This window comes from Sphaeramia orbicularis, chromosome 14 (assembly GCF_902148855.1).
Source record: "Sphaeramia orbicularis chromosome 14, fSphaOr1.1, whole genome shotgun sequence".
Lineage (NCBI taxonomy): Eukaryota > Metazoa > Chordata > Actinopteri > Kurtiformes > Apogonidae > Sphaeramia > Sphaeramia orbicularis.
In genome coordinates this window covers 35618881-35690969 of record NC_043970.1, presented here as the reverse complement: position 1 = coordinate 35690969, position 72089 = coordinate 35618881, and the positions used below count along the sequence as shown (strand labels likewise).

Here is a 72089-nt window from a genome sequence, read left to right as displayed (position 1 = left end):
AATCTCCGAGGCAGAGAATCTATAAAAAATAATGTAGACCGGTGTAATCTTTCAGATGAGATTAAACTAGAAATCTATCCCTCTCCCTATGATGCAGACTCTTTTTTTTTTTTTTAAACATCCGTTGTTTCAAGGTTAAGGGTCACTGTTTAGATTTATCCAGATGCAATTTTACTCATTGACTCCATGGAACCTCGGAAAAAACGCTTTTCTCCTCCACAGCAGTGTCAGGTTCATCCATATTTATATTTAGTCTTTTCATTCGGACCGACGCGAGAACCTGCAGGAGGAAGGTGTTTATTTTCAGCTCTTGCAAGTTTTAAGGAAACAACATGAACTGAAGAGCAGCAACAGGATGCGAACACGTCCTGAAGCATCAAATGAAAAGTGCTGTTTACATAGCAGTCCTTATTATACATTATAGATTCTGAGCTTGTTCTATATTAATCCTCTTATAGGATTGAATATGGCGCAATTAAAACCTTTTTGCAAGGACCTGTAATGATTAACAGGCCGGTCATTTGGGTGATTCCCAAACATTGTCTCTTTCATGGAAATTAGTGTGTTTAAAAGCTACTATAATTAATGCATGTTGGCTTGGCAGCGATCGCAACCAACATCAGTCACACAGACAACTTCTTCATAGTTGTTGCCAGCGTGAAGTTCACTGTCACATGCATTAGTCAAACTGTTGATATAAAGGAAGGTTCTTTGAGGACAACCTCATAAATGCCTTTAACACCGCTTATTCCCTCCTCCTGCCAAACAGCCAGAGGGTTTTAAATAAAACTAGATATGCCAAGTGAGCTGGCAACGGGAACAATGCTCTCAGTGAGTTCCTCAGTGATCTGGGCCATGAGGTGGGGGAGGGAGGGCAAATGAAAGAAGAAAACAGTGGACTGAAAGGGCTTAAGGTAATGATTTATGGCCTTGGGTTTCAGTGAATGTTTCTTGGTTTATTAAATGCATAAGTCCTTTTCTTTATTGACTGGTAGCCAAGTTTCTCTTTTTTTGCTGATTGAGACTTTGCCTAAATGGGAAATTGAACGCTAAATGTTAAATGAAGTGCCTTCCTTGTGAGTACTCGATGCTCTGAGTCCATTTTCTTCACTCTGCACACCACAACTTAATTCCTTATTGGTTGGTTCTGAAGGGAAAGTATTCAATAGCACTTAAAAGTTGCCTCATCACATTTCTAATCAGGAAGGATTAACCTAAAAAAAAAAAAAAAGCAGTAATGTATTTTCATGCACATATTGAAGAAATAGAAGAAAAATTCAATACTTTCTGTCATTATGTTTCATTTAAGAATAAAATTCTTGGCAACACGGACTAGTTCAATTTTTTTGCAGAATGCTTTGGCCAATATTTCCATCAACACTGCATGTCTTTCCGTTGGCATGAGCTGTATATAATGGCTGTGGTTCTCATCAATCATGTCATTTATGGAGCTATTTTTACATCAGACCTCTTGTGGTTTGTGGGCGGAACCTTCGAGGTGTTGCTATTGTCAGAGATCTGTTGCATTTAAAATGATGTTGCATTTACATATAGCCATAACAGAGCATCCTCCTTTGCTGTGACACCCTGAAGTCATCACCAACTCTCAGTGTTTCCACGTTAGAGCGCTGCCTCAATCCCACAATCCCCTGTGTCCATCTTGTGATGTCAACGCTCCATCCTGTTCTAGTCTTATCAGGACAAACACATGTGGGGCTTTTCCACATGTGGTGAGTGGGCGCAGGTCATGAACACAACATGTTTCAAAGCACGACAGGGTTATCAGTAACGAATATGATGCCTGCTAAAACCAGAAGCACTAAAAATACCACTGCAATTCATGAAAATGACAAAATGAGTAATGCAACACACTAAAACAAAACTACAGGTAAAATCAGTTTGGTTTTCACAAATAGTTAAGGGATGATAAAAGTACTGCGACCTTTTGAAAGCAGGGTTTTGTAAAAAAAAAAAAAATAAATAAATTATATCGTCTTCAGCTTCATTAAACCATGATGTTCTGAAAAAATAAGACTAAAACTGAATAAGCGGTAAATGACAACATGCAGGGTTCCCAAATATTTTCAGAGATGAAATTTCAAGAAATTTTCATGATTTTTCTAGGACCAATAATAGAATCGCCATGAATTTTTGACGTCCGTTATGGAAAAGAAGAGGATTTTATTGAGAAATCCATTTTGTGAATATGCTATTTACTGAAGATTAATGTCACATAGATCAAATGTGTGCAGTTATTATGAAGCAAAACTTCCTCAGCAAAAGTGCAAGACTCATAAAAACTGTTCATACTTTGCTCTTTTTACATAGTTTTCTGTTTTTCTTTATTAACACTGTTTTTTATTAAATGGTACTTTACATATTCTTATATTTTTGTACATTTTTTACTTTATATAAAGTTTATATGCTTACTTTATATTTTCACTTTAACTCTTTTTTTAATTGGCAAAAATCTTATCTTATCTTATCTTATCTTATCTTATCTTATCTTATCTTATCTTATCTCAGCACCCAGAAGTCCAAACATTTCTCGAAATCAATCTGTGGCTGTATTTTCTATTCATATTTTTAATGTTCCCCCAAATCTCATTGGTTTTACCTGAAAATAGTTTATGTAGCCAAAACACGAGGAGTTGGTTTCCCTAGAAATTTCCATTACTTTTCCTTTTTTTTTTTTTAATCAACTTGACTCAATTTCTTGACTTTCACAAAGATGACTGAATATGAAGTCAACAGTAAAAGTTTTGCACTTTTGATCTAAGATTTAAGTGAAACCACAAACCAAATGAACAATAAAAAACAACAAACATTTTAGTGCTAATAAGATTGAAATAGTAGGAAAAGAAAGAACCAGCCGTGAAGACAGTGTCTCTTGTGCTATTTATCAATCTTATCAATTGGATTTGATTAAAAAGAAAAAAAAAGAACACAAGATGTACTCTTACTTTAATTCGATGAAGTCAAAAATATCGTATGTGGGCTATTCCTTGTGTGGACGAGTCACATGATCAGGGTGTGGTGAAGTCACATGATTTAAGTGGATTATTTGTGAAGTTTTCCTTCTTTTTGAGCTTGTTTCTGTTCTTTCACTGCCTTTTAACATCTGGTTTCTTATGTTTCTGTGGATTAAAGAGCGCTGAGCTTGTCAAACAAAGCAATAAAAAAAAATGCAAACACACAGCAGGTGATGAACTTACAAGAAGTCATAGAGGATGAAAAAATGTCATTAATGTGCATGAAAACCGAAAACAAATGATGGATGGAATCAGTTTCTTGCTGCATGTTTTTTAAATTTGCATGTTCCTTATTGTTCCTGTTTGAGGTTGTAAAAATGAATGAATAAATAATAGTTGGAATATATATAGTATATAACATAAAAAAAGCAAGGAGCAAGCATTCAAAAATGTGGCATGAATCAAAACAACAGGAAATGAGTTTTAAACCACAAATAACTTTTTTTTATTTTACAAGGAAAAATGTGTGTTTAATTTAGTTTAGATGCAGAAAAAACTGACAAGACTTCACCACTTTTTCAGCAAATATTCAAAGAATCATCGTTTTAGAAAGAAAAGTATTGAGAGGGACGACAAATTACGACTTCAACGAATCGAAACAAAGGCCCCGACATTACAGAGCTGACGGTTTTATGAAAACCAACAAGCCACGAAAATGTGTTTAAACTAAACAATTACTGAAGTGACTGAAGGTGTTCCAGGTCTGACTCAAGAACCAACAGATCGGAGCGCGAGATGCTGATTTCCACGGCAACTGGGCCAGAAGCAACAACAAGCCCGGTCCCACGAGAAAAGCCGTAATGACTGATGTTCAGCATCACTCATTAAGGCGAGATGTTGATTAGCTGTGCCCTCGCCACGACTCAAAGCAGCACATGTCAGCAGTTCGGTGGCGGCTGCTGGGCTTTCAGTAATGAGCCAGTCAGACAGCCACCTCACCTTTTGTTTGTCCACTGATGGAAGTCTTGTTTGGCCCAGCTGCGTCTCCATGGAAGTGGCACCTTGAGAGCCCCCCCTCCCCATCCCCATCCCCATTCCCATCTCTCATCCCCCCTCCCCTCCTCCTCCTCAACCACCTCTCCATCCAAATTTCTCATCACATCCTGGTGGCTGCTGTTAAACACCAGCCCCTGGCGTTGAGCCCAGATGGCATTTTTCTCCCTGTGCAACTTTTATCTGGCCATAAAACACAGTCCAACAAGGGCAGGATCTCAGAAAGCACCATTAAGACTTGAGTTACCACGCGGCTTTTTCTGCATCGTCTATTCTCAATCTGCAGCCATAAAGAAGTGCTTGTTAATTGATATTCAGTTCAAGGGGGGATTAAAGACCGCCGTGAACAAAGATGGTAAAAATGTGTTGAGAACAGCTCCACAGAGGAGGTTGTCTGATGCTTTTTTACAAATTGCCGCCAGTGGGAACCGTCCCGGACTCCGACGGCCTATAGTTTCGATCAGCTGCAGAGGGCTGAGCTCCGGAGCGGCATGTTTATTATTCATTTAAAAGACAGACTGTGTAACATTAATGCTCAGTTCTCACCTCTTTATGTCATTTGCACAGTTCACCCCAGCAGCATCACGTGTTTTTCCTTTCTTTATCCGTGCATGATGCAACCTGCCTGGGCTTTAAGAAATGTTTTTAGCAACAACAAAAACAAAAACAGCTTAAAGGGGCCGATTCAGGAGAGGTTTAATCACTTTGTCTCCACTGTAAAGAACAAAGCTCACCTGAACCAGCCACAGAATGATGTTTTTTTCAACTCCCTTTTAGCTGTTTTAGATTGTGTTGGTCTTTCTGTGTGGACTTTTCATGTCTGCAGTTCCATGTCACCCTTAAAATGGTGTATTCTCATGTTTCTAGTGATCAGATGACCAGTAGTTTGTATTTTATCATGTTTTTTCTTTTGTATCTGTGGTTATAACCTCTTCATTCCCACTGGATCAAGTCACCATTTTGTATTAAATATGTTAACGTTTCAACAATTACATTTTTGACAGTGTAATCAACCTTGTTAGAAAGCTTAGATTCTCAACTGTTCCGTCACCTTACAGCAGTGTTTTTCAGCCTTGGGGTCGGGACCCAACATGGGGTCGCCTGGAATTCAAATGGGGTCACCTGAAATTTCTAGTAGCTGACTGACTGACTGACTGACTGACTGACTGACTGACTGACAGACAGACAGATACAAAAGAACTCACTAATAAAAATATATGGTGAGTTGATAGAGACAATCCCAATGCATAAAAGACATGACAATCTGTGAAGCTGAAATTGAAGCACTGTGGTACTGTTTATGTTTCAAATGTTCATTGTGGTCGGTTTCAGATGCTGCACCTCTTTCAGAATTCATAGTTTGAATTATTGTTTGTTCAGTATTAATTGTCAGCCTTGTAAATCCAAGCTGGACTGACTGTACATATCCTGACCAAGGAAAATAAAATTCTTACTTTGTGCAATAATCTACACCTGGCTTTTCTGCCTCCGTCCATAATAATATACATTATATAGACTAAATGTCGACTAAAATTATTACTATTACTATTACTATTAAAATTATAACTGTTACATGAGAAAAAAAAAAAAAAAAGCAAAAAAAAAAAAAAGTCTCTGTTTTGAATGTCTGGGGTCACCAGAATTTGTGATGTTAAAATGGGGTCATGAACCAAAAAAGGTTGGGAACCACTGGATTACAATATTCCCGATACCAAAACATATATTAAAAGAATCACCTGGATAATGGGAATAAGTATATGTAGTTCAAGTTGAAGTTCATGAAAATGCGAATGTTCTGAAACTAGAAGTTTTTATTTTTAATTTTTTATGGTTTTTAATTTTGTCCTTGTGATTCTTCAGTTATAAGCTTTGAAACTTTATAAATAGGAAAAAAATTTACATAAATTGGATGGAAGGAACAGGTTAAATATGGACCTATAGTGATCAGCAGGATATCAGGAATATTGTAGGGATTATTTTCAGAAAAGTTTACACTGTAAAAATATTGTACTGTCAAAATATTGGAGATAATTATATTTTTTGGAGTCTGTTCCACCTATGGAAAGGGGCATTTGGGGGAGGGGTGTATAAGTGCATCTAAGAGCCATTGCTGTTGTAGGTGGAGTTGGTGACACACTGTGAAACTCACTGAATGTTGCTGATCTCTGCTTTCCAGCTGTGGATTTCACACTGTTTTGTAAATACTACATTCAAATCATCTCAAATTTTTACAAATATAGCACCAAATTAGAACAAAAGTTATCTCATGACACTAACTACTTCACATATAGGTGAAAGAACGAGCACATGTGTTGTGCTCTGCAGTATGAATGTGATGAATGTGACTAATATTAGAAACTGCCCAAAGGGTTCATTACAGCGGCTGCTAATGTCAGTGCTAATGTTAGCAGTGACATTATCATAACACAAACTGAAATATAAATGTTAAAAACTAGTACTACTGTTACTAGAAGGAGTACAAATTATTTTTTACATGTTTTTGCATTCTTCTGTAAATATAATAAATAAAGCAGATATTCACTGCCTTCATGTGTTGGTAGCAGTGGTGGCTGCTCGTCTTTCAGACAGGGGAAGCTGATTGTCGGCTTACATCAAAAATAAATAAATAAATAAATTAATTAATTAATTAAAATTGTTGAGTTATTCAAACATACACTCGGCCCTCCGTTCCTTTTTAAGAAAGTGCTCAGTGACCTTATTGTACCAAGTAGGCGTCTTTTCCAGGGACTGGACCAGTGTCCTCTGAATGTCCATCAGAGCTAGGCTGCTCAGACGGCCTTGGCCCATTGTGTTGTGGGTGTAAGACTTCAGCCTTTTAAACTAGAGATGCTCCTTTCACTGCGACCTAGCCGACAGTTTGATTTAACTATCTACAAAACGATATTAAACTCGAACAAGAAATGATTAAATTATGTAACTGAAACAAGAAAACACTGAAATTATGTTAAATTGAAACAAGGAAGTACAATGAGTGTATTTTATTTACAGTGCAAGAAATGAACGAGTAATTTCATAGTAGTGTCTCTGATTTCACAGCAGAATGCACGACGGTATTAAACTGAACTGTCAGTGAAGGAGTAGATCTCAAGCTAGCTGTCAATCAAACGGGATTCAGCCTTTCGACCGATCCTCCAATCAGCACGTGGGATTCTGGCGTCCAGCCCAGCCGAGCTCCGCCCACAGTTCCATTCACCCCCAGAGACGCCCAGTGTCCGGGGGTGGGACAACATCGTGGCATTTATCCAATTACCGTCCAGTTTTGAGGCAATGAAAAAAACTGTTCCACTCAGTCCCATTGAAGCCCAGAGACACCTGCAGTCTACGGGCAAATGCACTGAGCAGAGATGGATGAGAAAACAGAGACACAGGAATGGATGAGAAGTGAAAAACATCGCGTCCGTCGGCTTGTGATAAAGCTGATTCTGAACGAACTCATCTGTGAGATGAACATGTTCTAACACATTTGTAGTCAATGAAATGTCAACACAACCGAACATATTTAACCATTTAATTTTCGTAATTTTAGGGGAAGCCGGGCTTCCCTTGCAGTCTATGAGAAATCGCCACTGGTTGGTAGCTAGGATGGGCTCCAGTACCCCTGGCCTAAGCAGTTCAAATAATAAATGACTTTAAAAAATTAAAAATAAAATAAATAAAGACACAAATGTAATAGTGAAGACACTAACAGAACTGTGACATTCTGTCTTTATAACTCAAAATTAAAAAATTTAGAGAAGAAACATAACTTATTAAAGAGAATGAACCTGAAAATTTGAGTCAAACTGTTAAAATTAACCTTAAAACCATAAAACAAACAGAATTCATTGACAAACAGACTCTAAACCGCCCCGACTACACACAGATGCAGATATTTTACTTCACACAAACAAATCAATACTGAAATGACTGTGGTTTTGGGGGAGAACGGGACAATTCATGACATACAGTATCTGGAAGCACATGGAGCCTTGGTCGATACCAGGATACAGTAGATATACAGCGTGTTGTGTTTATACAGTCGTCTATGAAGCTCATGAGGAGATTCTAGTCTGTATGTTCAGGTTCTTCACAAAGAGAAGAAGGAGAGCAGTGGTTCTGTCTCATCATGACGCAAAGTTATAAAAATACATCATCATTGTCTATGAAGGTTATTATTCCAAATCAGACTTTTAAATCAAACTATACCAGTGACTAAACATAAAATTAAGCACTTACAACTACTGTCATTGATCCAACTCCATGGGTTTTACTGGTGAATTAATGTTGTAGAAGATGACAGTGTTTCTATGGTAACTATGGAGCCTCTGAGCGTCCAAATGGGTCATATCTGATGACCATGAAAAGATGACAAACTGCATTTTACACCAATTATTTACATGTATTGATAGGATTAATGCAGGGGTGTCAAACTCATTTTAGTTCAGGGGCCACATTCAGCCCAATATGATCTCAAGTGGGCCGGACCAGTCAAATGATAACAGTGAAAAAAGTCAAATTACATTATGAAAATATTTACATCAACAAAGTTTCCTTACAAATCTGAATAACATGAACAATCTGAAATGTCTTAAGAAAAATAAGTGCAATTTTAACAATATTCTGCCTCAGTTTATCATTTACACGTGTACATAACAATTTACATTACAATTACAAATACACAAAACATTTAGTAACGAGCAGAATGTTGTTAAAATGACATTTGCCTCTCTGAAGACATTTCAGGTTGTTCATATTTGTTTGGGTTTTTCCCATTTTTTGTAGAAGGATAGTTTGTACATGTAAACATTTTCATGTAATTTTACTTTTTTTACACTAAAAAAAGACAAGATTTGACATTTTCATTATTTTTAGGTTATTATGAGACTATTTTACTGGTCTGACCCACTTTAGATTGAATTGGCCTGTATGTGGAACCTGGATTAAAACTATGCTGACTCCACTGATTTTCAATATTTACTAGTGTAATTTTTGTATTTCACATATTTATCCCACGGGCCAGATTGGACCCTTTGGCGGGCTGGATTTGGCCCCCGGGCCACATGTTTGACACCTGCGGATGAATGGATCGACAGGTATTAGACATTTTAGATCAGTAGAAGCTTTTGGTTGGCTTTGGATGTTTGGGTTTTTATGGGTTAATCTTGTGTGTTTTAGCTGTAAATGTTCAATGTAAAACCAAAGAAAACATTCGCAGCATCACAGACTGTGCAGTTAACAGCCCGATAAACAGTCTGTCACCAGTTTTTGACCTTTGAGGAAACTTATTTTGGCCAAACGCTGGAGTATTTTTGTACAGTTATGACCAAACCCAGTGAATGGGTAATTAGATGGACTCTGTATCATCTCAGCTGTTTTTTTCTCTTCTCCAAACAATTGCAGGTCATGAATGAGGTCCATAGGGTTTCATTTTGGACGCAGTTGGAGAAACCGGTTGAAACCACTAATTACAGCTGTCCATCAGTATCATGTGCAGGATAAACTGCCACTGTCTCCGCTCTGTAATCATCATGAACTTGGCTTCATGCCCCGTTTCAAGTCAATAGAAATAATGAGGAAAATTAAGGGATCCCGCTGCCAATAACGATAATTAATGTCCCATAAACAGTCACAATCCGGGAAGGTCTATTCAGACAGGTCTATCAGAAGGCCGACGGAGGTGGATCCAGATGAACCCAGCACGAAAAGACCTGGTAAAGTCTCCTGATTTAACCCTCAAAGACCTGGAGACCAAAAACATCTACTGATGTAAAATGTTTAATAACTGTTGATCCACTAACCCTATCAATACATGATCATAATTCAGTTCAAATACAGTTTGTCGTCTTTTCAGGGTCATTAGATATGACCCTTTAGGATGTTCAGAGGCTCTGCAGTGAACGTGGAAACACCGTCATTTGTCAGTATTTTTACATTTTTGTCTTGATGCTTTTAATAGTGTGTTCATGTTATTGCATTCAATCAGTTTTCCATCTTTGATGAAGTTTTCTTCTTGTGTTTTGACATCTTTTCTATGTTATTTTCTGAGGTGTTATTGTCTTGTTGCATTATTATGCTTTTATTTTTAATATTTTGTCTTGCGTCTTTTAACAAGGTTTTCGTCTCATTTAGTTTTTAGTTGTTTTTTTTTTTAACGTCTAGTCCTTTCACCTCATTCTTTTTCAGGTTGTTCATTGTTTATTCACATTTTTTGTAAAAGGACAGTTTGTAAATGTAAACTTTTTTATAATGCAATTTTACTTTTGCAATTTTTCACACTAAAATAAAAAGAAAGTTGTCACAAAAGTTTTAAGTTTTGATTATTCATTTTCAGTGTAACTTTGGCACTTTGCAAATTCATCTCACAGGCTGGATTGGACCCTTTGGTGGGCCAGTTTATTCCAGCGGGCCATAGGTTTGACACCATTGTTCATAGATGCTTGTTATGTTCAGTTAATGATATATGTTGTTGTTGAAAAGGTTACTTTTGCTTCAGTTTCCTCTGTTCTGATATAATTAGCTGAATTATTACCCTGTCCCCTGAAGGGGAGGCAAGGCGTATTGTTTTTGGTTTGGTTTGGTTTGCTTGTTTGTTTGTTTTTTAACATTCTAGCAGCAAGACTATTGGTTGAATTTATACCAAATTTGGTTTATAGATTGTCAGTGACGCAGAACAGATGTGGTTACATTTTGGGAAAAGTAGGTCAAAGTTAAAATTTTTAATGAATTTTTAATATCTTTCTTTTTCCCATTTACTTATAATGGGTGAGATGTCAAATGCCTTTATCAGCAAAACTATTGGCTGAATTCATACCAAACTGGGTTTATGGATTGACAGTGACCCAGAATAGATGTGATTACATTTTGGGAAAAGTAGGTCAAAGTTAAAATTTTTAATTAATTTTTAAAGTCTTTTTTCTTCTCTGGTTTACTTATAATGGGCAAAATTTCAAATGTCTATAAAAACAAATTTTGTTTCAATTTACTTCAAACTTGGCACATATATAGAGGCAATTGATATGCTGACATCAGCACATGCACAGACATGATGACATCAGCTGGATCGATGTCAAAATAAGTCACAATATGTGCGAGGGGTGGGGTTTGTTGTGCCTGGTACCACCTGTTATTAATAAAATGCTTTTATTCTGAGTTAAACCATAAAGACTCAGTGCTACTTTTATGTCAGTTCCCAATTTTTTTTTTTCTGTATTTAACCATTCTTAAGTGATTTATCACAATTTATCAAAACATAATCCTCTCTGCTTTGCTTTTTTTTCTGTGCAAATCAGGTATCTTCCTATATTTAATTTGCTGATCATGTACTTTAATCATCATGCTGAGGTTACATTTAAGGGTTATTAAAGCAAAAACAGGGGAAAGTTAAGAACAAGTGACTTTTTTCAGTCAAATCTATCATTAACTGAACATAAACCAGGTGTCTTCATTCCCTGTCATTGATCCAACTCCATGGGTTTTACTGGTGAGTCAATGTTGTAGAAAATGACGGTGTTTCCACGGTAACTACGGAGCCTCTGAACGTCCAAATGGGTCATATCTGATGACCATGAAAAGATGACAAACTGCATTTTACACCAATTATTTACATGTATTGATAGGATTAATGGATCAACAGGTGTTAAACATTTTAGATCAGTAGATGGATTTGGTCGATGATAGATGTTTGGGTTTTTATGGGTTAAATGAACTTCTCCATGGTCAGTAAATTAACTATTGCAAAACACTGGTTTTACGCTGAAATAAAACACAACATAAAATAAAATAAAAGTGATAAATCAGTTAGAAAAGGTTAAATGAAAAGAAAGATTCAATTAGAAGTCAGTGCAAAAACAGGTCTATATTTGTAAAACAAACCCAGAATCTGGTCATTCCATCCCTGTTGGATCCTGTGATGATGCTCCAGACAAACACAGACATTACTGATTTCATGATAGATATGAACGGCTAAAGGTGACTGATGTAAAAGTGGATCAAATGTCAGAGACAGAGATGTTGAGACGACGCAGAAGCAAGTCAACATGACCGAGCTTCACATGTTTTGTCTCTGAACGCAGCCTCATTTACAGAAATTCTACCACAGACAAAAAAAAGGAGGTTTACATGTAGTGAAGTGACTTTTAGAAAAGCAGATGTAGGCAAATTATCATCCCAACCTGCTGATGTGTCAGACTCTGGCACTAAAAAAGAAGACATGCTGTTTACATGTATCAGACACTTATGTTTAAAGCAAAAAAAAAGACACCGAAACACACATTTAAGGCTTCGTTTTGGACCATTTTTGACTTTTTCCTCATTAAAACTGCAGGTAAATATAAAGTCAACCCTAAGGGACGTGGAAATACATCAAACTGTCTGATTCTCATGGATTTATTTCATGTTTCTAACCTACAAATCTTCTAATTCTGGAGAGCTTTGAGTTTCATCCGGAAATCCTTGTGTTTTATAGCATTATTTTTCCTAAATCAGCTGTAAAAATGCAAAAAGTTGTGACCGTGAACCCTGACAAAGTTTGTTTTTTTCTTCTTTTTAAAGTCTTACCTCGATGTTTTCACTTCCTTTCCCCATGTAACCTTCACTCGGGTACAGAGCAACAGCATCCAAAGGGTTAAAAGGTCCATGAGGATCAGGTGTGCACGTTCATTCCACCTGTGCACATGCTCCTTTGGTGCCAAGTAAAGTCTGTTTTAATCAGATGTTTTATTAGAGTACGATTATCTCATTAAAATACACCTGGAGGTAAAGTCAGTTTAATGATTGTTATATTGAGTCAAATTCAAAGTGGGTCAAAGTGGAGGATTTGTGGTAAAAGTATGAGAACAGGGTTAGAGTTAGTCATCAAAGCTACTTCTTGATTATTGTTTACTCAGTATTTTCTTATTTTTTTGTATTTTATGAGTTGCTTTTCTGAAGAATCTGTTCTGGCTTTATTCAGTTGTCATTTTCTTCTGTTCACAAGAAGTGGGAGTTAATTTTTTATTTTATTTTTTTCATGATTTTTTTTTTTAATCTGCTTTTTTCTTCCAAGTTTTTTTGTCCTGCAGTTTTTGATTTGTCTTATTTTCAATATGGTTGTCATCTTGATTTTTTTTTTTTTTTGCAAGGTCTTTGTCTTGCATGTTTCTGTCCTGTCCTGTCTTTTAATAACGTTCGTCTTTTTTCTGAGTTTTTCATCTTGTTTTGTCTTGTCTTTTATTTATTTATTTTTTTTTTTTTCTGCTTTTTTCTCCCAAGTTTTTTCTTACAGTTTTTGGTTTGTCTTATTTCCAATAGGGTTGTCATCTTGATTTTTTTTTTTTTTTTTTTGCAAGGTCTTTGTCTTACGTGTTTCTGTCCTGTCCTGTCTTTTAATAACGTTTATCTTTTTTCTGAATTTTTCATTTTGTTTTGTCTTCTTTCTTTTTTTTTTCCAGTATTATTGAGTTGTTTTTTCACAAGGTTGACGTCTTCTTGCTTTTTCTTTTTTAAACGTCATTTCCATCTTGCACCTCTTACATTGTTTTCTGTTCGTAAAAGTAGAAATACTGAGCCCAGACTCCAGTAAAAGTACAGAATTAAGAATATCTGCCTCTGACATGTAGTGAAAGTCATATAAAATGGAAATAGTTTGGCAAATTATGTTGTACTTGTACTTCAGCAGTGTAACTGAGGACATGTACTATGTTACTTCTGTGATTTTTAAAAAAGACCTTTTACTGTCCTCATCAGTTCCTTAATTTGTGTTTTAAATTTATTTCTGTTGCACTTACAGATTTTTTTTTTTTTTTAATGAAGTGCCTTATAAATTAAATTCATTATTAAATGTATTACATCTACTACAGAATTAGTAACATTCATTCACATATTCATTTTGAAAAATATTTTACTCAATAAAAAAGGCTGTTTGTAAGAGGCAGTTTTAGAAGAATTATTCCTCTGAAACCCTGTAATCTGATTCCAGTATTTAAGGCCCAAAGAAAACCACCAGATGAGCCAGAAACTCAGAAATCTTCTGCTTATTTGCCGTTCTGTAGACGTAGACGTGTACATAAGACTATATATAAGATCTATTTGAACATTTAAAATCCTGTAGATGAAGTCTAACACTCACCAGTGTCTGTGTTTTACAGACGACCTGGTCCTTCTGTGGGCTCATAACCCCACTGTGGAACCGTCCAATCACAGGCTCTGGTTGGAAACATGGCTCACTGGTGCAGAAAGACGCGAAGGAATGCGCAAGCACTTGAAACTCACCAAAACAAGTTCATCTCAGGTCAGACACGGTGGAAACGTTACAGATCATCAGTTGGACTGAGTGTGAACGTGTGAGTTCATGTTCAAGCCAAAGGTTCATTAGAAAACTATGGATATGAAGGATTTATTAACATCTAACAGTAAATAAGATGAGGAAAAAAAGACAAAAAAAAAAAAAATACTGAGACCATGTCCATTTCTGTTAAAGCTCAGATCTCTAAACTTCCTGTGTTTAACTCACCTTATTAAATAACACTGGATGCCTGATTTGGGCTTTTTATGTATTTTTGCCTTGTTAGAATTCTTAAATATATTCCTTCTTCAATTTCATCTTCACATGTTGTTGCATTTTTTAAGCAGTTTTATGTCTTTAACCTTTTCATGCATGATTTCCACATTTGCGGACACGGTTGAAGCTCACTTTCCAAAATGTTATAAAGGCAATATTCTCCAAACCACATGGGGGCAGTCTCTATAGACCTGAGGCAATACAATGAAAAAAAGGGTCATCTTAGTTTTAGAATGTGGACTACTCTGTGATCTCATAAAGTTAACCTCCTAAGACCCAGCTATGGGTTTTCTGTCCACATCTGTAGACAAGAGTTTCCTAGCTTTATACAAAAAATCCCCCCAAAACTGTCCACCACAAAAGGGCATTTCATAAAAAAATGCATCTGAAAAAACTGTCGCATTAAGGTGTTTCCAATATAGGCGATTATTTATTTTTTTAAAAAAGCTTAAACTTGTTCTTTCTTGGGTCCCAGAAGGTTAATTATCATCTTAATAAAACCAGATTTAACCCTTTCATGCATAGTGGTCACTACAGTGGACAGCTGTTCAAAGGTGTTGTTCTCTTGTGTATTTATGGATTTTGTTGGTTTATTTCCATATCAGCCAACACAGTGGACACTTAAGCATCATCCCATACACTGTGATTTACACCATTACTGTAAATTTGCTGTATTAGATAAACCTGATCTGCAGAAACATGTTTGAGTGTAAAAAAAAAAAAAAAGATAATTGTTCTTAGACTGTAATTAACTGTTTTGTTTTTTTTTGTTGTTTTTTTTTTTTTAAACAAAAAGTTTGGGGTTTTTTTGGCAAACTATCTCCATGCAGGTATGTTAAAATGTGAGAAAACATCAGATTAGCAGTATTAATGTTTTTATTTAATAGTTTTCACACAGCATATCAGTAAATACATGTTTCTTTGCTTCTAAAATTAAACGCATGGTGTCCAGCTGAGTGGGTATTTTTGTAACACCATGAAAAATAGGTCCATAAAAAAATTCAATCACATTGTTTGTTTTTTCATGCCTAAAGAGGGATTAAAAACACCCAGGAAAAAAAAATCTTGATTAAGCTTCTCATAATTAATACATGAAAGGGTTAAATAAATAAATAAAAATTCAAAATGCATTTTAACTTTAGCCTAATTTTGAGTAATAAAATCAATCTAAAAAAACCTAGATACTTTTCCTCATAATTCATGCATGAAAGGGTTAATGAGATTTCCATCTTGCATTTTTACATTTTTTCCATAGGCCCTTTTCCACGGCAGGAACTTTTACAGGAACTTTGATCATTACTCAGAACTTGCGTTTTCACCTTTTACATGGGTAAAAATCTTTCATTCGTCCCCAAATTTTCCCCCAAGAACTTCCTGGTAGGGACGTAATAAAATGGCAACAAGACAAAAAGAAAACTCTTTTTGTCTTGTTGCCATTTTTATATCAAGGTTTTGGTTTAAACCTTTTTCCCCCCTTTTTATATTTTCATCTTGTTGATTTTATTTTATTTTTTTTTAAAGGTTTTCATCTATGGTCTTTCAAAATGTTTTCATCCCATTCCCATCATTTGCATCTTTCATGTTTTTGTCTTGTTTAATATCATTAGTGTTTCCTCTTCTCTACATTTCAGAGACTCCTTTCTATTTTATTTTGAAAAATGACTTCAAACATCATCTCATTATTTTACTGACAACTGAGGACCTGATAACAACGGCCCTGTGGCCTATTTTAGGGCCCCGACCCTCAGTTTGGGAGCAGCAGCTCTTGTAAACTGATAAAAAAAGATCAAATAAAGCAAATTATACAACCTGTAAGATCTGAGATTGAACCAAATAGAATCATCTTAATCAATACACAAACTGATTTCAGACCTCATGTGGATCAGTAAAAACAAACCAAATGCGTTTCAAGGATTCAGGTCTCGAGTTCACTCTACGAGGATAATATATTTATTCTAATTCTGATGTAAATTAATAAAATGAAGCTTCAGAACAATTTCTAAGGATGTAAAGTGTACCTCCACTCATACTTCCGTCTTTGTCCTTTTCTAGAGTATGGATGTTAAAATTCTCACTCAAAGCTGTTTTTACTGTTAATGCTTCAGCCGTCGGTCCTCGTGGGATTTATCTGAGGTTTTCTGATCTAACAGGAGTTAAATCCTCAGAATTATTCAGTAACTTAAAAAAAAATATCTCGTCTTTTAACTAACTTTCTTCCAACATTTTGCGGTCAGTTGGTGTGTGTGTGTGTGTTATGGTTTTATTAGCTCGACTGAATAAAACATGAGTTCACCTAAAATCAACTGGTGTCACAGCTAAAAAAAGACCAAACATACAACAGGAGAACTGATGAAAAGAAGGAGACGGGGTCGTTCTGAGGTGGTCGGTCCTTGAGATTTTCAGCCGAAAAACATTATCTCATGGTCTGCACAGAAATGCATCATGGGAAGATTTTGAGTATGGTTATGTTGCATTACCAGAAATGAGTAGTACTGCAGGAAATGGGTCACATCTTAAAAATCAGTTTGAGTTATATATTGTCATTATTTTTGTTACATTTTATAGCTTCTATAATCACATTAATTAATCTGATCCAACACTACTGCAGTTTAACCCTTAAAGACCTAAACATCCACTGATCTAAAATGTTTAAAAACTGTTGATCCACTAATCCACAGGTGTCAAACATGCGGCCCGGGGGCCAAATCTGGCCCGCCAAAGGGTCCATTCCGGCCCTTGGGATGAATTTGTGAAATGCAAAAAAAAAGATATTAACAATCCTTTTAGTTCAGGTGCCAAAATTCAGAGCAATTCAATCTCAAGTGGGCAAGATTCAGTAAAATACTATCATGATAACATAAAAATAATGACAACTCCAAATTTTTCTGTTTGTAAATGTACATATTTTCATGTTTTTCACTAAAAAAAGTATAATTTTACAAAAAAATGTGAATAACCTCAACAAATATGAACCTGAAATGTCTTAAGTACAATTTTAATAAGATGTTTTGTGTATTTGTAGATCCACTGTGATCCGTAAGTTATAATGTACGTGTGTAAATGATAAACTGAGGCAGAATATTGTTAAAATTACACTTATCTTTTCAGTTTGTTCATGTTATTCACATCTTTTGAAAGGATAGTTCGTAGATGTAAACCTTTTCATAATGTAAATTTACTTTTTTCGCTCTAAAACACAGAGAAAAGTTTGGAGTCAACATTATTTATATGTTATTATTTTACTGGTTCGGCCCACTGCAGATCAGATTTTGCCAAATATGGCCCCTGAACTCAAATGAGTTTGACACTCCTGCACTAATCCTATCAATACATGTAAATAACTGAGGTCAAATGCAGTTTGTCATGTGTTCATGGTCATCAGATTTGACCCATTTGGACGTTCAGAGAGCTCCGTAGTGACCGTGAAAACACCGTCATTTGTTTTTATTTTTACATTTTTGTCTTGTCGCATGTGGTTTTTGTGTTATTGTGTCTGTTAAGTTCTGTTTGATAAGATTTCTTCTTGCATTTCTATGTCTTTTTCATCTTGATCATTTATTCATAATCTTACGCTGTCTGTTAGGTTTTCATCCCTCTTATATCCTCTACAACAGGGGTGTCAAACTCATTTTAGTTCAGGGGCCACATTCAGCCCAATACGATCTCAAGTGGGCCGGACCAGTCAAATAATAACAGTGAAAAAAGTCAAATTACATTATGAAAATATTTACATCAACAAACTTTCCTTACAAATCTGAATAACATGAACAATCTGAAAGGTCTAAGAAAAATAAGTGCAATTTTAACAATATTCTGCCTCAGTTTATCATTTACACATGCACATAACAATTTACATTACAATTACAAATACAAATACACAAAACATTTAGTAATGAGCAGAATGTTGTTAAAATGACATCTGCCTCTCTAAAGACATTTCAGGTTGTTCATATTTGTTTGGGTTTTTCCCATTTTTTGTAGGATAGTGTGTACATGTAAACATTTTCATGTAATTTTACTTTTTTTTTTACACTAAAAAAAAAAGACAAGATTTGACATTTTCATTATTTATAGGTTATTATGAGACTATTGTACTGGTCTGACCCACTTTAGATTGAATTGGCCTGTATGTGGAACCTGAATTAAAACTGTTGACTCCACTGATTTTCAATATTTACTTATGTAATATTTACTAGTGTAATTTTTGTATTTTACAAATTTATCCCACAGGCCAGATTGGACCCTTTGGTGGGCCAGATCTGGCCCCCGGGCCACATGTTTGACCCCTGTGCTCTACAACATTGATTCACCAGTAAAACCCATGGAGTCTAATAAATAACAGTGGTTGCAGACACTTGATTTTGTTCAATTAATGATATATTTTGCTGACTCTCTCAAGTTTTGATATAACCTTTGAAATTACTCTGAGCTTTTATGAACATCAGGAAAAATGCAAAATGTGGAGGATAATAATACAATAAATGGTAATAAATCACTGGAAAGGTTCATATATAAAGTTAATTTTGAAGTGGCTACAGACACAGTTGTAGGTCTTTTAAGGGTTAACAGCTGAACCATTTCTACTAAGCTCCATTTTTCCTTCTGATCTTAGGTTTGATGCAGCATCAGTTCCTTTCTACTTACCCATCAGTCCTTCAGGTCGAGTCCGTGAAACCTCTGACCATGTGACCAGAATGTGAAAATCAGCATCAGAGCAAACATTTGTTTAGTTGGCCTAAAGGGCCATAAATAAAATTTTATTCTCTCGTTTTATTAACAAGCCACAGAAAGTCCGTGGCTGTCTACCACAGCACTTAAAACATCCCAATCTGGCACAGTCCACAGAGACATGAGACCCATTGGAGATACGCCGAGCCGCTGATAAATCTGAAGGCTCTCTTTCTTACTTCCTTTAGAAAAATAAAACAAAACGTGGTAATACTGTACCAAACTGGAGGCGGAGCAGTGGGGTGAACCTTGTCACGCAGAGAAGGGTGCTTTAGAAAGGACTATGAGCGTGGTTGGGGAAGCCGGAACCAAACAGCAACAACAACGATAATAAACTATGAGGGAAAAAAAAACTCTCAAACTTGTTTTTTTTGTGTGTTTTTGTGAAGCTGAAGCAGAATGTGTTCGGTTTTCTATCACTGCAGGTTGCCACTGTTTTGCCATAAACTTCTCTTCATCTCATTTTCCTCCTGACAGTCCGTCTTCCCTTCGTCCTTCCTCCGTCGCGTTTCGCTTAAAATAAACGTGAAATAATATTTATAATGATAAAAACTATAGCAGCAAAAGAGTAACAGAGGAATAACAGCTATAAGCAAGTGACCCCTGGATTTGTAAGGAAGGCGTGGGTTAAAGACAGGTCCATGGATTGAAGCCCGGGGTGGGTGGGTGGGGTGTTGTTGCGGAGGGGGAGGAGCTCATCTCCCCTCGCCGGGCGCTCGGCTCAGGGCGGCCATGACGCGGCTGAACCGTTCACTCAGCTCCAGGGTGGAGTATGTGGGCAGCTTGGGGGGGTCGTGGAAGCTTTTGATCTCCGTCGAGCAGTCCAGTAACTTGGGGAGGAAGTCGGTGAGCTTTTCCTGGAGGTTCGCTGTAAACACAAAGACAGACAGAGACAGTCAGTGTCCAGGCCTTCTATCGCAACCAATGGAACCCTTAAACGGAGCAATCGAAAGGTAAATGTTTACATTTGATATCAGAACGTGTCTGAAATCATGTCCCGTCACAGAAGCAGATTGTAAAACTCCAGTGAATAGAACTCGACCTGATAAAACTCAACTTTTCCTGAAAAAAGGCCAGAAACTACGAAAACACGTCCTCTGTCGACTGATAAACTCTGAATCTTCTCCAAAGGTATTTTTCTTTTAAAGGGTCTAAATGTAGTATTTATACTTTAAAATATTAAAAAATGACCTAAAATTCTCATAGTAAAATGCCAGGGTATTAGGTTGTAGAGATATGAAGGGAATTTATTTCCAGTGACAGGACGGGTTACTTATGTGACCACTAGAGGGAGTACTGAGTCACACTGCCGGTCTGCAATGGTGAGGAAAACTAACACCATGGAGCCTTTGAGCAAAGCATCAGAAAGTGACAAGATGGGGTGAGAACCATGAAGAAACTACGTCTAGAATCAATCGTCACTTTTCCATTGGACATCTGTGCAAAACTTTACCAATATTTACTAAATGTCGAAAAAAATAGAAGTGCGTGAAGTCGTTTTTTCCATTACATCCCAAATGATTTGTTTTTTTATTATCGTGAGATGACACGAGAAGTCATACCGTAATAATGGCGACGAACGTAAATATGGTGTTGATTTACAGATATATTCATTATTACTATATATTACCCATCTATCCCATACTAAATTTAAAAAATGATTCAGTTTTCTGGTGTGTCCACACATACCTCACCATGTTTCTTTTAAAAGTCTTCTTCTTCGCTTGCTGTAACGTCCGTCAACATCTGTTTTGTTTTGTTTTTTAATTCTTGTGACTCTTGTTGTGGAAAAAGATCTTTCCATTGCAGTTTTGCGTGATATGAATTGTGCTACGCCCCAAAATCCACTTCTTGCCAGCACAAAAAACTTTTAATCAAAAAATGAAAGTTTTGGTGAAATTGTCGTTTTCCATCAGGTAAATTTTCATGCACAAGTTATATTTGTGCAATTTGAGGGTCAATGGAAAAGCAACTACTGAAAGTGACTAAATCATAAAAGCTAGAAACACTGTTGTTTTCTCTACTGGACACAGCTCTAAATGAAAAGAATGGAGTTTGATGCTGAAATGTCAGTGTTTCCTCTATATAGGTGAGTTTGATTCTGAGGCTTATGAAGGTGTAAAGTTATTATGGGATGTTATTATCTTTGTTAAGTTGCTGTTTGTTGATCCATGGTTCAGACTAATCTAGTTCTGACCTTGTTTGTTCAATTCCAAACAGCTCTTTAGAGCAGCTACTGACGACACAATACAGAAAACAGAGGTGATTTGTAGTTTTACTGTGTCTGTTTTCTGTCTAAAACAAAGCTAAACTAACAAAGCTATGATGTAAACTATCAGCTGATGCAGCACGTGAAGATTATATGACAGTTATTTTGAGCGACTCAACGATTTTAGTTTGAAGGAAACTTGATGATACCACTAAACAGATGTGTGTAACCAATGAGTTTTATACTTCATTCAGTCACTGATAGTCTGTGGTTATATAGTGTTGATTTGTTGGTGGTTTTGGTCCTAAGTATGTTCTGGTACTAGACTGAGCCCGGCTGGTGAGAAGTTGGAAAATTAATACTATATAGAATACCGGGAGCATTTACAGTTTAACACGATTGTAAAGGTATTGCACATAATAATGAATCAAATTTCTTCCTTTAATTAAGTTTTTATTGATGAATAATGTGAATTACTACTTTGTCTTCATTTTGTTTTCTTTCTTCCCTTTGAAAGTGCTGCTTTTTTGTTCTTTTGCACATGTACGCTGCATGAAGAAAACCAGTTTTGTATTATGGTTTGTCTTGAGTTTATGTAGACTGAAATCACTGAGGGAAAAACACTGATCTAATTTACGCCCAGCCATGATTATACGATATTTCTGCACTAAAAGCTGAGCTAACAACTCATATATAATGTATCTTCTGTGATTTGTTTCTATGTTTCAGGCTTTTATTTGACCTGACAGTGGTTTCATTCGCTGCGGCTGGTCTGAAACACTGCTTCATGTTATTTTCCGTGACTTAAGTAAAGTCTACAATCACTGAATTACTTTTAAATCCTCACATTAAGATCTCCACATACTGAGGGCCTTCGTGAGCTCAAATCCTGGCTAATGCGTGAACTAAGCAGTGGCCTGATTATGTTGATCTTTGGCAGGAGGACGGGAAATGCACTGGTGAGCAGAGACTACGAGTCTATAAAATATCTAACGTTTCGACTCACATTCCATCTCCTGGCCCAGGTAGGAGCACCAGCGGTTCCTCATGTCCTCCACCGCCAGCAGGTCGCGCTCGGCGTCGTGGACCAGCAGCAGAGGGATGCAGGGAACCACCAGCTCGTTCATGATCCCGAGGCCCGTGGTTACCTCCGGTTCTTCTCCGGACTCAAACATGGCTGCCGCCTGCTCGTTCAGTTTCTACGGAAGGAAAAAAACGATGAGTCGTGAATGTGGAGGATTTTTCGGTACACATTTTCATAGTATAGTATTTCTCAATCCAATTTTATTTTTAATTTAGTATTAAAGGTGCAAAGTGTAATATTTAGGTGCATCTAACAACGGTATGTTTTTATTGGTTTGCAATCGCCGAACTTTTTGCAATGTTTTTCATTGTTTCCTTTAAATTTGCCGTTTCGATCTACAGTAACAGTAGATCAGGTTTATTCTTTTGCATATTTCTGTCCAAAATCATTCCCTCTTTGCTGTAGAGATGCACTGATATCAGCCAATATCTGCATAGAAGACTTAAATTTTTATTCATTTTTATGTTGTGTTATATTGAAGGTTTTTTCTTGAATTTCTATGTTTATATCTGTGTTCATTCCAAGATAATATGATGAAAATATTATCCATTTTTACATGTACAAGGAAGATTATTAACAAGGGGATAAATCACAGCAAAAACTAAATAAATACAGAAAATAACATCAGTATCAGTTGGTACTGGACAAGAATTAAACAATCGTGCATACCTAATTTTCTATATGATGGCAGTGGTTATTTTATATACATATCATGAAAAGTCTGTAACTGTCTATAGTTGACTCAATGTCCCACAATGCATCACGGAAAGTAGTGATCACTGCTCTGTCAGAAAATCCACAGTAAATACACAACATCTATACTAATATCGAACATACCTTAGTGTAGATAAATGGTATATAAATAGTAACTGCCCAATGTCACCAGTGTCCACGTTGTAAAACTGACTACTAGCTATGTCACTCTGACTGCATTGCATCATGGGATACTTATGCTGGTTAAATGTCCGAGGATCCTATTAACATGAATACTAATGGATTCATACCACTGTGTTGAACATAGTAGTCGACAAATAAGCATGTTAGCGTGGAATTGCCTCTTCCCCGTGGCATTATTTTCTGTGAACAATCCCACAATGCAATGTGTCGAGCTTTACAAATGTGATTCCATGGCTGCCAGTTATGATGCAAACTGTCTGAAATGCAGTTTATTACATAAGATGGAATTAATGAGTAAATAAGGGAGTGATTCTGGAGACAATCTTTTGTTTTTCGAAGCTAACGTAAGGTCTGATTTGGATTCAACCTCAGCACTACACCCATCTTCTACATCGTCCTCATTACATATTTATTTAGGCTATAAAGCAGGTTTAGTCTTATTCGGAAATATTTCAGTGATTTTTTTCAATCAATTCGGAGTTAGTTTTTGTTATAAAGGGAATTTCTCTGCAACAAGGATCAAAAACATCACAAAAAAGCACTGTGTAATTAAAATCTTAACAAACCTCAAACCATTTTACCATTTTAACATCTTCACTCATGGTGGATGAACTCCATCCGTCAGTCCATTACCCTGTCAAGGTAAGACAGGCTAGCCTTTTTGTGTGAGTTTTTCAAGTGGCATTTCAGTTTTTGAGATTCTTTCTACTTGAGAAATATTTGGCATATTTGATAACCTTCTACACAGCCACATTTAACTGCCTTTGGGGTTTTCTCTCAACTTTCACCACATTGAGGTACAAACCTGACAGATTTAAAACACTGGGAGATACAGGCTTATGTAGAAAATACAGTTACACATACGACAAAATAACTTTCCCTGCATGTTTTTATATAGTTTTAGTCCATTTTAGTTAGTCTTTACATACAGTTTAATTTTTCTTTTCTTTTAATTACTATAAATGTTTTCTTCACAGAGAGTTCTTTTTATTTCGTTGATGATAATAACCTTGCTACTGAAAATGCATGGATTAGAATTTTAAAATTAGCAAATGAAGTGCTCTAACACTGGCCCCAAGTTTTTCCTTCAAGGTTTCTTGATAAAAGCCTATTCGGTCTATAAGTCTCTTTGTTTCTACATTTCATATATCTCTGTAAAGTATTAAACAGCTTAAGTACTAACAGCACAATCCCACAGACATCATTAATGTCAGAAAATATCCCACAGCCAGTGGAACCAAAGTGGGTCCTGACATACTTGTAATGCTGGAGGATGGATGCTTTTTTTCCTGTTCTTGGCCAAAACCCTTTTGCTGTCACAGACAAACTCACTGACCTTCTCTCTCTGAGGAAATAACCCCTTTTTTTGCAAGTTAGTTTGGAATCAGGGGCTGGGGGGCTGGATTTGCAAAACATCCAAGTACATTAACTGTGTCAATGTTAGCAGTGTTTTCAATTAAAACAAGAGCTGAAGGTAAACAGCTGAGCGGACGGAGCCAGAGGTTCTGGCTGCAGATCTGAGATGACCGATCGGGGCTGAGGTTTGAGGTTAGCTGAGGACACGCTTGTGTCTCATGGTAATGTGTTTACACTCTCTGGCCCTCCTGCTTCCTATTCCCACTCCAATGATTACATTAGGAGCACAATGCTGGTGTAAGGTTACTGAGTGCAGCAGCAGAGAGGGCTGCTTAAGACCAGTACAAGGCTGATCAGACCAAAATACCCACAGCCCAAACCAATAATACCGAAGCACAGCCCGGAGCTCGGTACAAGTGAAATAAAAAGGGGCTCACGTCGCATCGCTGAAAGGATCATCTGTCAGTATCAGATGAAAAACCTTCAGTGGAATCTTTTGTGGGCAGCGAAGAAGCCAAAGCAATATCTCAGCAAAAGCAATTTGATTATAGCACCACAGCTCAGCGTTGGGGGGGAAACGTCTGGCTACGTTGGTTTTGCTGAGTCACTTCAGCAGAGGAAGTTTGATGCAGAGGAAAGGGAGTTACAAAGACGAGACGGAGATCACAGGGAACGAGTGGACACAAAGGCTTCCGTCCCAAAGCACGCTCCGTCCTCTTTGTAATCACTTTGTTTAATTGGCAGCACGACACATGGGAGGAAATAAATCCACTTTTAAATAAATCCCTTTGCTGCTAAATGCTCGACTCACCAGCAAACACTCGCGGCGGTAATGACCCAGGAGCTCCTCGTCGTGGCCCCTGTACAGCCCTTTGGCCAGCAGCTCTTTGTTGTACTGATACGAGTAAATCAGATACATCAGAGCCTCCACGTAACTGCAACACAACCACAGATAAAACATTTAGACAGAGAAGCAAGGCCACAACGACGGTACAGTATTGGTGCCCTGTTGTACACTGAGCTGCTGCCCTCTGCAGGTGACAAGTCCCGACTGCCATTGTCATTGAAAATAATTAACAGTTACGATAAAAATGACTGACCAAACAGCTGGACGCCGGGTTAAATGTTCTTGTAATTAGATATTTTGGAGGTTAAAAGTGGTGGAAAAGTGCCGTACTTTGTCTTCTGGAAGAGCTCCAAGCCAGTCGTCATAAAGATGGTAGTCTCACGGAAATTCCTGTAGTCCTGATGCCACGTCTGATTAAAGGAAAACAGAGGTTAGAACGCTGACCACGCAAAGCAGTCAGCTGGAAAATATCAGCATTTTTAAAGGTCTAAACTGTATCTTAATGGCAGCTGGTTATGACTCGTGAAATCACCAGATGCCTCCTGAATGACCAGCTCTGATTTACTTCATACAGTCAGAAGATAAAACCATTAGCCAGAGGAAACACCATCTTAAGTTTCAGCTCGATCTTTTAATGATAAATATTATTACCCTTTAGTTATGTACCGCCCTATAATAATTGGATCTTATTCAACGTCTAATGTTTCTAAATAAATGACTGGCATATTTTTCTTTCATTTTTAGAGACTTTTGGGCAAATTCACATAAAATTAAATGATTCCAGTAAATGTTCCCGACCGACAATCTGCGATTACCCACATACTTTCAGAAAATAACACCATTAGTCCATGTAAACACCACACAAGCTGTCAGCTGTACATTTTCATTCGTTTTTGAGATTTTTGAGCATTGAAAATGGGAATGATGCTAGTTTAAGTGTAAAAGCAAATGGTCCAGAAAAAGTTGCAAAGTTCAGTCATTACTTCTACTCACCCTGTGTCCCTTTTCGCCTCCCCTCTGGGGAGTGGCTACTGTTTCAGACATGGCTGCGTAAGGCCCAGTGACGACAGGACCTGAGGTGACCCATCTGTGCCCTGTCCTGACCTGTGACCCCAGACCTCCTCCCTTACCCTCATCTGTCTGGATGGACCTCCTCACCCTCATCTGATTAGATGTACCCCCTCAGCTGTCTGCATGTGCCCCCATCCTACTGCATCCATACAGACTGGAACTACATCAGTAAATGGATGTCCGTTAGTCCTGGTCTCACCTACAGCCTGTCTGTCCATGGGAGTGGATCTCTCCTTCACTGTGGTTCTCTTTTTCCCCACTGGTTTTTTGGAGTTTTTCTTTTCTGAAAAGGAGGGTCTAAGGACAGGGGGATGCCCGGGACATTGATGCATTTGCTTCACCGACTGATTACTTGACTGTTTGCTTATTTTCATTGTGTTTTTTTAATCAATCCAACAATTTCTGAAAACCCTATGAGGCGACTTTGTTGTGATACTCGGCTCTATAAATAAAGTTGAAAATGAATTGAATGTTTGAACTATTCATGACAGGTGTATGGCATTTTCAGGAGATGTTTTAAGGTATAAATGTCTTTAATCTCTACAGAAAAGGATAGACAGTTACATATTTGTCAAATTATAGCTGAAAACAAAAAATAAAAATCCATCCTGCTGCCGGGTGATGTAAGTGGAGCATCATTTATTATTTGTGCCCTAATAAATATAATCTGGTTTAAGAAGCAGCTCTAGATTTTGTGCCAATAGTAATGTACTTTTAAGTGTTTCATCCATATTATACATGAAGAATATGCATTTAAAATAAATTTTGATACCACGGAATTTAAATGCACATTTCTATAAGTGTTTTTATTTAATGTAATGTTTTCTGTGTAAAAATGTCCCTCTTTTATATATAAAGAAATAATAATGATAACAATGAAAATGTGAGAAATGAATATTAAAGTCTGAAGTTGTTTGAAGGTCCAAAATATGTTTCATTTATGTGACATAAGACCCAGTTGAATATCCACCAAGTTATATCTTGGTGAAAATTTTTACATTTGTGATTTTTGTGCATTTGTAAATTTTTCCTTGTTGAATCTCCACATTGAAACACATCATATCTTTCTGATTTATGAAATGTCACAAATGAAAAAAAAAAAAAAAAAAAAATTCACACCTATATTTTAAATCCATGTGTGCGACAAGATCTATCATAAAAATAAGTTACTAGAAAGAGTAGGTCTGTGTTAAATTATGCAAAAATATAGAGTTGGAATCTTTAACCAAACTATATTTATAAGGGCACAAATTCATAAATTGTGATTAATTAATCGTTTCCGTCTTGAACATATCCTAAAGGTTACTGATGCTCCACTTACGTCACCTGATGGCAGGAAGGACTTTTTGCCGTTTTCAGCTATAATTTCATCAAATATACCACAGTGGATCTACTTTTACTGAAGTTAAAGATGACTTGTGTTTAAAAACAACTCCTGAAAATTTCATGCATCTGTCAGAAACAGCAAAGAAGTAATGACTTACTGAACTAAGGATCAACTTATTTTTACTATAAAATCAAAATCACGATATAAGGCTGAAAGTTTGATCGATTTAAAGTGAATTTCCTCTCTCTTTTTAAGTGGATGTTAGAATATATCAATGCAGTTAAATATCACTTAACATTTTATGATACTACATCGATTCACAGTCACACCACCAGCTTTAAAGTAGCAATAAATCGGACCAAAATGCCCAAAAAGTGTTATCCTGGTAGAAATGTATCAGTCGATTTTAATATTTCTTCCTAGACTAAAGGCTGATTTTTGGAGTGAAAAATGATGAAACCAAGTGGTCATTTGTGGTTTTAACCTTGTTATGGTCAAAACATGACAAATGTCTGAAGGTAGAACATTCGGTTGAATTTGGATGAAACAAAATCATGGTTCAGTGTCAAAATGTGCACGAGTAGGAATTATGTGAAACACTGAAAACAACTGATAATGTAATAAAAATAAACCCAAAAAGACAAAGCAAAAAAGTATATCGGAATGAATATTATAATTGTGGTTGTTTTACCTCTCATTAGTACTTAAAATTACAGCTAACAGGACAGTAAATGCCTAGATATATCTGTTCACCTGAAGAATCCTGAGTGCAGCATGTTTTGGACTGATACATGTAATTATTCATTTCTTTGCTCAAACTGTGTAAAAACCAGAGCCGGGGGCTGCGATAAATACAAATGCAGATGCAAAACATATCTTTTTTACTCAGATTTCATTCATAAGATGGTGTGTTCTTTATCATACGACAGTTGTACTAAAATTAGACCTAATACTTGAAGCATCTTTCTTTGCTTCCAGTGTTAAAATACACCAAACTCCTTCATCATGATCACCTGGTTCTTGCCAACACATTGCCCTGATATTTTAGACAAATAAAGCCCGTAGAACAGATCTGCTGACCTCATATTCATCCATGTTGACCTCCTCGGGCTTAATCAGGTCCAGTTTGGCACGTGCCACATTCATAATGCTCTTACATCTGTGGAGGAGGAGGAGGAGGAAGAAGAAGAAGCAGAGTTAAAGATGATGAGTCACTGCGAGGGGTACACCCTGCCCCCAGGCCTTAACATGGCCTAATGAATCACTCTTTAGTGCTGAGAGGAGAAGTGAAACACTCCTCCGGAGGCTCCTATTGAGGCCACATGCACACATAAATCTAATTATCTCGCTCAAAATAGAGGAGAAGGGAGAAATCAATTTTTCACTCATGAATATGGATTGAGGCCAACAAGCGTAGTTGAAAAGTTTTAAGAGATAGTAAAGGGGCATTGTGCACTCGAATGACTCCAGCATCACAGTTTTAATTGGGAGGGAATGTATATATTTATAGATATTTGCTGGAAGTACAAAAAGTCATTAATGGACATGTGTCTCTTAAGATTTGTGTCTCTGTTAAAAGGTGAAAGCAGTAGTTATGAGACAGGATCTGCAGCACAGTACTCTGTCCAGATGAGACTGAGGCTGAATCTGACAGTAGACCAGGAGAAACTGCCTCAGATACTGGACTAGGTCTGATTCAGGGTCTCTGCTGCCCTCTACTGGTGGTTTTGGGATACTGATACTGTAAAAGGGGGGTGAACAATATAGTGGAAACACAAGGGTTAAAGAGTCCAACCTACCTCTCATCAAAAGCCAGGTTCCTGTCGGCGAACTGAGTGAGCAGCGTTCGCTCCAGGATCTTCTTGGGTGCCTGGTTTTGGATGAGGTAGACGATGATGTGTTGTAGTCGGTAGTCATTCTCGGGAGACGTGTCCTCTTGGGCAAATCTCAGAAGACGACCGTATTCCAACTTGATGGCCTATGAGAGGACGAGACATGATACAATGAGTAGGAGGTCATGTGATCATACTGGTATCTGCTTGTTTGGTCTTTTCTACTGTTAACATCCATAATCTCATGTTACAGTATTTTATACGTGCAAGTCTGGACGTCATGAAGGAAACCCACCCCCATTTCAGAACATCACAGGGTCAGATTTGTTCAAGAAAACTCAATCCAACAGGACTAAGATCACTGTAAAACATTATTATAAAATAAACGTCGGATTAAGTTCATGAAACAACCATGTTGCAATATCAAGTGCAGCTTTTTGTCTCTTTGCTGAGAAATGGTCTCAGCTGCCGATGTGAGGAATGAGCAAATCCAAGGTTCAGTTCAGACCTCTTTTTTTTTTTTTTTTAATTTGGGGAGGGGGTTAAATTATGAAACATGAGGGAAAAACTCTGGGTTTCACTGAAGGCAAATATGTAATATTTAAAAAAATAATCCTCTCAATCATCATTTCTGATCTCTGTCAGTGTGTGATTATGCATTTAGAGACTCCACATTCTGCCTTTATTTTCCATTTTTCTCTTGTTTTACAGTAAATTTGTACTTTTAGCCAATAACAGCATGGAACACTGTGCATGGGCAGAAAAATATAAAAACAAAGTGACTTCAATTCATTGCTTTCCTTCCAGTTACTGCCCTGCTTTTAAACGGTGTATAAAGCATAATCTCTGCAAAACAATCCAAAAAATACGGCTTTACTTTTCTATTTCACTGCTTTTTTCTCACTAAAGCTACTTTGTCTCTTTAGACACTATACAGCTTGGCTGGACCATCGCTGCACTAAATTAACTTTACACAAATTAAGCAACTATGTATGCGTAATATACTGTATATAATTGTGAACATGTGTGTTTCAGAGGTGTCAAACACATGGCTCGAGGGCTAAAACTGGCCCACTACAGGGTCCAATCTGGCCCCTGGGATGAATTTGTGAAATGCAAAAATTAGACTGAAGATATTAACAATCAATGGTGTCAAAGTCATTTTAGTTCAAGAGCCACATACAAACCAATATGATCTCAACTGGGTCGGATGAGTAAAATACTATTATAAGCTATAAATACTGACAACTCCAATTTTTTACCTCCGCCAGGAGGTATTGTGATCACTTTGCTTTGTGTGTTTGCGTGTTTGTTTGTTTGTTTGTTTGTTTGTTAGCAAGATAACGCAAAAAGTTATGGATGGATTTTCATGAAATTTTCAGGAAATGTTGATACTAGCACAAGGAAGAAATGATTAAATTTTGGTGGTGATCCGGGGGGTGGGGGGGACGGGGCAGATCTGTCTTAGTGGAGGTCTGTGCTCTCTGAGTGCTTTTCTTGTTCTTTTTGTTTTAGTGTAAAATCCCCCCCTACAAAATTGTTTACATTTACAAACTAACCTTTTCCAAAAAATCTGAATAACCTGAAAAAATCTGAACCTGAAATATCTTGAGAAGTATGATTTTAACAATACAGCTATTCACATTTTTTAAAAAGATAGTTTGCACATGTAAATATTTTCATCATGTAATTTTACTTTTTTCACTCAAAAACATAGAGAAAAGTTTGAATTATTTTTCATAGGTTATTATGTTATTATTTTACTTGAGACACCATTGACTGTTAATATCTTCAGAGTAATTTTTGTATTTCATCCCTGCCTTAGACGGTTATAGTAGATTAAGTCTTGATTTCAGAGCTATTAACATTCTAGTGAAATGACTGTAGTCTTATTCAAGCACACAATCAAAGTCTGACCTAAGCATGAACTCAATAAATGAAGTGCCCTCGTCACTATAATAGTTATTACCAAATACTGCTGAATACTGACATGTTACTGAGACAAACAAAGAGATGCATGTAAAAGAGGAAGAGGACGGAGGATGAAGGACAGGGAGGAATGAGGAGAGGTGAAGGTGGGGTGTACCTTAAAAAAGGCTGCTTCTGGCCCACTCTTTTCATATACGCTGTTGGATTTGCCAATGGCCATAATTATACCCTGCATGCTCGGGGTCATCATCGCCTGCCCAGGAAGCAGGAACCACGTTATTTACAACAATAGGTCCTTCGACAAAACAAGTAAGGTCATCTGCTGTGTTAACGTGCTCTAAGGCACAACAGTAGAGCGTACGGCGGCCGGGCCATGCCAGACAACACTCAGCAGTCCATGCATCGGTTAGAGTGACACAACTGTGAGGGTCACAGCCCGTCAGTTCAATAACACAATGTGTAATCCTAACAGGGATGATGTGTAGAAACCAACGCAGCCATGTGACAGCTGTGTGTGACAGATAGCGAACGGTGCAGGAAGTCGAGCTGCACAACAGCCAACGCAGAAGTAAAATACACTCCAATTCCTCTAAAAAAATATATATAACCAAACTAATTCAACACGTACCTGGGAAATTGGTGAGTTTAGATTTTTACACGACTGACATCAATTCAGATCAGATCGTGACGTTATGCTCTGGGATTTTGACTTGTGCGACAACACAATGACCTTAACTTTTTTGCTAAATGTCAGCTGTTTTCAAGCCAAGATGCAGACTGGCTCAAAACGAGACTTTCCACACCGGAGTCATGCAGGAAGGCCAACACAGAGGTCAGTCCGCTGTTTGGCATTTTCAGCCTCAAGCCAATCCAGGATTCTGTTGGCGTAAGGCGTCAGATTTTTTCAAGTGTGAAAAATCTTGCGTGAAGCCACATGAACGGGCATCGACGCTCTCATTCAATATGTCAAACAGCCACAGGAGAGAGATCATTTTTGGGGAGGGCTACCTCGTCATCGTACCCCCCCTCCTCTGACTCTATGACAAAGGTCCCGACGTGAGGAATGGCCACCTCTACCGTGCGCTGGCCGGGGCTCTCGTCCTCTACGACCAGGTCAGGAGGGGGGGAGGAGGGGGGGTTCGTCTGGACCTCGGGCTGAGGGGAGGAGGGGGGGAGAGGAGACTGTAGAGAGAATGGGACAGATGAGACAGAAGGGAGAGGACTGATGGAGAGGGGGGAGGAAGATGGAACTTGAGGGAAACAGTCAAATATTACAACAAATGTACTTTTAACTCATTTTGTACCTGAGGGGACGTGATATTATTATGTCTCAGTACTAGGGCTGTGAAATATGACAAAGCAAAGCATGGGATGATAAAAAGTCTAGCATCTGATCATTTATTTTGTTGTGTCGTAAACCACATTCTTCTGCAACATTTTCTGTTCTTAGGAAAACTCTCCACATGACATGAAAACCTCCATGTAGATTTATGTGTATGGTCGCTATTTTTGTATTTTATTCTCTATTTTCTCCTTTTTTCTTTCTGTAAGCACAGACCTTGGATTTTCTTTTCTATGCATAATTTTTTTCTTTTCTGTAATTACATGCAAATTCCGTATGATCTATGTTACTCTGTCTACAGTATAAATAATAGTGATGACAATTGAAAAAGGAAAAACCTGCTTTAAGGAAACACAAAAATGTAGACGTAGAGTGATGTAAAAACATGCATAATGGGGAAATTCTGAATAGGAGAAGATGTTACAGGGAACTCATACCTTAAAGAGGGGCATCTTCTGGACACGGTTTGAGTTTAAAATCTGATGTACAGGTAAAGGTACATTTGTTTGGACAAATATAACGATAACAACAAAAAAAGCTCATAAGAGTTTAATTTCAGAGCTGATATCCATCCATTTTCCATGTTTTTCTTGATAATAACCAAAATCACTTCAGTTCTTACATCAGTAGCTATGGCATTGTACTGACAAAAACAGTGCTTTCAGGCAGTCCATGTTTTCTTTTCTGTCTGTTTTAGCCCCATGATGCACACAGGAGTTAGTACTTGATTGCAAAACCATTGATTTTGATCACTTTTGATGGTCTGATAATTTTTTCCATGACTCTATAATTGTAATTTATAAATAAATTATGTTACTGACAGCCCCAATAACAGACTGAAACTGATATTTTAATATTTTAAATACTTATCATACTTACATTTAGACTCATACATATTTTACCTGCAACTATACTTGGGATTTTTTTTCTGTATTTTGACATTAATATCTTACATTTTCTGCCACTACTAACATAAAATTTGCATAAAACATTAAAACAAATTGAGAAAAACTATTTTTTTAACATAGAAATAAAATTGTGTTAAAAATCGGCCATTCCAAGCGGGCATTTTATTTTAAGTGTGTATTGAATGGCTTTACAGAGAACATGCCACATTGTGATATAGTTTAGTTTATTAATTTCAGTATGAAAAGAAAAAGACAGAAAAAGAAATTCTACTTTTACAATGTCAGCGGAATGTCCACATTATGAATGAAAAGGAGAAGAAAGAAGTATAACCTTATATTTTCTGCCCTGATTGAAAAAAATACCTGAAGGTTTACAATGGTAATTTCAAACAGAATTATGAGTATCATCTATACCTGGATCATGTATATCGGGATAGAGAATTTGATCATAAAACACAGCCCAAATGTTTTAAAACTTTGCTCAAATAATGCTGGAAATGTTTCTTACATATATTAAGCAAGACTTTTGTACGTATCAGTGCAGTGAGTCTTTGTTGTGTGTTTGTGTGTGTGTGTGTGTGTGTGTGTGTGTGTGTGTATATACTGTGTTTTACATACTGCGTTTAACAATGCTTCGGGGCTTCTCTCCTCCTGTTCGGCGACAGCCTTGGAAATGGCTCGTTCCGTGTCTTCCTGCAGGTGTTTGGAGTCATGTGTGGGTGACGGCTGCTCCATGTACTCCGGATCCTGTTGGGGAACTGAAAGAAAGGAAAACACAACCAGGGATGTGAGAATAGAGTCATATAGGGCAGTTACTGCCTGATCTAGTCCATCATTATGCCATAAATATACAGTATCTAACCACTTTAGTTTCACTTTATTAATCCTTAAGGGGAAATTCATGTGTCATTCAAGAAAAAATAACCATAAAAACTTACATAGTGTCAAAGTCATTTTAGCTCAGGGGTCACATACAGCATAAGACCAACAAAACCAGTAAAATAGCTCCAAACTTTTCTGTTTGAGTTAAAAAAATTTAATTACATTATGAAAAGTTTTACTTCTACAAACTATCCTTGTAGAACTATCCTAAAAATGTGAATAACCCGAACAAACATGAACTACCTGAAATTTCTGAAGAAAATTAAGAGCAAGTTTTAACGGTATTATGCTTCAGTTTATCACTTACTCCTGCATTACAACTTACAGATCACAGTGAATCTACCAATACACAAAACATTTAGTAAAAGGCAGAATATTGTTAAAATTGTACTTTCTCTTTAGAAATTTCAGGTTGTTCATATTTGTTCAGGTTATTCATATTTTTTTGTGAGAGGATAGTGTAAATGTAAACATTTTCATGTACTTTTACTTTTTTATACTAAAAAAAAAAGAGAAAAATTTAATGCAGGCCCTGCACTAAAATGATTATAACATGACTGATTGTTAATGGGCCAGACTGGACCCCTTGGCGGGCTGGTTTTGGCCAGTATGTTTGACACCCCTGGCTTAGAGTATTAGTCATAAATGTTGTAGGCCAGTGTTTTCACTCCTTTGGAAAGATTTATCATTATGTATCATTGTCCGACGCCCTCACCTGCGTTGTCTGGAGGGCTGGACTCAATGCTCATGGGCTGAGGGGAAGAGGACGAGGTGGAGGTGCTGGATGCTGCCGAGGCTGCAGCAGTGGCCGTGGCCAGAGCCAGTTTCTCCTGCTGGGCTTTACGAGCCTGGAGAGAATCCCACTCCTCGATCTCTTTATCAAACAGCTCGTTGTCCTCCTTCACATACTGCTTCAAATCTGGAGGCAGTTTGTCCAAACCGCTGAGAATCTGACCTGTTTCTTTATCAAACTCCTCTGCAACAACAGGAGAGGACAGAGAACATATTTTATTTCAACAAAAAAAGGAAATTAAGGTTTAGTTTTAGTGTGAAAGCATTTCACACTTATATCACCAGCCCCTGTAAACATCAAGCTGAACTTATCTGGGACTGGTTTGCGAATGACCTCTCACTTTTAACAGCACATCTGAATCATTGAACGTTAGTGAATTCAGTGAAATGACGGCAGGTTTTTGTAACATTTCTAATTTAAGGACTTTTTTCGACAAGGTCCATGTGGCTTCAGTGCTTTAGTTTCAACAGGCTTCAGTTGAACACCTGTCACAACAATTTTTATTATTTGAAGACTTATAAGGCCTAAAACTTCAGATCGCAGAGGCATGACTCTCACGTAGCATTTTGTTTTGTGTGGATTGAACCATTTTAATGTCATTGAGTATGTCCCCGTTTGCAAAAGTTTCACCAAAAAGTTCCACTAATCCTATTTTGCAAAGGAACTTCACTGTATCTTGAGCTTGGCGATGTCCAAAATAAAAGTGGATTAAAGAACTACAGAGTCCAAAATGACTGTGTCTGATCAGACCTTTCTCCAACAATGGCATCAGCGCCAAAACGAAGTGTTGACATCGTCAGGCTGTGTGTGACTAATATAAACTAAAATAATGATGACACTAACTTACCCTCTATGAGAAAGGGCTTCTTGTCATTTATATACATGAGACAATAGGCACTAGCATTACGGTAGCCTCCAAAAGAGTCCCTGACTAACTCCTCCCACGATGACTTGGTGACAGAGATGTCATTGTACTTCATCCAGCATCGCTGATGGGGGTCGTAGATGTAGGCCCAATAGTGACCTGCGTTGGCCTGGCCTTCGTGGACCAGCACAGCGTGAAGCCGGTACGGAACCTGGACCAAAACCAAGGACATTCACAAAGGTAATGAACATATGGGGCTGATGACATGGCTCCTTATACAGTAAATATTAACAGAAGTGTTGCTCACCTGCATCATAGATTTATCTGAGTACATTAACTCTATAGTTCTGTGGATTCTGGTTATACTCCCCTGCAGATCTGGTGGAAAAACATAGAATACAGTTTAAGAAGAGCAGCATCTCTGTTACTTTTACAATATCACAAAAAACACGAGTGCAGTTCAAGATTCCACAGAAAACCAGAAATCCAGAGTTGCATAAGAGGAGGAGGTATGCGGACTTACCGCGGGTGTCGTTCTCTACTTCACTTCTCCAGCGATGTAAACATCCCTCCAGGACCCTCAGCTCCTCCTCCGTGATGTGGCGAGGGGCGGGGTGCATGGGCAGGTCAGGCGGTAGTCGGGACTGGGTGAAGGGCTTGTGAATGGGGACTCTCTGCTGCTGGGCTGCTGTGGGGGCTGTGGTGGGGGCCAAGCCTGGGGCCGAGCTCTCTACAGGAGCCATGGAGTCCTGCTCGGCTGCACTGTAATAGGGAAGGATTATAAAACAAAAATCATAAAAATGTCAAAATGAATCATTATAAAACAGTTTAATGCAACTACTCTGCAGCTTAAAATTATCGCATACGCTGTTTAAATGTTATGCTGCATTTGAACTCATGTTAAATTTCCTTGACTTGGTTTTGGAATCAGTGCATTGCATTTCCATGACTGGCAAGAATGATGTAAAAATATTGTTTATCATTCAATGATAATGTGATGAAGCACTGAAAGACTTTAAAACAGTAAGTAGTTTTATATTTATAATGAAAATGTTTTTGATAAGGGGTTAAATAGCAACAAAAACTAAACAAATAAATGAAAAATAACATCGGTATTAGCATCTGCAATCAGCTAGCATCAGTATTGGCCAGGAAATTTGTTATTGGTGCATCCTAATAATTATATTAACAAATTAGAAAGTTACTGATATCGCTACAACTGTGGTCTCGACATAAGATCTTGAGTACTCTGCCTGAAGTGAGACCAAGACCTTTGAAAAAGTGTTGAACACCAACTACTAAAGCACAAAAAGATCAAGTTTATCATTCTTAGTAAAATAAAAAACACTATGTGCGAAAAGACAATTTTTTTCTGACTGAAATAAGAAACTTTAAATCTGAACTAAAGCTTTATTGGGTTTTCCTCTTATATTCTTCAACTTTCAATTAAAACTAACAAAAGATCCTCAAGTATTATAACCTTGAAGATGACAGGATGTGTTATTTCAGGTTAAAAGTACAAAAATCTCATTTCAGCTGCTTAAGGTACGCTTTTTCAATCAAAATTAAACAAAAGAAGGTCACTTAAAGAGGGTTGTTACAGTCTGTTTCATGATAAGTAATGAAAAAAAAAGCATCTTGCATAATAATAATTTCACAGCACTAATGCTTCTTCCTTTCATTCACCTCCCTCATGTCTCTCTGTTTTCTTTCTCCTGGTTAAGCTGATGAGGAGGAGGAGGGTTATTATGAAACTCGCCTTGGTGGGGGCAGCTGTGGCCCCGTCGTCCCACCGGGGGGCGCTGAGGAGTCGATGTCCTCCACTGGGGAAGTGCAGACTGGTTTACTGGAGGCGAACTCCATGGCGTACTGGAGGACATCTGCCAGAGGGAACCTCTTGGGGCCGGAGCCATAACTCAGATACCTGGAGAGAAACGAGAAAAACAGTGTCACCCGAAGAGAGCGATCAGAGGAGAGGGCTCGGTGACAGACGACGAGGGCACAGACATGGTGATAAATCACTGCCGCCGCCTGTTCCCAGAGCTTTATTGACCTTGGATGAATAAATGGATGTCTGTAGAGGAGTCGTACCTCTCCAGTCGCTGCTGGAGGAGCGTCAGATGCTCTTTCAGCCTTCTGATCTCCTCCCTCTTGATCCTGGTTATTTCCCTGTTCCTGTCCATGTACCTGACGACACAGACACAAGATGAATCACTCCAGTCTTAAATAAACCTCAGAGCGAATCAGCGTTTACACTGGAGACAAACAGATTCTATTCTTATTTACTGGAGCTGTTTTTATCACCTGTCCATGTAGAGCATGGAGGGGAACTCGAGCTTGTTGTGGATCTTCTCAGGTCGTCCCAACGCTTGGTTGAACTCGAATCTGGAGAGTTCGAAGGTCAATACAGGTGGGAGTTCTGTGAACCAGTGCTGGAAGAAAATTGGAGGTTAAGTTTAATATGTGCTGGTGATTTAAAGGCTATTTTTCATCCACCTTTGTAATTAGCTCATCTATTTCATTACTTAATCTGTCTTTGCAGTGTGTTTAAGACTATGCATATATTTCAAGTATGTATTTATTTATTTATTATTTGCCTGCTTCCTCCTTCTTCTTTCGCTCTTATGTCCTCATTTGACCGTTACATAGTTTTATGTAGTTTTATGTGGACATGGCAGGGATAAAAAGACCCATGGACTGCTCCTAAACTTTTGTTAGTTTGTGTTGTGTCTGTGGAAACTGAAAAAAACAAGTGAATGATTGTATGATGGCACTTGATAATAAATGATAAAAAGAGGTGTAGTTAGAAGGTAAGTATGTGAAAGAATTAGATCAAGGCCTAAAAAACAATGCTAATATCTTATAATCCTAATAAAAGGACATCCTCATATGTACATGCAATGATGTTATGGAATCAAAACACAAATAAAAGTCATTTTCTACATAGAGTCATTGTAAAGGTGTGGCATATATTGTTTTATCTTCTATGTAGAGTACAATTTTCCTGAACTGCAGTCAGAGTTTGCTGTTTGTGATCTACATACTTTGCTTTTTCTGGTGCTTTAACATGATTAAAACTCAATCTTAATTCAACTTATACAGATTTTAATAAGGGTTTGACAGTTATCAGTGATGAGTAATGTTGTGGGGTTTAAATTTATGCTTTTAGGACTCTTCAGCTTTATTTGTAATGAATAATCTAATACAACCTGTTACATTATTTACGGTTCACACTATAATTATTCATCTGTAACCTATTACATCTCAAAGATAACCATCCCAATTCTATCCCTTCATCATCACTTGACCTAATTTAGGTTTCCAACTCTTAAAATGCACCAGACAGCCAAAGTCCACTCATCCTTCAGCTATTTCTATATGATAATAATGCATTGTCGCTCATCCTCATTATGTAACACCCCTGCCCCACCCCTTGCTAACGGCTCGTGCATTTCTAAAGGCCTGAGTTCCATCACCCATCTGTGAACCAGGCTGATAAATAGCTGCTCACAGCTGCAGTGGGATCAGCAAAGGCAATGCTACAGCTAAGCATAGGTCAATGTGAGAATAGGAGGGCACCGCAGGAGGTCAGAGGTCAACCTTTTCCATAGAATTCAGAAAGAATGAACACAGACGTTTTTTCTTTAGCATTTTGTAAAAGAATTAAATATAAACTTCATAAAAACCCATTTTTACTGATTTGCTTATGCTGTTTATTTTCTGCATGTGTTTCCTCTGCAGTCTGTAAGTTTGTCTGTATGTAAGTAAATAAGTACATTTTGCTTCGTTTTACTTTGATCATTCTACCATGAGCTCAACCAATCACAATGTTGTTAAGAAAATGTCTGAGCAAAGTTTAACACCAACCCATTTAACAGACCCTGAGATCTAGCCACACCTCAGGCTAAAAACATGTGCTAACTTTACACAAAGCTGACCAAAAGAAGCACCAATAAACGCCTTATTAGACATTCACTGCCTGGAAAACATCTCGCTGGATTGGATCACAGCACCAGGATCTGACCAAATTCACTCTGTCTTGTGCTTTAAGTCCCTGCTGCAAATTTCATCTTTCTGTGCATCAATTACATGGAATTATCTACAATATCTCAAGACCTACACTCCAACTCATCCCAAACTATTCAATTTCAAACCACTTCACTTTGCATTTCTTTCTATAAATGTCTCTGTATCTTGACATCATTGTAAATACAAGAAAACCCAGTGATTTTCTGCACATATATTAAAGTATTAACAACTGAACTGCATCTGATTAACCTTTGTGTATTACTCTCATGCCCGTCAATATTTTATAAACAGTGGATTTCACCTGCTTTGACACTGACCTCTTGTCCAGATCTGGCCGAATTCTCTGCCGAATGCAACGACTCAATCTCGCCTTCGATCATCGCCGCCTCCAGACATTCGTGAAGATCTTTGAAGCCGTTGACCTGCAGAGGGTACTGCCCAAACATCTCTGTGTTCTCAAACTTTTTACCTGCAGAAATAATGGGTACACAGCAGTGGATTACATAGATGATGCAATGACAGTGTAATACCACACACACACACACACAAAAAAAAGAAAAACTCACACTAAAAACTAGATGTCACTACTTAGTTTGTTAAATGTTTAGCTGAAACTGAAAGCCACATGCAAGTTGTAACATGTACTTTGTAGATACTAGTGAAATATATAATAATAAACAAATAAATAATAAACAAATACATAAATAATGAACAGCTAACTTTATTTTCATTGAAAAATCCTAAAAAACAAGCTCAAATTGAGCTTTTATTTATCTATTCCAGTCTTCAATGCCATCATTAGAGGTACTACTTGTCTGTAATTAAACTACTGTAAAGATAACTCAATCAGTAATCGTAATTATTTGTATGACAATTCATCATCAGCTATAATCACATTATTTGGACAGTCCTAATGATAAGAATATATAAAAGAAAAGTATTTTTGGTTTATTATGAAACCGGTGAACCACAACAAAAGAAGATGAAACAAACACTGGCACAGATTTAAGGGGGGAATTCAACTGTATCAGTACAAACAATATTGTCTCAGCCTTTATCACATTTGAAAAAATATCAATATACCTTTAAAAGTTAACACACCGCCACCAAAGCATTAACTGCAAGTAATAAAAAGCCTCATGTGTTTCGAGAAGAGTTCTATGTGAAATCTGCTGCTTAAAGACGTGTCACTGCCATTAGGGGTGTGTATTTGCCAGAATCTGGCGATACAATACAAATCACAATACTAGGATCACAGTACGATATATCACAATACTGTTAACAAGGCGATATTTCTTGTTTTGTTTCTTTTTTTTTTAAATTACTTCCTGGAAAAACTTATGGTGCAGCATTTGGATAAATACAGTTTTAAAATGCGGCTTTACCAGTACAAAAAACCCACAAATAAATAATGTTTTGCAGACATTACAGTTTAATATCCTGCTTAAATGTTCGTACTCTGTTGCCAAAAGAATACATCGTGTTCAGTCCCTGAATCATCCAACATCAGAACATTATTTTTGTGCATTCCCAATTTAAAAAAAACAAACATTTGTCTCTTTCAGACAGTAAAAGGTGCTTTTAGGATGCTTGAATTATCCATTATTTAACAAAACAGCATTATCAATTTCAAAAAATTACATGTACGACCTGCAATATCACAAGAGTATTATTGTACTATAAAAATAACAGAAAAAAATACCCATGTGAATATAGAAACGAAAGAGGTTGAAAAACAAAAAAACAAAAATGAACCTCAGCCATGTCTGCATTTGAATAAATACCTAAAAATATCGATACAGTACTTTTTAATATCGATACAGTATCGTGAAGTGAAATATCGCAATATATTGCAATACCAATATTTCCTTACACCCCTGGCTGCCGTATGATAAAGGGAGATGACAGAGAAATAATAATGAATGAATCTACTACAGGGCTGTCAAACTCTGACTCAAGTTTTAGTTGTAGTTCAGGTTCCACGTATGATCTCAAGTGGTTCAGACCAGCAAACTAACAACATAACCAATAAATAAACTCCAAACTTTTTCCACTGTTTTAGAGCAATGGTTCTCAACCTGGGGGGTGTGCCCCCCTGGGAGGATGTGAGTACATGGGGGGGGGGGGTTGCAAGTGACATCGTCATGCGTGCGTGTTAGCAACTACTGTTGTACATCACAACATTATAAATCACTCGGCACACACCCCCCACTCATGGACCTCAATCCGATCCACGAGTGGGGAGTATGGGGGCATATCGTCGGGCACATCATCCCCCCCCCCCCCAAGTCACAAATTTGTTTTCGGGGGGCAACAGATAGTCAGCGATAAGGTGACAGGAGCTCACGTTCTCAGAGCTTTATCTACACACATCCTCCACATATGTATGTATGTATGTATCGAGGTCTGGATTGAGGTCCGTGAGGGGAGGGCATATCATCCTGCACATTGCGCCCCCCCCCCCAGTCACAAAGTAGTTTTCAGGGGGCAGCAGGTAATTAATGATAAGGTGAGGGGAGCTCACTTTCACTTCCTCACAGCTTTATCTACAGAGCTACATAACCCACCACATCCTCCACATACAGGTCTGTTACTTGAATTGCCCCCACCCCACCACCCCAGTCCCACAAATTTTTTCAGGGGCGCCTGTAGGCTCATAATGCCATTAGTGGGGCTTGGTTCAAAAAAGGTTGAGAAATTCTGTTTTAGAGTGAAAGAAGTAAAACTAAAATTATATTATGAAAATGTTTACAACACCAAACTATCCTTTAAAAATTGTAAATATGAACCTGAAATTTACCAAGAAAAATAAGTGCAATTTTAACACTAGTATGCTTCAGTTTATCATTTACACAAGTTCATTACAGCTCACAGATCACAGTGGCTCTACAAATGAACAAAGCATTTAGTAAAAGATCTAATATTGTTAAAATTGCACTTCAGACTTAAGACATTTCAGGTTGTTCATATTTGTTCAGGTGATTCACATTTTTGTCGAAGGACAAAAATTTGGAGTTATTATTTATAGCAGGGGTGGCCAACCCTGGTCCTGGAGAGCCACTATCCTGTATGTTTTAGATGTTTCCCTCTTCCAACTCACCTGACAGTCGTTATCAGGCTTCTGCAGGGCTTGATGATAGGCGTATCATTTGAATCAGGTGTGTTGGAAGAGGAATACATCTAAAACATGCAGGATAATGGCTCTCCAGGACCAGGGTTGGCCACCCCTGATTTATAGGTTATTATGACAGTCTTATACTGGACCCACTTGAAATTGAATTGGTCTGTTTGTAACCCCTGAACTATAATGAGTTTGACAACCTTGACTTAGTATCTCAGTGTCATTTTTGCATTTCACAAACAGAGATGGTGTTGTGTACAGTACGTGGTCGAATCAGCATCGTGTCAGAGCTGCCGTAATTAGACCCATTTCACACCCATTTGCATCCGAGCCGATTTTCACTTGTTCAGCAGTCGCTCACTCTTCACGACTTAAACAGCTGCGCAGACCTCGCATGAACTGCCGATGACTGCCGACACCCCCCCACACACCAACAACAACAACAAAAAAACCAGAAGAGTCGCTAGCGGACATGCAGATGAGGCATTAAGGTCATTTTATGAGCAGCAGAGTCCACTGGCCCAGCTTTTGGTGGCTCTGGGCCAATATTGTCATGCATAATAAGCACAATGTCAATCAGCCGTCAAGGTCTTCCACGATCAATGCAACCGCCTTCCTCTTTTACATGAACCACATCTCATTAAGGCAAGGTCACCTTTCATTACTGGGGGCAAAGACTTGCTTGCTTTCTGGCTGTTGCGATCAGACAATGCCAACTCTTTATCTCTGTTTGTTTTGCTTCCCACCCTCCACTTTTTCCCCTTTAAGTGATTAAACATATCATCTCACCTTCCAGGACGCCCACAGCAAGGAAGCGCCCATAGAAAAGCTCCACCATGGGGTTCTTTGGCTTCTCACCCTCCCTGACAACAACAACAAAAAAAAAGATAAAAGTTGCTTAAAGGAGACATCTCTGTTACAGTTCTGGAAGAAATTAACCGACCGCTGGTTTTTACTATTTATAGGTGTGTTGTCAGGCCAGAATCCTCTCTGAAATGTACACAGACAAGAATGTTTTGACACTTTCCTCGTCTCCTCTGGGACATTTTGTTTATTCTAGAAACTACTCGCAAAAGGCCTCGGAAATTCCCTATAAACATATTGTCTTTTTGAGTGTTATTTGCATAAAATGACAATGAAATGCAGTGTTTTCAGACCTCAGATAAGTTTATATTCATTTTTAAGCCACAAAATAGTAGTTGGCATTGGACAGGCTCCAACATAAATATCTGGTGGAATAATAGAGATATCATTTCCCTTGGTGCTACCTCTGGAGTAAAAGTGCACAGTTTTTAATGTGGAACAAGTACGGGAATGTGTAACATACACTTAACCTTAAACATGTAGAACTTTTTTGTGGTAACTTCCAAATGAATTTTTTTTCTACATTTAAATCTTTGTGATTTATCACCATTTCTTATTATACCATCCTCTGCATTTTCCAGTTTTCATTGAAAATTCCTACATTTTATTTACTGATCAAGTAGATGTTCATAAAAGTTCAGAGTAAATTCAAAGGTTATTATATATGAACAGAGACAAAGCAAAAAAATATATACCATTAACTGAACATAAAATAAGCATCTCCCACCATTATCATTTGTCAAATGGTCAGAGCCCCTGAACATCCAAATGCGTCATATCTGATGACCATGAAAAGATGACAAACTGTATTTTACCTCAATTGTTTACATGTACTGATAGGATTAGAGGATCAACAGTTATTAAACATTTTAGATCAGTAGATGCTTTTGGTCACTCGTGTCTGTTTAGATCTTCGGGGTCAAATACAACTGTTTTTCCCAGAGTTATATATACAGGGTTTCTGCAGGTATCAGCAAATGTAATTTAATGCTTTTTAATGCCACTTCATGAACACACTCACAGCACGTTGCATTCCAAGCATCCGGTGTGGTGACTTCATGCACTGGCCATAAACAACAGCCAATTAAAGGGTTCTGCCTGTCAATCATCACACTATACTTCTGATCAAAATTATTAAATGTTTACATAACCAAAATAAATCATGAATAACAATGTTTTTTTTTCTCCATCAATTGTATTTAATTTTTTAATGCCTCTGGACATGGAATTTAATGTTTTTTATTGCCATTTAAGGCCTTAATTTTCACAAAATCTGTTTAATGACTTTTAAAGACCCGCAGAAACCCTGATATGATATGAAAATAATGCTTTTCCTCAACATTAGTCAACCATAAGCACCATCTGTGACCTGTCTGTCCAGAGCTGTGGTTACCTGTCTTCTTCGGCCTTCATCTGGAAGGCGTCCTCCAGCCAGTCCAGCAGCTTGTGGGTGAACTCGCTCACATCCTGCTGTTGATGGAAAATACACACAAAACGACCAATTACAACCCTGCTTCTGGGACCTGGACGTCATAGAAAACTCAAGGGTACAAGCAGGTAAATTCAATCAGTGAAATCAGTTCCAAGTCTGTCATGTGCAGAAATAAACTCAGCTCTGGACACAAGGAGGTTTTAACAGAGGAAACTGCTGAACTTCAAAGCGGACCTGCAGGCGCTCTCTTGTAGACGTCAACGTCGCCCTGTAATTCAGGTCAGCGCCTACACGACCTGCCTAATACACAGAGGACTGACATGACTGATGAGAACAGAGGCCAGAAGGCTGACCTCAGTTAACCTCCGCAGAGACACTGGCTTAGTGTTATTGCCAATGTAAGGAGGAGATCAGGACCGGTGCTGTGCATCTGACACAGGTATGTTACATTATAGGACAGAGCACACAGCAGCTAATACCTGGTCAATATTATTTTTTTGCAAAGTTCAATAGGGGGTAATGTGGGACGTGGGATTAGCTGTTCTAGATAAGAGAGGTTAAGTGTTTGGAAGAGCTGATTCAGTAGAAAGTCTGAGCCTAATGACAGATAAGAGGTCAAAAAAGAATAAAAACAAACTGGGAGTTAAATAGAATACTTGAGATTCCTAGAAAAATAACAACAGCAACACTGTGGGAACGTCTAAGGCAAAAAAGAGATATTTACACATCACTTGCACAGGGTTCGTACAGATTTTTCAAGGTCAAAATCAAGCAGAGTCATTTTCTAAATTTTCCAGCACAGCACCTTCCCACTGGGGTCAAATACATATCTACAGGAGCACATATACTTATGATTATTTTTGTCACTTTTTATCACAATGATGTACATTGTATTATGCTATAAACATCTAAAATTATGTTTCATAGTAGCAAAAAGTTTAGAAATGAAAGGAGAACACAAAGTCTTATCCAAATAAAGGCACCAAGACAAAGATAAAAATGGACCCGGAGTCGACCTGAGAGACCCACTAATTTTCTTTTTTTCATAAAGTTTTATTTTTCAGAATGTAAGTAGCTTTGGCTTGCCATGCAACCTAGCAGAGTAAATATTACAAATAAATCACATCACAGAGTTATAATTGCAAGCACTTTCAAGCACTTAAAGTAAAATTCAAGCACTTTCCAGAGCTTGAAAACACAACATTGAAATTCAAGCATTTTCAAGGATTTCAAGCACCCGTACAAACCCTGCTTGCAGTTATTTGGGAATGTCAGATATTACTAGTATTTGAGACCAATAAGTGATATTTGGAAGTGAGCATTTGCCGTAAAAGTCAAAAACTTGGCTGAAGTGGTATCCTGATCATGTTCACAATAACTTCGACTCACTCAAACTTTAAATAAGCAACAGATTTTAGCTGTTTTAATGATTCTACAATTGAAGAAAAAATACACTTATCTTAAAGTTTGCCTGATACTTTGTCAAAAATCTTGTTCAAGGATCAACTAACTGTCTTGTCATCTTTACTGATTAGACAGACTGCAGTATTTGTTGGAGTTCTTGAAGAAATTAAAGGGTCAGAGTGATGATCAACTATCCTACTGGAGGTACAAATGACAGCTTTAGATTAGTATGAGTACTGTCTTAACTTTTTCTTCTATACAACTGTGTAAACTGTTAAAACGTAGTTTTTAAACTGTACTTTTATTACTCTTTTTACAGCGTCCTTGAGCGGTTTTGAGAATAAATGACAGGGAAGTTCCTGTTCAAAGAAACTTTTCGCCATCGTGTTGATCTAATTGTTTGTCAATGCTGCTCCATGTTGATTTTCACTTGATTATCTTTGTCATTTCTGTGGCTACATATCAGCTGGTTCGGGTCCATGTTTGTCACATGACGCCTATTTCACACAAATAACTGTTCCCAGAAAACAGAATGATAATAATCAAGCTACAACCCTAACAATGGTTCAAGACACTATTGTAACACACAAATAAAGTTCACTGTATAAAGGCCTATATTACAGCTCTGTTTTGGTGTTTCCCCTTATATTAACATTAAACATCCAGTGGATTCAGGTCAGGACTCTTACATTAATTATGCTGCTGCAAATGATCCTCAAAACCTAACATCACCTCACATAACAAAAAGAAAAGCAGTGGATTTTTTTCTGCTTTGGTATCATGGTTATACATCAAGTTGGGAAAGTTTTTTTAACTGCATTTACTTCTAAAAAGCTGCAACAAACAAAAAGGTGAAGATTTTAAGTATCACTGGCCAATATTTCCTGTGACTAAACAGTAAAAGACCTGCTGAATAACTGCACAGTGACCACCATGTGCATGTGTGGGTTCAGTTGTTTCACAGCTGTTGTGTGGTTGTGTTGGTGGCCTTACTTTAACCGATATTGACCTCCGAGATGTGTGTGTGAAGCCTGTGTAACCGAGATGATTGCCTTGGCTTGCATCCATGAAATGTTGCAAGTGCGTATTGAGTCTGTGTACGATTAGAGGATAACGCCAGAGAATCAGGTATGAGGGGAAACCGTCTGCGATTTTACACAGCGGTGTCTGGTGTGAGCAAACAATGAGGGGACTTCATTAAAATTCTAAATCTGAGGAAGTCTGATGGAATTACAATACAGTACAGAAACAAAATACAGGAAATTGTTAAAAAAAAAAAAAATCCACTTGAGTGAAACTGAGAAGATGAATGTGGACAAGAGAGCAAACATATTTTCACAGTTTTGTTAAGTGTGAATCCAATCTGGCATAAAATTGGTCTCAGCTCAAGTTTTCCAGGTGTATTTCATAACACAGCAAGAACAGGAACATCTCACCTGCTCAAAATACTGATGTTTTCTTCATGTACTAAGAAAATGCTATCCTGCAGAGCATGTTGCATTACCTGCTGAGATTCACTGGATTTAAATGCGTCTTTCAGGATTTCCACCGCGCGAGACGGATCCACGTACTTCCTCTTGGACCCGACCATGAGGGAGAAGAGGTTCCTCAGCTCCTGCATGAAGGGCAGGTTCCTGTGTTCCTGATCAGAAAACACAACCAAAACTCAGTCAAAGTCAACGCATGTTTCTCTGGAAGTTTATGGCCTGAGTGACATGAGGAAACTCTGTGATGATGACATAATCTATGAAAAATTTACAAACTATAATTCTACTCCCCCAAAAAATAAAGACCAATCAATGTGAGCTCACTCCTGACTGGAGCTTCATCTGATTGGACAAAAGGTGTGAATGATCATCTACTTATCAGGGTTCTGATGGGTCAAATGTTCTCTGGATGAGTGTGTAAATTATATTATTTTTCTTATTCACTTTCCCATTCTGAACTAAGGCAATGTTTTGCAATGTGCAAATCGTGCAAAAGTGCAATGCAATTCATCAACTGGTACTAAAATGCATTTCTCTCACCTTAGCAACAGTAATACCAACTCAATGCTCACAGGCTTAAACATTCCATTATGATACATTTAAAGATACAATGGATGCACTGATTGCAAAATTATTGGCAGAAATCAATATTTGGGCTGACAGCAATGGCACTTTATGCTTAGTACCCCGCCTTCCAAAGGGGAGGCAAGGAGTACTGTTATTGGTTTGGTTTGTTTGTTTGTTTGTTAACACTCTAGCAGCAAAACTATTGATTGACTTCATACCATATTGGGTTTATAGATTGCCAATGACCAAGAATAGATGTCATAACATTTTGGGAAAAGTAGGTCAAAATTTCAAATCAAATCAAATTTTATTTATACCGTGCCAAATCATAACAAAAGTTATCTCATGACAGTATTTCATGAGAATTAAATTTTTTTAAATGAATTTAACATTTTTTTTCTCTATTTACTTATAATGGGTGAAATTCCATATGTCATGTCTGTGGAAGCAAAACAATTGGTTGAATTCATTGCTTTATGGATTGCCAGTGACCCAGAATAGATGTGGTTACATTTTGGGAAATGTAGTTCAAAGTTAAGATTTTTTATGATTTTTTTTTTAACTCATTTACTTATAAAGGGCAAAACTCCACGTCTGTAGCAGCAAAACTACTGGTTGAATTCATACCAAACTGGGATTATAGATTGCCAGTGACCCAGAATTGAAGTGGTTATATTTTGGGAAAGTTAAAATTTTTTATGAATTTTTTTTCTTCTCCCATTTATTTATAACGGAGGACATTTCAAATGTCTATAAAAAGATCAATTTTGTTTCAATTTACTTCAAACTTGCCACATATATAGAGGCAGTTGATTTGCTGACATCGGCACACACAAACATGATGACATCGGTTGGATCGATGCCAAAATAAGCTACAATATGTGCATGGGGCGGGGTTTGTCGTGCCTGATACCACTTGTTAATTTTGCTTTTGTTGTTATTTATCCTGTTATTTACCCTAGTGAGGATAAAGCGGGTTCAGAAAATGAATGAATGAATGAATGTTATTTATCCTGCTTTAACAAAGAAATGGTCATTATGAGTAAAAAATGTAATATTTAAAAGTCTTTTGGCCCTTGATTGCATTATCAATGAATGAACGCAAACATACAAATTTATGGAAAAAAAACCTTTAATATAACCTCCCAGATGTATATACGATTTGCTGCTGTAATCAGTGAATGGACATCTGATATTAAAATGTCGATATTCCCTGAAATCAGCAATTATCTCCCGATACTGATGTCTGGCCGATATATCAGTGCATCTCGAAATAGTAGAGGTCAAATAATAGTACATGATTAAAGACTAATAGAGAAAAAGGAAAGAAACTAATAAAAGCCGATATCAGCTCTCAATAGCATGGACACTAAGGCTTTTCTTGTTTATTTCTGGTCTTTATAACATGAAAAAATGATTAAAAAGTGTGTCTCAAATCCAAGATGATGTCTTAAAATGTCTCATTGACTACACAACATAAATATATTTAGTTTCTTGTCACAGAGGAGGAAATAAAACCAGACAATATTCACATTTGGGAAACCTACAATTATATTTATATATTTATTGCAGCTATTCTGATTAACTGATAATAAAAACATTAAGTCTATTTGTGAGGTCTTTTGTTATCATCAACCAGTACTGGAGCCAAATTCTGCAGAATTTATAAAACGTCTTATTGGCCAAATTAAATGACCGGTGTATCTGTAGTAAATACCCCATTCACTGCTACCTTAAGTGACAGCTATGTGCAATTCATAACATGTTAAGATTTCCTTTTTTCCTCAAGAGCAACAAAAGCAAAACATGATTTGTTGACTTGAAAAACCTGGATCTGGTGAAGATCTGAATAAATAAGTAAAAGGGTCAATGTTTAGGACTAAGCTCCAAACATCTCCACATGCTTTTAAACCACATCAGGCCACCAACCCTACAATGAGTATTTTGTATTGAAAAACCAGGCGAACATGCGGAAAACTATCGCATCTTTGTTTTGTGGATGCTGGCTAGACAAACTCGAGCACCAGAATTAATCACAACAGGATTTCTGTGAATGTGCATCTCTGTCCTGGAGCAGAAATACCTCGGATTCTTCTCGGTACCATTTCACATCAGCTGAACTGAATGAGTTTTAGTGAACTGTACGGACAAAGCTGCTGTGACCTTTGGGCATCGTGGGGCAGATAATGAACAACAGCTTATGGCTTTAAGAGCGTCAAAGCGTCAGAGATAAAGTGAATCTGCACAGCATCAGGTCACGGACTTAGAGGAAACTTATATTAGACGTCGCACTCCTTCTGCGAGTTCTTGTTTTCTCACCTTTAGCAAACACAGCCGAGGTCGGGAGTTCACTGACTGGAGTTTACAGGCGTTTAGCCGAGCAGTGTGTAAACTCCCGACCTCTACAGTAAAACCCCGGGAGGGACGACGGGTAAAAGGTCTCACCTTCTGGTTTCGAGGCAGGTCCTGGACTCTGGCTGGAGGAGAGTAGTTTAACACCAGCCTCTGGAACTCCAGCAGGTTGAACAAAGACTGGAGGATGAAGACATGCAAAGACAGTTAAAACCTGCAGCTTTGTTTCAATCATAACCGCAGCGGTTAATACGTCTATAAACAATAACAAGATGACTTTTTAGGAGGCAAAGCAATGAAAGCGTGTTCGTTTTTCCAGGAATATAATGTGTCATCTCAATAACTTTGCCTCATTTTGCTGGAACATCCCTAGAGAAAATATTTTAATTCTAAAAGTTAATGTTCTCTGCAGCTTCACTCATCTGATATTACTTCTGTCAGGCAATTCTAATCTGTCTGTCACATTTCTAGTCCATAAAACAGAAATTAAAGTCATATTATACAGAATTATGATGAAACTGTAGCTGTTCTTTATTACAGAGTCGTGATATTTTGATAGGGCTTGAATAAACTACACCTAGAAAGGAATATAAAGAAGTGGGGGTGAAATAAATGGAATCTAATGCACTGAAATCTTCACATAATAAGCAGTGTTACATTTATAAACACAGTATCTACTTTTCTGTCTGTAACATAATTATATCAACAGTTTATTTTATGTAAAAGTGAACACAAACGTTGCACAGATTGGGTATTTTATGAGGAGAGCAGGACGTTGTTTACTCCCATTCTCGGATCGGGCTCGGTTTCTTCTCGAGGGTGAGGGTAACGTTACACACCGGAGCCAGACACCATGTGATGGTGTATCCAGTGTTCATCTGGCATATTTCAGCTCGAGTCACATTTTAAAGGCGACTCCGGGAGCGTACAAGAAAAGCAGGCCTTTGTGACCGCTGCTAGAATTTTCCAGTATATTAACATTTAGAGGACGCGTATCTGCAGCTACTTAGGACGACCGCAGAGGCTTAAATTCCTGCATCAGAAAACTAAATGCAAACAAGAGGGGATTCAATGAGGACAGGAATGCAAGGTCTTTCTGTCATTATGTGGTATCTGTTACCGAGCAAAGAGTGAAACCTGTGAAACCTTTACATCGTCTTGACTGACAGTGAGGTTGTACATATGAGTGTTGTTTTCCTACATTTTCAAGGGTTTTATTTGAAGGTGGCCTAAAGGAATTTTTCTCTTACTTATTTCATGTTATTTCAACCTTATCCTTAAAAAATCATGAAAGAAAACTGGTAGAACATTTATACTTAAGTCAAAAGCCTATTTCTTATTTCTTTGAATAAGTCTGGCTGGTGCTCCTGCTAGAAAAGTCGATATGTTGATAATAAATCTTGTTTACTGCTGATAAAATTAGTTTAACAATGAAACTCCCAGCTGTAAGCAAAGGATGGATACAGCTAAAAAGATATTTAGGATGGAGAAGACGAATTTCTCACTAAGATCTACAGGGTTACCAACAGTGGAGAAAGTGATTTTACAGTCTTGAGAACTTTTCAAAGGGTCTATATGTGATGCTTCACTTTTACATATTAAAAATGACCTCAAATTATCATTAGTGTTTAGAATAAAGAGCTGTGAAGTTCTGGTAAAGATGCCAATGTATTGGACTGTAGAGATATGAACTGAATTTATCTGCAGCGACAGGCCGGAGGATTTATGTGACCACTAGAGGGAGTAGTGAGTTACTCTGCCAGTCTGCCATGGTGAAGAAAACTAACACCACTGAGCCTTTGACCAAGGCATCAGAGTGAATGAGAACCACGAAGAAACAACTTTTAGAGTTGGTGAAAGTGAGTCTGTGATTAAAGCCAGAAACACTGTTGTTGTTTTCTCAACTGGATACAGCTCCAAATGAAAAGAATGGAGTTTGATGCTGAAATGGCAGCGTTTCTTCTACATGGGTGAGATTGATTCGGAGGCTTATGAAGGTATAAAGTTACTATGTGATGTTATTATCTTTGCTAAGTCACCATTCGTTGATCCACAGTTCAGACTAAACTGTGACAGTCCTGACCTTGTTTGGATGTTTCCAAACAGATCGTTAGTGCAGCTACTGACAACACAAACCGTACAGAAAACTGAGGTGATTTGTGGCTGTTTTCAGTCTGAAAACAGAGCTAAACTAACAGAGCTATAATGTAAACTATCAGCTGACTTTGAGGGTTTGTCAAAATAAGCAGCTATGAGTTTTAGTTTAAAGGAGGAAACTTGATAACACAGATAGGTGGAAACAATGAGCTTGTTGTTTTATTCAGTGACTGATACAGTCTGTGGATACATAGCATTGATTCGTTAGAGGTTTAGGTCCCGAGTGTGTTCTGGTACATGACTGCCCCCTGCTGGTCAGAGTTTGTAACATTAATACCACATAAAACCAGTTTAAACCATGTACTGCACCTGAGACTTGTAGCTGGAGGGAAAACTCTACATATGTGTGTTCTTACCTGTATGACAGCACTGAACCAGCAGGTATTGCCAACATTTTTCAGGCCCACGGGGCAGCTGTCTATCCTCTTCCTGTCGTGTGGATTGGGGGAATCGCTCCATACCTCTGTGTGGGTGCGTTTCAGACTTGCCTTGTTTTCTGCAATGCTGGCTTCCAAAACTCTGACATAAATAAAAGCAGACAATACACACAAAAGTAATTAGAATGACAATTTTGTACAAAGTTAGATTAAGCTTTCCTTGGATCACCAGACTTAAAAATACTAATTAAAACACTAAACCTCAAACAGTGTCTGGATTAAATGGTTTCCTTTTAGCCACAAAGACACAGTGCACTTTGGTTTGACCTTGTCACACTTACAAAGGTCTTTTTTTTTGTGTTCTCAAAACAATTCAGCACCAATACCAACAATTCAGTATTGTGCTTGACAAAGTGTGCAAAAGATATTTTCAGCACACTTGCAAAAATGTTGACAATGGAGGTGATAATCATCAGCATCAATTCAAAGCTTTAGTTTGGTTTCTGCATGTTTCAACAGTCAAATTTGATGCTTTAACAACACTGTGGATTCTATTTAATTCAATTCATACTGGCAAATGATTTGATTGGTGCAACAGGCCTTGAACAGTGTTTTCAACAGGCTTTAACTGAGCATTAAATGCACCGTTCTCAAAAGGTAGGACACTTTATTGTAGAATTAACTTTTATTTATGCGAGGAAGCTCCCTATTACTCACACGGCACATCATAACACACCAGCGGAATGTAGCCTAGTAAGGTTTGTACCATTTCCCCCCACAGACATAGTTAAAAGTGATACTGGATTTAAAGCAACTCCAGAAACATCAATCGTTTTTTAAGACATATGTCAAAGGAATCATATTTAATACATTTTAAAGTTTAAATTGAGATCTTCAGGACCTTTAAAACCCACTGTTTCATTCTCTTATTTTCTCTTTGGTTAGATGATAAGGTAATAGAATCCTTTGGTTTTTATTTCATTTTTATATTTTCTACTCACCTGCTGATGGCTTGCTCCTCATCTGTGATTCCTGTCTCCCTGAACGCCCGGTTGGATTCCTCTAGGCTGAGAGCAATCGCCCTCTGGAGGTCATCTTTATCATCCCCAGTGAGGTCAATCACATCTGTATCCACATCAAAACACACGTGATTATTAAGTTTGCATAAATATTAATTCCCCTTTAAATCAGGGTTCATTTTCTAATCATTGCTCTGTGTCCTGTTTTGGTATCACAGTCTAACTGAGCCACTCACTTGTGTCTGCCTGGCTTCCCACACTGATGTATCTATCACTGGCCACCTGGGACGTCTGGTAGTATGTTGTCTCATCTTGTTGAGGAACCTTAGCATTCTTCTCGGTCAGAAAGGCCACGGCCTCGGCAAGGTCTCCATTACTCACCTGTAGGAATAATCATTCTATTTAGGCTCATGTTGGGCTGAGAAAAATTGAAAGCACTTGGTAAGTTGAGATAAACACTCAACTCCAACTGAAACACTTAATCTCCTGATTTCTTGATAAGACTTTGGTTGGTCATTCAAGTCAAATGTAACACACCTGCACCTTCAACACTAATGGACCTGCTGGCTGTCTTACATGAATGATTAATAACTGGGCGTAAAGGTTCAATATCTGAGATTCATGTACTTATGCACTGTTTGTGTTGAAGTGTGTTTTGTGCTGGTAGGTTGTCGCATTGTTGCAGCTATGAAGAAGTAGAAGAGACATTTTTGTGGAAAAACTGACCAGTACTGGTCACTACATAGTCATCAGTGAGTGTATTGTGGCTGTTACCAGGGATGTTGAAAACTGTGATTAAATAAACTTCTCTTTTCACCGAATACATTCCAATACACAGCAGCAGGAATCTTACATATTAGAGCATTAAAATAATGTAAGTATTAAAGTATCCCATGTTTATAAATGTAAGAGCGTCAGGTGGTCACCTCAAGTTGTGTAAAACAGGCTTATAAACAGAGAAGCTAACTTTGCACCAAAGAAACACAATGAAGACAAGACACAAAGAAATTAATATCTGCATTCTGTACATGTGTCACCTTTATTCGAGGGTATATTACACATATTTCATTGGTGTGATGTACCTGCAGAGCCTGCTGAAGCAGCTGAACGTCTGTAGTGCCCGTTACCTCCCTCAACTGGTTTAGTAGTGTCTGCTGGTGCTGTTGAAGGCAGAGGAAACAGAAGGTTTAGAGCAACTGAGTCAGTTATAAAATGAGTCAAAAGGTTTTCACACATTGGAAAGAAATTTCTGATTAGTCCTTGGTCCTACAGTATGTGTTTTCTGTCACTCAGGCCCTGTTCAGACCCAACTTCAGCTTGTTTTTTGTAAATCCAATATATTCATATTTACATCTCACATTCCAACTTCACCTACAAATAAACAAGCTCCTCTAGAGCCTAAAGAACCTTTAATCCCATGAAGGAATGGATGTTCTGGTGGCTGTTCTTCTTTCTAACAAATATTATTAACAGAATACTAAGAATAATGCATATTAATTCATTTAACCTGTTAAATCAACTGAGAACCAGTTCTCCTTTATAATGCTTACAGATCACCAGCATAAGTTTACTTTTAAGGTGGAATTCTTTCTTGTGACTTAGTACAGGGGTTGATGTGGTGAATCAATCAATATTGACCAATGTTTGATTTTTTTAAGGTGGGTAATAATACCAATAGTTTATAAAAGGAAAACCCAACAGCCCGATAAACATTTGACACTGTTGGAGGTTTACTATTTTACTATCACATTACCTCTATTAGCTCTATTTAAGAAAGTCAGAAATTCCTTTCAAGGCGACTATCAGAGCCAAATTATGCAGATGATGATAGTTTGTAAAATGTTCTAACAGCACTAATTCATCGTTGTATCTTCATATTTTAATCACTGTGACGTTACCCATTCCATTTGTTCTTGTTGATGATGATTAGACCTATGCTTAAAATATTATGAATTTTAACCAAATTTAATGAACTGTGACTGTTTTCTTGGCGGAGAATCAATCCGCTGACCTCAGAGAACAATAAATTACCATCACTACTCTAATATACCTAAAGGAATATATGGAACTTTTCATATATGTTTACAAAACTACGATGACATTGCTGGTATGAACACTGGTATGTTTCCTTTTCAACAGACCCCTCAAACTGCTGAAAGATAAGACGCTAGACCATCTCTGAATGTGGTCTGAGTGTCCAGATCTCAGCATGTCCACTGTGCATCATGAGCGTGGAATTAGATCCGTCCATTTGTAATCAGATCACAAAAAAACACTTAATGGAGTCAGATCATAACAGGACCTCAGCTCGCAGCAAACTCCACCATGTGGCTGAGATTGTACAACAAACACAAGTGGACGTGAAGCATGAAAATAAGTGGGTGAAATGTGAACGGATGCACAGCTTGGCTGACAGACGTCTGTTTTGTCAGACGAGGATGAGACATGAGCGTCTGCAGAACGTACTGTGTGGACAAACTGTACGACTATCCAGACGCTCCAAACACCCACATACACAAAACCAACGCCCTTGAACTGGAAACAAACACAATGATGCACTAATATGTCAGTGGCAGCTTTAAAGACCCAAGAGCTGACTCTGAAATCATTCAGGTGATGTCCAGTATCTTCAGGTAACAGTTACAGCTACACAATCCTCATGTCAGTTTACAATGTAGTCTTATTTCTCATTTTCTTTAAAGAATCCGCCGATGGTTAACCAGACGATGTCAAACCCAGCTGCACTACATGGCCTTTCCACACACTTAACCTGCAGAGCTCAGTGTGTACAAGTGGACTACAAATACTCGGTTTAGTGCACTTAATGTCAGCATCCAAGGCTGACATCTTAAGTCTTAAGTGACTGGAAAATGGATGGTAATTTTCACAGGTGCAGCCGAAGACTCAGATCAATCCGTGGCTGTTTTGTGCATTCATGTGAAAAACTTTAACCTAGATCCAGGTTTGTTTCTTCAGCAGTTTCGGACTCATTACCGTGGGCTGCTATCATCCACCGAAGACCGACTGCACAACACGTATCCATGGCAACGCTCTACACCATCTAAGCCACATCTGTTAAAGAGACGCTATTTTTGTAAACTGGACAGTTTTAATGGGGTTTCTACGGCGACTGTGCAAAAAGCAATGAAAAGTATTCATGCCTGGAAGCATGGCGGGTCATAATGCACCATCACCACCAAACAAAGCAGGCTTTCACCCATCATGTTCCTCTGTGTGAATGCATATGTGCGATAAAAATGATGAAGATTAGGAAAAAACATAAGATATGCCAAACTGAAAATCAGATGACTAAAAAAAAGGTTAAATATTAACTAAAAACAGGACGTCTAACTCCACTCCCATTATAAGGCCATCAGTTACACAACTTTCTGTGTGCTTTAAAGGGTTTTTTCTCTTCTTAACACCCTGGGCAACTCCTTTCAGAGTCACTGGAGAGAGAAAGAAGAAAGTATAGACCTTTGTTGGAGTAACAGCGGATACATAATGCGAAAAATGCTTTTCATCTCTGACCAGGCTCATGTTTTATAAGATTTAGTAGAAAAAGATGCTCTACAATGTGCACAAAGTTCAGCCTGGTTTGGCATTCAAGGATTTTTTAATACACTAATCTAAAATTAGAAAAAAAAAAAATCATGGGGCACCTTTAATTTAGTTTTTTTTAATGCCTTTAGCATACAAAAAATAATCAATTCCATTAAATGTTGACAGAAGAACGTAAAAGTATAGAATGAAAACATTTTATCCTATTGTATTCGATTACATCTGATTCTGTTTGACAGAATTTATATAAAAAAAAAAAAATTAATTCATAAGACTGTCTTGAGACCCTGAAGTTTGTAAGTAGCAGCCTTGAGCTGGTTACACACATTTGCCATGTTACTTTCCACGTTTGTATTATCATATCAGAGTATTATGTGGAAATTACATTTATAAGAGGGTCATAAAGCCATGACACTGTGAATGGGCTGAGTCTCGGGGTTGAAGACGACTCTCCCATTTTAGTACTCAGTTTTATTTATAAAGCCATAGACAACAGTAAAACAAAAAGATAGGATGTGAATAAGAGTTGGGTCAACTGCAGTTTTGATGTCCAGTTTGGTGGAGAAGCGTAAAATGTTCTTATTTACTTACACCGGCTGAATATGTCACAGTAATGTTTATCTTTATGACAGTTTATAGCAAATTAAAAACTGACAACAGTAAACTGTGTTGTTAACATTACGGTGCTAAATCCAAGTTAACTTGAATAATAATAATAAGCAACATGACACAATGATTAAGATGGTTGCATTACATGTGTTAGACATTAGACCTGTCTGAAAATGTTTACAGTGACTTGACCTTATCATCTGATGCTCAGTTTAAAGAAAGAAATTAAATGTTCCACTGTTTCATCACTGTACATCTCTGACAAAATGCAAAAAGCAGAGATTCCAGACGACTAAATAGTCAAAAAGTTGAGTAAAAGCCTACTAATGAATAATGTTACCAAAGTTTACACCAGTACATCTCACCCATATTCTATGCTTGGGTGTCATAGAGATAATACCAGCTATTTGTAGCCTAAGATGTAACACACAGAACAGTATGGGGACAGCAGTTACCATTACTGAACACTCAACTGTCACAAAAGACTCCAATTATAGCCTGTCAGTATAAAATGCAACTCATGCTTTAAGGCGTTTTCTTGCCATCCTGCTGTGGCTCTTGAATGTTGCATTCATAACATTCTATACAAACACTAAGAGCTTTTCAATGAGCTGTGATTTATTCAACCGCGGGATGTAAGTAAACATGAGGATCCACGGTGTGTTTGGTTAACTGTCAGAGCCTGACAGATGAGGTTTGTTGACAGGGTGGATGACTGAGATGGGCCAAGGTAAAGCCTGAGGGAAGCTCCACCTGTGACAGATATGGACTCAGTCAACCGCAAGAACAGTCACTAAGACGCACTCATACTTCTCATCTCCATGTGACATGTCTGGCATGGCTGGTTGTCACATTGGTCATCTGCTATTAAGAGGCAGCTTGTGAATAACACCACAGAATTCTCCGCATGGCAGACAGAACAAGTTGGCGTCGTTACAGCAGGTTACTGACAGGGGCATTCCCACTGTGTTTCATGCTATCAGGTTCATTCTGACATTTCGTATATGCATTTAAAAGAGTCGCAAAGAAAAACAAACTGTGTTGGGGGAATTACATGTCTTTCAATATGACCTTAAGTGATTATCTGCAGGTCACTACATGCCTGTCTGCACCACACCCTATTCCATGAAATTACTCTAATGATGCAGAACTACTCACAACAGTTACAACTAAAATCACAGACAGTGTTTAACAGAACTCCTTGACTGATGTGGCAACAACAATATCACAAAAATCCATTTTTTTCTAACGCTTAAAAAAATATCATATGGACACATTTGCAAATGTTACTTAATGCCGAGTCCAACCCTTTGAAGGTCATACTGTGTAACAGAGTTCATGTTACACTATTCCTTAACATTTGAGACCTATGGTCAAACTACTTATTTTGGTAACTAGTCTACTTCTACATATTTACTCTAGTCTTCCTCATCTTGTTGGTTTGTGTTCTGTTTAAGTCTTCAGGTTCAGTCCAGTCAGTCTTATTCATGATGCCAGTATTAAACAGTAGAGCTACTGGTTTGTGTGTTGAAAACTGGTTACATAATCTCAGCAAAATAATTATTTCTTTACACAGGGAGGAGAAGAAGTTGTGAGAACTAGCAATCCGCAGCATCTGAGCTGCGCTTTAACATCACTCCAGCAGTTACATAACTGTAACTGAGCTTTGCAACGCGGTGGTTAAACAGTAAATCCTTTAACTGGAGCCTAAGCGACGGAGACAAATCTCGTTGCACTTTTGTTAACTGATAATGCGACAAAATGTAACCTAATGACCGGCCTTGTATTATCAACCCTCACACGTTTGGCTCCGAGGCGCCTCACGCTGCCCCAGGCCCCGGGCCACAAGTTCCGGGCTCCGGGCTCCATGTCCCGGGCTCCGGTTCTGCCTCCAGCCATGCTTTGTAAACAAAGATATCAGATATTAGATGAGTAACCTAGGAGTCATCTGTGAACCAAAACATGGAGGGTCCTCCCCTCCCAAGTAAACACTGCAGTCACTGACGACCTACACGTTTTAATCACAATATTTCATTAAAACACAAAGACGCAGATGAGTCTTCACTAAAAGCGAACGGTTATAAATCTGTTACTGTCACTTGGCCTTGTTTATTTTTACTGACGACACAGTTAGCTCAGTAAGCTAACGTTAGCATGTAGCTAATACGGATGTTTCGTATGAGCTTCACAACGTATGAACAAGGAGTTTTAGCCCATTTAGTCAGACTCCTCAGTGGTTTGACTGAACTTATGTGGTAAAGTTGGCTAACACTGCTTAGCACTTACAAAATATTACATAGCGCTAAGCTACATGCTAGGATAACGTCAGGCCTAGCATGTATGTATCTGTTTACTATTCACTATTTATCAACAGCTCCTTGTTTACAGGCTCCGGTAGCCTTGTAAGACAGAATTAAAATAGGAGATAAACCAGCCTTGAATGTGCTGAAAACTGAACTCTACGTGCAGTTTGAGTCTCCGAACTGTGCAGTTAGCTCTTCAGTTGAGCTAAACTTAGCTAACCAGGGGCTGTAAGCTTACCTTCTGAGAATGCTGCTGGAGGACATTCTGCTCCACGGTCATGGCCGGTTCAGAAATTTATCTTATTAAATTCAACCAGGGTAAACAAAGCGCACAGGGTAAATTTTACTGAAACAAATGAAAATGCGATGCTAAGATGTCCCCTCCTTAATCAGCGACATTACGGGCGCCATGGCAGAATGACTAGCGCAGGTCGCAGGCATGAAAACATCACTGCTCTGGGTCTCAGATCTGGGATCGATTAGTCAGGTCTGTCCGACGTCTTACGTCATCGGACGTGTTTTTGTTTTGACGTTTTATTTGTGTCTTTATTATCGATCATCGATGTTTTTATTATCGATCACACCGTCTTTGTCTCATTTCATGGGCATATTCAGACGTAAACGCTGCTTCAGACACAGGAGTTTATTATTAAACTTTAAAATCACACTGCTTTGTAACTTTATTACAGTGTTGTTCCAGAATGTAATATCTGAGAGGCATTCATTGTGTGATAGCTCCTTGTGATAATTTCCTAAAATTGGAAAAACAGAGTGTATATATTTCTATGATGTTTTTATCGTGTTCACAGTTCTATGTATGTGGTATACTTTAATACTTTTATTTTTGCCCTTTGCTGTATTTTACCTTTTTTCTATGTTACCAAGTTTATCATTCAGCTGTTGTGACAAACCGAATTTCAGCAACTGGAGATCAATAAAGTTTTTATATCATCTTAAATAATGCCACGAAATCTATGAAGAATTACAGCTACAATTGAAATGGAATAAAAAAAACCAATAATGTTATAATGTTATAAAATGTGAATGATATTGTAATAATATGATTGCAGCTTAATACCCTCCACACACACCCCATTCCCCCCAAAAAACTAATAATGTAACAATGAAATGTACACTGTGAAAGTCCAAACAATAATCTTGTCTTAGTGACTGAAAACACCAACATAAATATTTAGGCTGAACGTATTTCATGTTTGTAAATGGAAACTTTACAGATGGTGAATGGTACATTAATGCATTACATTTGAATTACATGTTACACCATTAAAACAAATGTTATCACTATAATTATGAAAGCAATAAATCAGTCCTTCACTTGAACAGAAGATGTTTGTTCTGTTTTTTTTGTTTGTTCTTCTTGTGTGAAGACTTCCATGCTATTTATTTTTAGTACTGAACTGTAATGTCAATAAACAGTTTGTTCATTGATTCATTACAAAGAACATGAGTTACTATTAAAAGAAAACAATAACAACAACAAAGTAAATAACATATTAACCCGTATTTCATGTTATCAGTTTCATGATTAAAAATATCACAACAAATATTATATGAAGAATCACAGACAACAAGGTGGAGGGAAAAATTTACTCACATGCCCTACTGGGGGAGTTGTTCAGAATGTCTTTATATCACATTCTTAGACTAGTAAAAAAACTACACAAAGCACATTTTTGTGTCATATTTCTGTTCATTATTATCTTATCTTATTAACAGTCTAATCCTTCACCCAGCTGCTATTGTCCATTACAATATGGATGATATTGTCAGTAATTTGATTTATCCTTTATCAAGTAAGAGTTCTAATGTAAGATCTATTTGTCCTGGTCAAGACGGCCATAACAAACATGTAGAACACAGTAAATAGTATTGAAACACCAAATGTATGTATGATGTAAATGTCTTATACAGTTATTGTCAGCATTTAGTGTGACCTCTCTTTGGATTTAGTTCATCTTTAAACTGTCATGGATTGACTCTCTGGAACTTTTCTGAAATCATCTGGTCATTTATTATGCTAAGCTTCCTTCAGAATGTCCCCAAATTTTTCCCCAGATTTTGATTTTTGTTTTTATTCCTCATCTCAGTGCAGATCATACACATCATACAGCTTCTATGATATTCTTTTTTTCTGTAATTTTTGTTTTTTAACCCATAAAGATCCAAACATCCACTGGTGACCAAAATCATCTGCTGATCTTGATAGTTTAATACCTGTGGATCCACTAATCCTATCAATACATGTGAATAATTGGTGTAAAATGCAGTTTGTCATCATTTAATGGTCATTAGATATGACCTATTTGGACGTTCAGAGACTCCGTAGTGAACGTGGAAACACTGTCATCTTCTACAACATTGATTCATCAGTAAAACCCATGGAGTTTGATAAATGACAGTGGATGGAGATGCTTATTTCATGTCCAGTAAATGATATATTATGCAGCAAAATAGATCTTTTTCTTGAGTTTTCTCTGTTTTGGATATAATAACTCTCAACTTTAATCTGAGCTTTTATCAACATCTACATGATCAGTGAATTAAATATAGGAAAATACCTGATTTTCACTTAAAAATGCAAAATACAGAGGATAGTATTGGAGTAAATGATGATATATCACTTAAGAAAGGTTAAAAATAGAGAAAAATTCATTTGGCTGCAGCCACAAAAGTAGCACTGGGTCTTTATGGGTTAATGCTTTTTTCATAATCTTCGTGTGTATTACTGTTGCATGTACCTTGACACAGAAACTGAGAAATGTATAAATGTAGTCATTATGACTTCACCAAAACAACAAACCTAATGGTGCCATAAAACTTTTGCAGTGTTCTGATTGTACAAACTATTGTCTAAAGATAGTAAACAGAGTACAAGAGAAACTAAAAAAGTGAAAAAGAAAGAAATAGACCATGGCAGTGAAATCCACGAATTGTACAACAGAAGTTTATGAAAAACAGCTACATGTTACACTCAGATCAAGACTTTTGTAACCTAAGACATTAACCCTGTACTAATACTGTGAAATGTCCAGTTTTTAGGGCTTTCACTTTGCCTCTAGGAAGTGCAAAAACAACAGCCCAAGCCATATAAATGTTAAAAATGTAAAGTTATGTCACATTCACATACATGCAATTATACATTTTTGTTCACTAGATTGACATGTAACTCGCCTTATTACCTCCGCCAAGGAGGTTATGTTTTTGCCAGGGTTTGTTTGTTTGTTTGTTTGTTTGTCTGTCTGTTTGTTTGTCTGTCCGTTAGTGTGCAACATAACTCAAAAAGTTATGGACAGATTTGGATGAAATTTTCAGGGTTTGTTGGAAATGGGATAAGGAAGAAATGATTACATTTTGGTGGTGATCGGGGGTGGGGGGGCCCACGGGGGGGGGCCACTAATCAGCCTTGGCGGAGGTCTGCGCTCTCCGAGTGCTTCTAGTTTATGTATGTGAGAATAAAAACAGCTGCAAATTTTACATTAGACATCAAACTGCATCTATTACATCTATAAAACTATATTGTCCAACTGGATATCTGAACTGAAGTAAGCTGTGTATTTATTTTTTTATTAGTCATGGATCATAACTGTATTTTATCTGTATTTTTTTCACCTTTATTTTATCAGGTGAGACAGTAAAAGTAATTTATTTCAAAGTATCAGTAAACACTTGTTGGGAAGGAAGAAGGAGGAAAACAAAAGCAGCTTAACAACAACAAGTTGACCCTTGAAAGGTTAAAAGCATTTAATTAGGAGTAAAACAGTTACAGGTATCATTAAGCTGAAACTGTGATACACTTATTAAACTTCAGTGTTTACTCGTCAGACAAAGATATGGATGATTACACTGGTCTACCAGTAAAATGCCTCCAGTATAGAAGAAGTGAAATTTTACCAAGTTTGAGTCACTAATAAATAAAATAAATAAATAAATAAATCTGTCCAAATGTTGATAGCTGTAGGCTACTGTGGTGAGGGTCTGTAGTTTTTAAGATACAGCCTTGAGACAAATGTGAAATAGTAAGAATTAATGAGAATGGGTTTAAGTCCAAAGGAATGTGTCAGAGCTACAAGATCTACTTCAAAACACTGCCTGTACATTACAATACATTCCCTTTATAGATTCTTTATAGTGGAACATTTATAAATCTATTGTATAAATGGACATAAACCAATACATATGGTGAATAACATAATAACATATACACTGAAAACATCAGATAACCAGCACTTTTGTCATTTGTTTTCCAATTGAACTTATTCAAAGATGTAAGATTTAGCCCATTTAATCTCTGAGGCAGATAATTTTTTTTTTTTTTTTTAATTATAGACCAGTGTTATCAGCGCATCTGGTTTTTTTTCGTTTTTTTTTGTTTTTTTTTAGACAATTTCACCCAATTATTCAGTCATGTTAACCTAAAACATCCTTACAAATTGCACTTTTTCAGATTATGACACTAAATTCACTAAAATGTGCAGCCACAGTTTAACAGTCTGATAAAATAACTCTAGAATCCAAACACTGGCCATTCTAATCTGTCAGCTGTTATTAATTCAGAGCAAGATGGAGAGGAACATGGAAGTGGGTCAGCCTTTGGATGTTCACGAATAGCATTGTTGTCACAGTTATAACTCAAGCATTCAGCGTGCTTTGTTAACACGAACTGTGTCATCTAACTGGAACATATAAATATTAATAGGACGAGTAATAACTTTGTGGTGTTTTTGGGGGAACAGAGTTTTACAGATAGTTTTTATATGGAGGGGAAATAGGCAGCAATTTGATAACATGTAAATCACTTATACTTTATGCGCACACACACATATGTCGTGTACATAAACTGCTGATATCCATACAGTTGTTTATTTTCAGTTTTTTAATCTTTTCAGTTCTGTGTCGTCATTCAGCCTTCATCCAGCAGATGGCAACGTCTGATTTCTGTTGGGCTTGTGGTTTGCACCAGCAGCAGCAGCAGCAGGAATGTGGAAAATGAAATGATTAATGTAAATGATCCCACTCGGTAAATCAAGCAGCATTATAAATCACAAAGGCTGCCTCCAATTTTCAGCCCCGCACCTTAATCAATATTTCACTTTTTTTTTTTTACAGGGCTCATGCTGAAGTATCGACTTACCACCAGAGTGTGTAAAGTTTACTTTAAGATCACAAAATGTGTCTGAAAGCAGCCTCGACACAGTTTGACCCAAAGGCAGGGGGTAGAGCTATCAATCAGAGAATCTGGGGAGCTGTCAGGAAACCAATCAGAAAATAAGTTGATGAATCAATTGGCAAAGTCAAATAGTCTGAATGGATCCAGGCCTGACAGGCTGATATAAAGGGCTCAGACTTGTTTGTTGAAGATCAAAACGGATCCTGAAATAGAGCCCGAGGGCTGTATGATAATAGCTTCACTCACACCAGGACGTCTGAAATCCCCTCGCTGTCTGTCTAATTCAGTAATCCACCATGAATAGAACACACTGTATGACATAACAGAAAACTCAAAATAGTTAGGCTGCATTTACACTAATTATCAAAGATATACTGTTTATGAGGCTGACTTAGATGTCTGGAGATAAACACCGCTGCCAAGAAAGAAAAAATGTAAGGAGGAAAGTAGGGAGGAAGAATGAAAGAAAGGAATGAAGGAAAGGAGAGAGAGAGAGAGGGACTGATGGAAGAAGGAAGGAAAGAAAGGAAAGGAGAGAATAAGGGAGGAAGGAATTGAGGAAAGAAGGACAAATGAATTGAAGAAAGGAAAGAAGGGAGGAAAGAAGGAAAGGAGGGAGGGAGTCAGGGAGGAAAAAGGGAGGAAGGAATGAAAGGATGGAGGAAGGAAAGAAGGAATGGAGAGAGGGAGGTAAAAAGGATGGGAAGACAAAAGAAAGCAAGGAACTAGAAAGGAGGGGTGAGGAAGAGAGGAGGGAAGGACAAAAGAAAGGAATGAATGACAGAATTAAGGGAGGAAAGGAGGGAGGATACAAAGAAGAAAAGAGTAGGAAGGAAAGGAGTGAGGACATAAAAAAAAAGAAAAAAGGGAGGAAAGAAGCAAACAAGAAAAGACAAGGAAGAAGAAATCAAGGTAGCACATGGAAGAATAAAGGAGGGAAGAAAAGTAGGAAGGGAGGAAGAATGAAAAAAGGAAAGAAGGACAGAGGGAGGGAAGGCAGGAAAGGAGGGAATAAGGGAGGAAGAAATTGAGGAATGAAGGACAAATGAATTGAAGAAAGGAAAGAAGGGAGGAAAGAAGGAAAGGAGGGAAGGAGGGAGGCAGGGATGACAAAAGGAAGGGAGGAAGGAAGAACAAAAGTAATGAAGGAGGGAAAGGATGAGGAGGGAAAGAAGGAATGGAGAGAGGGAGGTAAGAAAGATGGAAAGGAAGGAACTAGAAATGAGAGGGGAGGAAGAGAGGAAGGAAGGACAAAAGAAAGGAATGAATTAACAAATTAAGGGAGGAAAAAAAGGAAGGATGATACAAAGAAGAAAAGAGTAGGAAGGAAAGAAGAGAGGAATAAAAATGAAAGATAAAAGAAGAGAATAAAGAGGCAAAAAAGAGAAGAAAAAAGACAAGAAGAAACCAAGGTAGCGCATAGAAGAAAAAAGGAGGGAAGAAAAGTACAAAGGGAGGAAGAATGAAACAAGGAAGGAGGGAAGGAGGGAGGGAAGGAGGGAGGGAAGGAAGGAAGGCAGGGAAGGAGGGAATAAGGGAGGAAGAAATTGAGGAATGAAGGACAAATGAATTGAAGAAAGGAAAGAAGGGAGGAAAGGAGGGAAGGAGGGAGGCAGGGATGACAAAAGGAAGGGAGGAAGGAAGAACAAAAGTAATGAAGGAAGGAAAGGATGGAGGAAGGAAAGAAGGAATGGAGAGAGGGAGGTAAGAAGGATGGAAAGGAAGGAATGAGAAAGGAGAGGGGAGGAAGAGAGGAGGGAAGGACAAAAGAAAGGAATGAATGAACAAATTAAGGGAGAAAAAGGAGGGAGGATACAAAGAAGAAAAAGTAGGAAGGAAAGGAGAGAGGACGTAAAAATGAAAGATAAAAGAAGGGAGGAAAGAAGCAAACAAGAAAAGAAAAAAGACAAGAAAGAAGAAATCAAGGTGGGATACATGGAAGAATAAAGGAGGGAAGAAAAGTAGGAAGGGAGGAAGAGTGAAAGGAAGGAAGGAAGGAAGGAAGGAAGGAAGGAAGGAAGGAAGGAAGGAAAAGAAATTCCTCCACATTAAACTTGACCCAGGTGGATCCATCAGGTTTAGATGGATGTGGTTCCGGTTGTGGTTCTAGTCCCATCAGGTCACCTCTCCTGTATGTGTTGTCCTCCTGGTGCTCCTCAGACCCTCTTTGCTGCTGTTCTGTTCATGTCACCTGTTAAAATCCCATTATTATTTCACTGTTTTAACTCATTTATTGTAATATGTTCTGCCTGAATGTTAGGAATGGATGTATATTTAAAAATAAAATATGTTGTGTTCACTGTCGACAAAGTCCATTTTAATATCACTGCTTTCTTTTTTTCATTTGCATTTAATTTCCATTCTGTCCACATCAGACGAGCAGCCGTTTCCATGGTTCATCTGGGATTTCAGTGCACAAGTAGGACTTTATTACTTTTACTTTTAACTTAAACTTGACTTTATTACTGTACTTAATTTCACACAATGTCAGGGTTTTTTTTCCTGCACAGAGAAATGCAAGATCTTAATAAAACTGTGAGCAAAATCTTCATTCAAAATACAAGAATCCAAGGTGGTTCTTACAGTAATGCTCCAACTAGACATGCTATTTTATTGGTGTTTTCCACGTCTTTCATTAATGTGGAGAAAAAAATAAATCAATTATAAGTGACCTTCTTAGAATTTCAACCATTTAAGCAAAAGAAGTCTTGACATTACTTGTAAAGTCTGGTGAAGCTGCTGGTTTTAAACATTTTAAATGCAAACTCTGACCTAGGGTTGACAAACATGTGGCCCGTGGACCAGAACCAGCCCACCAAAGGGTCCAAACCAGCTCGTGGGAATAATTTGTAAAACGCAGAAATTAAACCGAAGATTCAAACAATCAAGGGTGTCAAAATCATTTTAGTTCGGGATCCACATATAAACCAATATGATCTGAAGCGGGTCAGACAAGAACAATTATAGGTATAACCAATAAATAATGACAACTCCAAAAATGAAAAAAGGAAAAATACATGAAAGTATTTACATTTACAATCTGTCCATTCACAGAAAATGTGAATAACCATGAATAACCTCAAATGTCTTAAGAAAAATTATCGAATTTTAACAATATTATGTCTCAGTTTCTTGTTTACAAATGTACATTACAAATGCACAGAATATTTAGGAACAGGCAGAATACTGTGAGACATTTCAGGTTGTTCGTGTTATTCACATTTTTTGCGAAAGAATAATAATAATAATAATAATAATAATAATAATAATAATAATAATAATAATAAATTTTATTTGTATAGCGCTTTTCACAGAACTCAAAGAACTTTACATTCAGCAGATAAAAACAGAAACCAGACAGATTAAAAGCAGGTGCAAAGGCAGGTATACAAATATAAAACAGTTAAACATTAAACATTAAAAGCAATCTTAAATAAGTGAGTTTTTAAAAGGGATTTAAAGAAATAATAAAAAACAATCTGTAAAATGTACACATTTTCAGATAATTTTACTTTACACTAAAACAACGTGAAGGATCAGGAGTTGTCATTATTTATAGGTTATTATGAAAGGATTTTACTGGCCTGACCCACTTAAAATCAGATCAGTGGTGGTCCATCAGGGCCAGCAAGGCCTCCTCTGCTGGCGTAAACATCATCAGAAACACTGACCTACATTTATAACCTAAATTCTAATATTTGTTCCATGAAATTGTATTAATTTATTCCCAATAGACAGTTCTCTTCATATCTTTGCGTTAGTGCTGTAGTGTTTCCAGTTCGTGGATGTGGATGTAAGGTATTTTGTCCAATCAGATTTCAGTGTCTATGTGTTGCTAGGGTTCACCTAATCTGCCCTGGGCCTTTAAAATCAGCTGTGATAGCCCAAGTAACTTAAACTGTTTCGCAGCAGTAGGTCAGCACTTATCCTTCCTCTGATTGGACGGTAAGAGCAAAATTATTATTTGACATAGCTTTTTATAATATTCTTTTTGATTCATGCCAATAAAGCTCATTTAATTGAACTGAACTATTAATTCATTTGAGATACATTTTTTTTACACCCACAATGGCTGACGGAGGAGAGGAAAATGATTTGGTCTCAGACATATTTAATCCATAAGGACCCGGTGTGACTTTTGTGTCAGTTCCCAAATAATTTTTTCTCTTTATTTAACTTTTCCTAAGTGATTTATCACCATTTGTTATAATATTATCTTCTGAATTTAGCATTTTTCCAGTGAGAATCATCTATTTTTCTATGTTTAATTGACCGATCATGAAGATGTTTAGTGTGAAGTCAAAGGTTATTGTATCAAAAGAGAAAAAAATGGAAGAAAAGGTGAAGTTTTCAATAAAATATAGCATTAACTGAACATATACCAAGTGTGTCCATCCACTGTCATTGACCCAACTCCATGGGTTTTACTGGTGAATCAATGTTGTAGAACAGGGGTGTCAAATTCATTTTAGTTCAGGGGCCAGATTCAGCCAAATTTGATCTGCAGTGGGCCGAACCAGTGAAATAATAACATAATAATATATAAATAATGTCGACTCCAAACTTTTCTCAATGTTTTAGAGCGAAAAAACAGTTAATTTACATTATGAAAAGGTTTACATCTACAAACAATCCTTTCAAAAGATGTGAATAACATGAACAAACTGAAAAAATCAGTGTAATTTTAATAATATTCTGCCTCAGTTTATCATTTCCACATGTACATTAGAACTTACAGATCACAGTGGATCTACAAACACACAAAACATTTAATAACAGACAGAATCTTGTTAAAATTGTACTGACTTCTCTTAAGACAGTTCAGGTTGTTCATATTTGTTAAGGTTATTCATATTGTTTTGCAAAATTATACTTTGTTTTAGTGTAAATACGTGAAAGTATTTACATTTACAAAGAGAAACATTTGAAGTTGTCATTATTTGTATGTTATTATTAGGCCTGTAATGGTACACAAAATTTTTGGTTC

General features: G+C 37.4%; 1 protein-coding gene across 1 annotated transcript; it reads right to left on the bottom strand.

Moving 5' to 3' along the window:
• Positions 1 to 19283: 19283 nt before the first annotated feature.
• usp25 (ubiquitin specific peptidase 25) lies at positions 19284 to 62382 on the bottom strand. Its single transcript, XM_030154843.1, has 24 exons — positions 62153 to 62382; positions 56524 to 56601; positions 55678 to 55822; positions 55424 to 55547; positions 54402 to 54564; positions 51982 to 52068; positions 48987 to 49124; positions 46040 to 46116; positions 44572 to 44645; positions 40979 to 41130; positions 38937 to 39064; positions 38724 to 38819; positions 38392 to 38556; positions 37156 to 37394; positions 36940 to 37010; positions 36615 to 36843; positions 35690 to 35950; positions 34711 to 34850; positions 29881 to 30059; positions 29162 to 29240; positions 26014 to 26093; positions 25648 to 25771; positions 22506 to 22698; positions 19284 to 20158 (listed from the first exon to the last, which is right to left on the bottom strand). Exons 1-24 carry the CDS (start codon positions 62192 to 62194, stop codon positions 19986 to 19988), a joined length of 3237 nt encoding a protein of 1078 aa, XP_030010703.1. The 5' UTR covers positions 62195 to 62382; the 3' UTR covers positions 19284 to 19985.
• Positions 62383 to 72089: the final 9707 nt, after the last annotated feature.

Coding starts and splice junctions, on each gene's coding strand:
- usp25 (XM_030154843.1), bottom strand. CDS start 62,194: ATGACCGTGGAGCAGAATGTCCTCCAGCAGCATTCTCAGAAG. Junction 55,548..55,677: donor GGGAAGCCAGGCAGACACAA/GTGAGTGGCTCA, acceptor ATGTGGATACAG/ATGTGATTGACCTCACTGGG. Junction 44,646..46,039: donor ATGAAGGCCGAAGAAGACAG/GTAACCACAGCT, acceptor TGTTGTTGTCAG/GGAGGGTGAGAAGCCAAAGA.